The sequence below is a fragment of the Mytilus edulis genome, chromosome 2, assembly GCF_963676685.1.
Source record: "Mytilus edulis chromosome 2, xbMytEdul2.2, whole genome shotgun sequence".
Lineage (NCBI taxonomy): Eukaryota > Metazoa > Mollusca > Bivalvia > Mytilida > Mytilidae > Mytilus > Mytilus edulis.
Window position 1 is genome coordinate 52,358,330 of NC_092345.1, and position 63,419 is coordinate 52,421,748.

General features: G+C 33.3%; 1 protein-coding gene across 5 annotated transcripts; it reads right to left on the reverse strand.

The window, feature by feature from the left end:
- Nucleotides 1-27,864: 27,864 nt before the first annotated feature.
- On the reverse strand, nucleotides 27,865-50,006 carry LOC139512419 (uncharacterized). Of its 5 annotated transcripts, none has more exons than XM_071300030.1 (6): nucleotides 48,531-50,006; nucleotides 33,607-34,197; nucleotides 30,732-30,913; nucleotides 29,919-30,079; nucleotides 29,248-29,411; nucleotides 27,865-28,718 (listed from the first exon to the last, which is right to left on the reverse strand). In XM_071300030.1, exons 1-6 carry the CDS (start codon nucleotides 48,534-48,536, stop codon nucleotides 28,542-28,544), a joined length of 1,281 nt encoding a protein of 426 aa, XP_071156131.1. In that variant the 5' UTR covers nucleotides 48,537-50,006; the 3' UTR covers nucleotides 27,865-28,541. The 5 variants fall into 5 exon arrangements, with proteins under 5 accessions (XP_071156131.1, XP_071156130.1, XP_071156133.1 ...); XM_071300029.1 differs by lacking the exon at nucleotides 48,531-50,006 and adding an exon at nucleotides 45,401-45,645; XM_071300032.1 differs by lacking the exon at nucleotides 48,531-50,006 and adding an exon at nucleotides 44,176-44,544.
- Between the last annotated feature and the right edge of the window lie 13,413 nt (nucleotides 50,007-63,419).

Below are 63,419 nucleotides of genomic sequence, written 5' to 3' on the forward strand. Positions count from 1 at the left end.
AATACGTCAAAGTGAACGGCACGGGTACGAAATTATTCCGGGATCCATAATTGATCAGAATATCACGTACGTTTTTTTTTATGTCGTATGCAGTCATCAAGACATGTCACTCTCTTAAAGAAATATGTTGTACGTGAAATTAGACCCATGATGATCAAAATAGTCTAACACTGTGCAGCCAAATACAGAGTTGTGTCCCTTGAAATATGGTGAATTAATTTTTATTCATTATAATTTTCAAATATTCAACGAAATCTTACAAATGAATTTTATAATAAATTCTCAATATATTCAAACTCTCTTTGTAGTTCTGAAGAAAATTATTCCATCAAAACCTATATATTTTGCACTTTGAAGTTTTCTATTTAACCATCTACAGCAAAAATAGATTTATGTATCATACCCATTTCGTGCACATTGCGGTTTCTGAAGGATTAAGACTTCACAAGGGCATTATCCTTAACTTAGTAATTAATTGAACAATATTCAAATCACTTGTTGATACACTGAAATCTGCGTACAGCACTAAACTAATACATTTTGGAAGTGCAGTTAGTATTAAATCCAAAATATGATATGTAATTATAAACATAACTCCAGGTAAAGAGCAGTTGATACTGAAATTAAGTTAACTACACTTATACTATACTGTAAATTATGTATTTCCAGCCTATTCAGATATCGATACACCAATGATTTTTCTTATATATGTGTCAGAGCACTCTTTTGACAAGAAGTTATCATAAAATAAAAGTACACACGTAGCATTCAATAGACTCAGATCCTATATGGATTATCAAATAAAACATGCTATAGCGAAATTACTTTTAACATATTTTACTTGTATAAACACAAATTGGATAAGACCCATGGCAAACAAACTTATGAAGTATGCGCGAAAATAAAAAAAACATGTGTATTTGTTTGCCATTTCGAATGTGTATTTTGTTTTGTCTGGAGTTCTGTGTAAGTGAGTGACAAAATTTCAAGCCAAACTTATACCGATTCCTGGAGTGCACTGGTACTTCTTACCTAGCTGTTTAATGTACATGTAAACTATATCCTCTTAATTCTATTTCACATTCCCCCTCCCCTCAAGGAACAAAATGTCGAGCACGTTCGTTAATTTAGATCTGTCGGTCCATCCAACCGTCCGTTCGTCTGTTTCTGTCCGGACATATACAACTAGCTATCTCCTTCAGTTTTTGACCTAAAAAGCTTTTTATCTATAATAGAGGTGTGTATATGTATACAGGGTTTTGATTTTTTTTTTTTTTTAAATTCTTTAAATGTCCGGTATTTTTGTTTTCCCTCTTACTTGCTATTGAAGGCACAACTTGCACTTCTAGTACTACAGTTTAATGTCCCTAATGCAATAAATGAGATTTTTTTAGTCACTTCAAATATTTATTCAATACCGGAAAGGTTGAACTTGGTGAATACTACAGCCGATTTCATTGAGTGTGAAGTCAAAGGTAATATTTTTAGTTAGCTTGCTTGTTAGATGAACCATAAAGTCATTGTTAGGTCAGGTTAACTTCCCTCCTTTAAGAATATACTAGTCCAGCAGATTACCAATCTATATGTCTGATGGACTATGCTACTTCGAAAGGAGGGTAGTAAACCTGACATAATAATGACTTCACGTTTTAGCTAGCAAGCAAGCTTACCAAAGATTTTACCTTTGGATTCACACTCAATGAAATCGGCTGTAAATCTTGAAAGTTGAAACCTTTTTGCTGGACATGCAGTCCTGCAAGTGAAGACATTCAGAATGAAAATAATAAATAGATCAACATTGAAAGGAAAATTAAGGTTGAAAACGAGTGCACCCGCACGAGCGGGGATCGAACTCACAACCTCAGTGTTGACTGGCTAGTGATTACAGAAATAACTTCTAAGACCACTCGGCCACCGAGACCAGGGCCGTAACTAGCCTCTTCTAATAGTGAGGCAAAATATATTCGCCGAGCGGAGCGAGGCGAAAATTTTTTGTCGAGGGGTCTGGGGGCCGCTCAAATACCCCAGAAGCTCTGAGAAAAATTCGCAAAATTGTGCATTCTGAGCGTTTCCCGGACTCTTTCTGACATTGAAACGCAATTAATTTTTAGCTATTTTTTCTCCACAAAATTCTGGTCTCAAAGCAAAAACATAGATTCATTACAATTTAAGACTTTTACGTTTTATGGACAACATTAAAAGACCGATATGAAGGATAAAGCAAAAATCTTAATTCTCATAATCATTAATACCAGATCTGTCTGTCTGTTCTCGTCTTGTATTGAGCTTAGACTTTGGTGTTTTTTATGACTAGATTTAAATATAGTGACAGTGCAGTATAATACTTTAAGTACTAGTACTGCTGAAGTCTACACTAGGGACCATCTCGGTATTGATGATTCTTTTATTGTTAAAGAACCCTCCAGCAACTTTGACCATTAGTATTTTTTCTATGCATTGACTTTGTGTGAGATTAGGTTTCGTGCACATTTACTCCATATTCCTGTTAAAGGGTCTGAACATGACATAATGCAAGTTTAACACTTCATATGGCAATACATTACTGTTTTTTTTTTCATTCAAATTATTTGATATCGGGAAATTGGTGACCTTAGTTTAATTTAAACCTTGTCAGCTATCTAGTTTTATCTACAAAAAGCCAGATTTGTATTCTTTGATATCAAGTTCAATTCTCCATTCAGAAACGATCATTTTTTTCTGTGTCTTGTGTCGCATCGTCTATTCTTAAAGTATTCTCTCGCACAATATCTGGACATCGGTGGGCATGCAACAGTGCAAAACCACACGTTTACAAATGAAAATCAACACTCAAACTACAGTTATAAAGTAGGATCATAACTTGAACAAAAGACAAACTCGGGACACAGAAGTACAAACAAGAGACAATCAACTTTGAAAACTAAAAGTAAAATAGAAACATGGATCACGAAAAACATGCAGTGGCGACATCAGAGAGTGAAGAGAACTTGCTTCTTGTCGCTTTCCGTGAAAACAATTTGATATTAAGACAATCTTTTGTTTCAGTTTTTTTTTTTTTTTTTTTTTTTATTTCTAACATGAGGCATTTGCCTCATTTGCCTCAATGTAGTTACGGCCCTGGAGACCCTTTAATGAAGTATGTCTACGTTTCTAATCAAATTCGAATGTTTTGGGGTTTCATGAAATACTGCTTACCAACAACTGTTTCATTAAAAAAAGCATAACATTTTGTATAAGATAAGGAGATGAGGTATGATTGCACATGATACTATACACCGGCGATCAATGTGCTAATTTTAGGATATATATCGTAGAAATAATGAATTTTTAGAGAAGCTTAAAGATGTCCATGCCTCTTTCGTCTACATATCTTAATGAGTTTTAACGTCTTAAACCCTGACCTCAACGAAAACCTTTGAACTTTGTTTTCAGCATTTCAGTCTTTAAAATATTGTGTTAAGTGTTAAAAAGTTCACAGTGTACGATTTTTTAAGTGACAAACAATGACATTGTACAGGCTATGCATATTTGCTATACATATTGTATAAATCTGATACTGAATCTTCAATAGTTGTTCTAATCCATTTGCGTTTTTTAATGTACCGGTAATCATCATGCAAATGTGAAATGCTATATTCATAACATCAACTATTATTTATGAATAATAAGTGTACCACTTCTTATATAACTTTAAGTTTTTTTATGCCCCAGTTATGGGCATTATGTTTTCTGGTCTGTGCATCCGTCTGTTCGTTCGTCCGTTAATCCGTCTGTTCGTTCGTCCTTTAATCCGTCCGCCCGTCCGTCCGTTCGTCCATCTGTCCCGCTTCATGTTACAGTTTTTGGTCGAGGTAGTTTTTGATGAAGTTGAAGTCCAATTAACTTGAAATTTAGTACACATGTTCCCTATGATATGATATTTCTAATGTTAATGCCAAATTAGAGATGTTGTCCCATTTTCACGGTATACTATAATTGGGACACATTCTTGTTTATTTTACCTATTAACTTGTTAATGTTTATACTTACTAATTATTATGTGACAATATGATTTGTATTTATTCTTTTTTTTTTTTAATAAACCGACCATTTCCTTGATAGCTATCTTTTGTTTAATACTAAAATTGAGAATGAAATGGGGAATGTGTCAGAGAGACAACAACCCGACCAGAGGCTCCTGACTTGGGACATGCGCAAAAATGCGGCGGGGTTAAACATTTTTTTTGAGATCTCAACCCTGTTTTTGGTAACAGCATATGATTTAATATTTACATCATCAAGATATAATAATAATGCCAAAAACCTACTTCAGTTTACAAAAAAAATAATTATTTAACCGTTGCTAAGCACTATTTTGGTTGCTAATCTTTTTATCAGCATGATATACAATTGATTTGCTTTCATTTCCTTCCTGCTAAATATTCTTGCATGTATTAACCAATCTAAATTTATTTTACTCTAATTTGTACTATTAAAAATCAAAAGGTTTTTTTTTGTAGTTCAATTTAATTTCTATCTTTTTCGGCTGTTGCTAAGCAACTTTTAGGTTGCTATGGTCAATTTCATTTTCTTGAAAAAAGTAATGATGACTCAGACATTATGTATATGAAAGAAAAATCATTTACAGTTGCTAAATCTTTAAATATTGCTATATTTATACCTCATATGGCCGAAATTACAAATTTTTGAACCGTTGCTAGGAAAAATTTTTGTTGCTAGGTTGTTGCTAAGCATTTTTAAACTGAAATTGAAGTGCCTTTCCATTTGCAAACTCAAGTTAGTGTTGAACAAACAATATTATTTTGAATTATGCTAATGTGTAATGAGAAAGCAATGCATATATGTGATAATTTGGCTATTTATTTAAACCGTTGCTAGGCAACCTTCCTTTCACCGGAACATAAAAAAATCATAGTTTTGAATAGTTTCTATACTAAGGCTATCAATGACGTATATATAAACTTATTTGGGAAGGGGGCCAAAAACGCCTCTTATCATACCTTGTCCTTTAACCAAATCATAGATTCTATATATATTATGATTATTTTTGAAGGATTTTCTAAAATAAATTCATCTTCGATATCTACGGAGCGCTTAGATTGTCACTTTTTAGACAAAAAAGGTCAAAATTTCAGGACAAAGGACACAGGGCAATGGTGAGAGCCCCCTGATCTCTCAATCTTTCTAATATTATGCAGACATTTAGTCAATAGGTAGATACAAACGTGACTTAAAGAAATTTGGGTACACTTCCTGTCTTCCATGTTTACGGAGCGCCCAAAGTGCCAGTTGGATATTCAAAATATATAGCGAAAACCTACCCGAGACCGCTTAAATTAGGTTGAGACCCCCCTGGTCTTTCAATGTCCATTAAATTTAACCAAATCATAAATTCTATATATATTAAGATTATTTTAGAAGGATTTTCTAGAATAATGTCATCTTCGATATCTACGGAGCGCTTAGATTGTCACTTTTTAGACAAAAAAGGTCAAAATTTTAGGACAAAGGGCACAGGGCAATGGTGAGAGCCCCTGATCTCTCAATCTTTCTAATATTATGCAGACATTTAGTCAATAGGTAGATACAAACGTGACTTAACGAAATTTGGGTACACTTCCTATCTTCCATGTTTACGGAGCGCCTAAAGTGCCAGTTGGATATTCAAAATATATAGCGAAAACCTACCTGAAACCGCTTAAACGAGGGTGAGCCCCCCTGGTCTTTCAATGTCCATAAAATTTAACCAAATCATAGATTCTATATATATTAAGATTATTTTAGAATGATTTTCTAAAATATTGTCATATTCGATATCTATGGAGGGCTTATATTGTCCCTTTTCAGCTAAAAATTATCAAAATTTTAGGACAAAGGTCACATGGCAATGGTGATAGCCCCCTGATCTCTCAATCTGTCTAATATTAAGCAGACATTAAGTTTACAGGTAGATACAAACGTGACCAAAAGGAATTTGGTTACACTTCCTGTCTTTCATGTTTACGGAGCGCTCAAAGTGCCAGTTGGATATTCAAAATATATAGTGAAAACCTACCTGAGACCGCTTAAATGCGGGTGAGACTCCCCTGGTCTTTCAATGTCCATAAAATTTAATTAAATCCTAGACTCTTTTATTTAAAGATTGTATTAGAAGGATTTCCCAGAATATTGTCATATTCGATATCTATGGAGGGCTTATATTGTCACTTTTCAGCTAAAAATTATCAAAATTTTAGGACAAAGGGCACAGGGCAATGGTGATAGCCACTAATCTCTCAATCTTTCTAATATTAAGCAGACATTTAGTTGATAGGTAGGCACAAATTATAACCTGATGTTGGAAGGCGGCAACTATCCCCACTTGGGGTTGTGAGAGATTAAACAAGCAGCTGACCACTGTCTTGGCAAAGAGAGAGACCGATTGAGCTCTGCAAATTGTGAGCTATGGGATGAAAAAAAAACAGGCGCACCGGGTATGATTACCACGAATTTTATATTTTTTGATATGAACGATAGGATCGAAAGATCAAAAACCTGGTCTAAAAATCATTGAATTGGGGATAGTGGTTTTGGGTGACCTAAATTGATTTTATTTCGGATTGTTAGGATAAAAAGATGGATCCAATAGCTAAATATAGCTGGAATTAGTTGTTGAAAACGTCTAAGCCCTGAGAGGTATTGCCAAAATGAACCACCGCCGATGGTACTCCCTGATGAGGAAGGATCAGTTGGTTCAGTTGATCGGAACGAAGACCAACATTATTTGAGCGTTGTCCCAACCCTATACGAGGAAGGATATTATCTCACAGGCCAAACAGCATGGGTTGATAGGGGTTACCAGGATGTCGAAAGATCGACTACTGGTGAAGTTACAGGAAAAGATCAGAGAAGATAGGAAAGCCATTGGGGATAAAATTGAGGTACATCCACTGAAGAAAGCCTTTAAAGATGTATTTACTAACTGAAAGATGACCCCCATTATTGACATGGATGTGCAGACCTTCCTTGAGGTCTCTCGGATGTCAATGGTGGAACTTATAGACGATTGGGCATTGAAATCAATGTAAAACATAACGACGAGGAGGGTTTCAAGTGGGCCATACTTTCGGCCTTGCACCATCACGAGGTAGACCTAAAACAAACGGACAGGGTTACACAGCGCTCAACCTGGTTAGCAATAAGGATATTAATAAATTTGAGAAGGCCAATTCCACCCTGGCGGTAAATGTATTTAGAATAGATGATAGTGAAGTATACCCGCTGCGCATTTCAAACGTTGGTGAACAGCGGGAGAGAGAACTCAACTTACTGTTGATCGAAGGCTAAAGGTGCTTGAACCACTTTTATAGCAAGGAAGTCCTTGAGACCAACAAAGAGTGTTGCGTCAACCACAAGGCAGTCAAGATCGAGCTGCCCAAAGAAGGGACATATCAGCTGATCTTTGTCAACAACACCCACTCGATGAGAGTTCCTTTCGTGGTGTACGCGGATTTTGAGTGCTTTAATTTACCGATAAGGTTGAAACCAAAAACGATAAGGTAGCAATACACAGTTAGAAGTTTAGTTTCGCATTATGGCCATGGGGAATTTTTTAAATATGAAAGTTTTTGTACAATAAAATAGATTTTTAGATAATTGAAGAATAATATAGCCTCTTAGTGGGGTCATATGAACATTTAGATTGTTTTTAGCATGTTTTATGTGGCATTTATCTGTTTGACAGTCCGTATTTTTGCTATCCGTACCACCCATAGGTCCATAAATTATTGTAGTGTTTATCGCTGGATCCTTTCAATTCATATTTATGGAAAAACGAGCAGTAATGCATGTGTTTTTTTTTTTTTTTTTTGTGGACCTTTTGATAGATATATGCCTATGGTTTCAGGAAAGGTACCACTGTTTAAACAAACGCTAAGAGGTGTTCAAACCATCGCTTAGGGGGGGGGGGGTGGGGTTCACGTCAACGCTATAAATAAATGACGTTTGTAAAGATTACAGACCCTAAACATTGTAAGGCGCTCGCCAGGGAGTTGCAAGAGATCAAGCGGAAGATTCAAGCCAGTAACATGCAGCATCGCCTCGAGAAGATTGGACTCAACCGGGACCTTTCCAAAGTGTTAAGCCTGTGGTTGAGGCTCAGCGAGAGGCAGCTTCATCGATCACCAAAAACCATCGTATACCTTCCTGCAGCAATGACAGCCCTCCCTCCTCCACCACCCAAGTTTGACTACCCACTACATGTACCCATTGCACCACCTACAGACACCATCCTCGGACCTCGAGCACAGCAGTATTTGCAGCTCAGTAACAATCCTTCCGCCGACCACACCTATGGATCGCGAACTGAAAACGATGGTATTTTCATCGGAAGCTAACCAGTTACTTCTGACGGCGATGATCTTTTCGTGGATGGTGTGAGGTACAAAGGAACCCTTGACCTCTGGGAAGTCATGGTGAAAAAGAAACCAGAATCGTTCGAGCCCGAAGTTTTTAAGACCTTGTCGACTATGAAGAGGGTCCGTGTATATCTGCGTCCATTCGTTTTTCGTTTTGAAATATCAAAAACAAAAAACAAAAAACGAAAGTGTTTTCATTTTTCGTTTTTGATTTCATAAAAACTAAAATGAAAAACGAAAGTGTTCTCATTTTTCGTTTTTGATTTCTTAAAAACCAAAACGAAAAACGAAAGTGTTTTCATTTTTCGTTTTTGATTTTTTAAAAATTAAAATGAAAAACAAAAGTGTTTTCGTTTTTCGTTTTTGATTTCACAAACAAAAAACGAAAAACAAAAGTATTTTCATTTTTCAATTTTGATTTCTCAAAAACGAAAAACGAAAGTGTATTTATGTAATCTTTCCAACACAGTTTAATTGTCATTCAAAAAATGACAATGTTGTCATTTGTCATTCATTTAAAGGTTGTTAAAGTCTACATGCACAGCGGTTGTCAGATCAATACTACTTTAATCGAAGATAATGTCGACGGATGCAAAAGTCTTTAGCAATCGGAACAATATGGATGCGTGAACTTTATTACTTTTAAGTTTAGAAAGGTCGATCCAAGATTATTAGAATTGATGACCAAGATCCATCTGCCAGTATTTTACGAACTACGAGGACGATAATGTATTTTGCTTGATTTAAATTTCAAAATTTCCGCAATTTCACAATTCAAACTTGGATATTCATTGGTTTGTCATTAGGAGCCTATAAGGTATTAATTTTGCTTATTTGTAAAGACTATAAGGTGACATTAACTAGAGGTCGTTGATGGGGGATTATGGAATTGGGAATAGTGGACAAAAAATATAAACAATAGACACAATGGACCAAGAAATAAATAAAATAGCTAGAATAATGGTGTTAAAATGTAATGATAAGAGAATAATTGTCAAAAAGTATAAAGAATAGAGAAATATGGCATAAAATATCACAGAATACAGAAATTAAAAACCCCGAATCCAGACCATCATACTAGTTGCCTTAATGAACGTTAGTTTGTTTCTGGGAGATTGCTATTGGTCATCATATGGTTTCTCCTTATTTCTATGTCTATTAATTCAGAAGCATCCTTTCATTATTTACCAACATTTTACATACCACATTATAAAAAAAGACTATTATTTTGCAAACTACCATAGATTTCCGGTAATTGTTCTGCATAGACCACACCACATTGGAGTCCCTGTAATTTTTTTTCTTTCAAGTGGACCGCAGTTACCCACCCTACCCCATCATTACATAAAAGTTAATAAACAAATGTCTACGGAAATACTTCTGTCCGAACAATGTGTAAAGGGGAGCTTGGTAGCTGATATCTGCTGGAGAAAAAAATCAAGGTTGCTGTTTAGCTTATTTTTTTTCAAAGATAGGTCCAAAGTTGGGGTCGAACACCGAACCCCATCCTTACCGAAAATGTAATAAAAATTGTCCTCACTAGGTGCAAAGGGAAGCTGGGTAGCTGGCGTCTACAGTAGAAAAATCCAGGGTGTTGTTCTGCTAATTTTTTTTTTTCTAAAGTAGGTCTAAAGTTGAGGTCGTATACCCTACAAAAACCCTTACCAGACAGTTAATAAAAAAATTCTGCGGCAATACTTTTATCTGCTCTAGGTGAGAACGTAAGCTAGAGATCTAGGGCCTACTTGATCAAAATAACAAGTTAATTTATAGCACGGATCAATCTTTTTTAAGCTAATAAATAATTTACTTGCCCACCATACTTTAATTTGAATACAAAAAATAAACCTTTTGTCCAGTCATATTTAAGCGAAATCCACTAGTTCAGAGGTAGAATGTTTTGTAAAAACAGTTTTGTGTGGCAAAAAAAGTTAAAGCACGAGTGCAACTTTCTTTTCTGTTAATGCAGAATTATTATTACTTTTCATGAACTATTTGACAGGATGCCGATAATAAGGAAAGCTATTTCACCCAATAGTGCAATTTTGCCATCATTAAAAAAAATCATAATTATTTACGATTCTATAAACACTCCAAGTGTTGACTATTTAAAATGTAAAGCGGGCAGTACGCTGTGTAATATATCGAAAGCGATTGATTTTGGCTTTATATAACTAATAATAACATAAGATGTATGTTTCATTATAATTCGTTATTCTGATTGGCTAACTGCACATCTCATGTTACATTACACAACGAAAATCATCATTCATGATGACACGAGGTCCCACAATAAAGTGCAAAGGTGAATTTAATAAAAACTTGATAAAAATCGTGTTTTCATGATCCTAGCTAAAACATGTAATTATAAATATTGAATGCTTCTTTTTGTAACTTCATAGGGTTGTAAAAGCGTTGACCGTGCGTACATTTTCAGAATGAAGCGCTTCCGCTTTTCATACAAAATGTATTTCGGTCATCGCTTTACACCTCAATGAAGTAACAAAAAAAAAAGCATTCAATTCTTAAATAAACCAGAAATGAAATTTTAAGATTCATTGAAAAGTGTCTTTGACTGCTTAATTATATTTTAAAAACTGATGATATAGTGGTTATATATTAATAAAAACATTTTAAGTACGTTTGAGTCTTATGCAATTTTTGTTTTTATATATTTGAAAACTGACTGCTACCGACTGGTTGCTTGAGCCTGGTCTCACAAACTCCACATTTTCATTACAGCCGATTACATTGAGTGTGTAGACAAAGGTAATATCTTTGGATCGCTTGTTTGTTAGCTGAACTATGAAGTAACTAGGTAAGGTATACCACTCTCCTGTAGAAGGAGCCTAGTCCTACAGACAGATTGATTGGTTATTTGTCGAACTAGTCTACTCTTAAAGGAGGGTAGTTTACCTAACCTAATAATACAAGCAAGCTAACCAAGGATAGGCTACCTTTGCCTACACACTCAGTGCAATCGGCTGTAACTTTTTTACATTACAGGTTGCAACACCTTGCCAAATCATTAGGTTCCAATAAACGTTTGGAAAATTTAGTTAATGTGCTTTCCCATAGGGTTTTATACAGAACAATTACCGGAAATCTATTATGGAAACTTGCAAAAACAATATCAAAATCGAAATCTAAGTGAACAATGAAGTTACTCACATTAAAAAAGGTTGAGACATTGAAGGCCAAATATTTTTTTTTATTCTTGCGTGTCTTATTATAATCAGACGGTAATTTTAGAGTTTACAAAGAAATTTAATATAAAGACAAACATTAATGTCGAGTTTCATTGGTGAAGTTAACACTACAATACAAATAAAGGATTCTCAAATGATCATGACTTTTGCTTGTAGTAAAATGATCAATGAATCAATCAATCAATCAATCAATCAATCAATCAATCAATCAATCAATCAATAAAATTGAGAATGGAAATAAAAAATGTGTCAAAGAAACAACAGTCAGCCTAACCAAAGAGCACAGCCGAAGGCCACCAATGAGTCTTCAACACAACGAGAAAATCCGGGCTTCAGCTGGTCTCTAAATAAAAATATATACTAGTAACGTGAAAATGGACGTCACACTTAACTTAGACAAAAAAACATAAAAAAAAACTAACAAAGATCAGAGTCTACTGTCTTGGGACAGGCGCAAAAATACGGCGGGGCTAAACATGCTTTGTTAAATCTCAACCCTCCCGCTATACAATTATATCTAGCTCATGTAGAATAAACAAACACACAACAATATGCACAGAGAAACTCAGTTTAAAAGAAATCCGAGTCCGATGACAAAATAGTAAACAAAAGAAACTACACAAAAAGAATATGATTCATAAATTAACAAAGAACTACTAGCAGTAACTGACATGCCAGCTCCAGACCCCAATCAAAAATATCGAAAGAATATATCGATATAAGAAGATGTGCATGGTATGAGTGCCAATGAGACAACTCTCCATCCAAGTCACAGTGTGTAGAAGGAAACTATTATAGGTTAAAGTACCCTCTTCAACACGAATCCTTGGCTCACACCGAATAGCAAGTTATAAGGATCCTCCAAAATGACTAGTGTAAAACCATTCAAACGGGAAAACCAAAGGTCTAAACTCTATATATAACTAGAGGCTCTGAAGAGCCTGTGTCGCTCACCTTGGCCTATGTGTTTTTGGTGATGGTGATGTGTTCGTAGATCTTACTCTACAAAACATTGTTGATGCTTACAATTATCTCTATCTATAATGAACTTAGCCTAGTAGTTTCAGTGGAAAATATTTTGTAAAAATGTACAAAATTATGAAAAATTGTTAAAAATTTACTATAAAGGGCAATTACTCCTTAAGGGGTCAATTGACCATTTTCGTCATGTTGACTTATTTGTAGGTCTTACTTTGCTGTACATTATTGATGTTTACAGTTTATTTCTATCTATAATTATCTTCAAGAAAATAACCAAAAGCTGCAAAATTTTCTTAAAATCACCAATTCAGGGGCAGCAACATAACAACAGGTTGTCTGATGCATCTGAAAATTTCAGGGCAGATAGATAATGACCTAATAAACAATTTTACCCATGTCAGATTTGCTCTTAATGCTTTGATTTCTGAGATATAAGCCAAAATCTTCATTTTACTCCTATGTTCTATTTTTATCCATGGCGACCATCTTGGTTTGTTGGCAAGGTCACCGGACACATTTGTTATACTAGATATCCCAATGATGATGGTGGCTAAGTTTGGTTGAATTTGGCTCAGTAGTTTCAGAGGAGAAGATTTTTGTAAAAGTTACGACGACGGACGACGGACGCCAAGATATAAGAAAAGCTCACTTGACACTTCGGGCCAGGTGAGCTAAAAAACGAGAAGCGAGAACGACATCAACAAACGACAACTACTGTTTTTTGTGTGATTTTTTTATTACTAGACCAAATATTTCATGATTTTTCATTATCTAGAACTGTATTTTTGATTAACAATTGATAACCAAGTTTAATAAAATCATATGTGTGTATAGCAAACATATTAACTTTGGCTTGAAAGACGTTTATTTAATTGTTTTCCACTCGCTCTGCTCGGTCGGAAAAATTGACAAGAATAAAATCCTAAGATTGAACGCGTTCGTTCAACAATCTTATTAAAATTAATATATATATTAATTTTCTCATACACATAAGTATTACGAAATTAGAGATATACATTTTGATTAGATTAGTTCGTCTAATTTACAAATGTAGTGTTATCTGTAGTAAATTTACTGACTTCTTTAATAAAGGATTTGAATAAGAATGTGTCCATACCACATAAATGCCCCACTCGCACTATCATTTTCCATGTCTAGTGGACCGTGGAATTGAGGGTCAGAACTCTATATTTGGCATTGAAATTAAAAAGATCATATGATATAGAATATGTGTACTGAGTTTCAAAAAAAATATATCTGTACATTAACTTCACTTTCAAGTATAGAGATGTGATTTTTTTCTGAGACAAGTGCTTGTGACAATCCAAAAGAACTTGCAGTCATTCGATGTTCAGTACTTCAGTACTTTGATTGTTTGAAAACGAGGTAAAAATACCCTGCCACATTCGGTATGTGTTTTTGTTAGACCTTTGTTTTCCTTCTGTTTTGTATCGATCTCATACGTTAAGCCCTTTTCCACTTATTTGTATAGTTTGTTCTTATGCTGTGCTGTAACAAAACTGTCCCGGCTGTTTACAAGCATGTTAAACGCCACAATATATTGCATGTGCCTGCTCCAACTCAGGAGCATGTAGTTCAATGGTTTTCGTTTGTTGATGTCTTTTATATGTGTTTTTCGTAATTCATGTTGTTTTAAAATAGGCTGTTATTTTTCTCAATTGAACTGTTTCATATTTTTCAATTCATGGACTATTGTAGCCGACAATACCGTATGTTTTTTCTCATTGTTGAAGATTATATGGTTGCCTATACTAGTATATAATTGCTTACATCCACTACATTTGAACTTTGTTGGATAGTTGACTCATTTGCATTAATACCAAATCTCCTTATTAAAAGTTGAGGGGTGTGTGTGTTTCTTTGGAAAATTTAAATGTTTTTATCCCAGGTCACCCAGTTTGAATAGAATATTTTGACATTTTGCTGTGCTCTTTGATTTGAGTAAAGAGCCAACCAAAGCTCACGGCCTGTTGGTGGGTAGTTGATGACTATATGGTAAGCTCTGGATGTCTTTTTGAGTATTGCATACGGTGATTTGGTGATGTCTTGATGCCATGCATTGTCCCATTACTTTATATAGACAGCTTATCAGTCAACCTGATCTATCAAGTAGCTCTCTTCGCCTTTTGTATAGTCAGACGAAAAACAAGATATAAACTGACTTAGCTTGGTATATACATGTTTATTTAATATACTCATATAAATATAAAAAAGAAGATGTGGTATAATTGTCAATGAGACAACTCTCCACAAGAGACCAACATAACACAGAAATTATCAACTATAGGTCATCGTACGGCCTTCAACAATGAGCAAAGCCCATACCGCATAGTCAGATATAAAAGGCCCCGAAATGACAATGTAAAACAATTCAAACAAGAAAACTAACTTATTTATGCACAAAAATTGAACGAAAAACAAAAATGTAACACATAAACAAACGACAACCACTGAATTACAGGCTCCTGACTTGGGACAGACACATACATTTTGAATGTGGCGGGGTTAAACATGTTAGCGGGATCCCAAATTCAAGTCAAATTGATATTTTAAAACAACATAAAAGTTAAAAAGTGTAAAAAAAAAAAATATTTTAATAAATGTTGAAAATATTATTGTGTTTGTGAGTGGAAAACTACTTAAAATTGTAGAAATATTCAAAAGTAGTTCTCGCGTTTTTGTTCTGCGGCTACGTTAACGGAACATCAATCAAGTAATCGATCTTCATGACTATGGCTTCAATATTTAATAGTATAAAATATCATATTCTGCTTGTCTTAGACTCAAAAAGACTTCAAGTTTGAATAGATCTACGAAGACTAAAGAACGTTCATGTGTGGTTTAGCAATTGTACATGCCCACGAAACCGACGTTCAGATATTGTTCGGAAGATGTTTTGAGAAATTCCGATGCGACCGGACAAGTAAAATTAAACTGTTACAGTATATTACAGAACACAAAACTGGCTATCTTTGCTGTAAATACAAGTTAAAAACCTGACATGGTTTACATTAAAGCTAAAAATCCCAATCCCACGGCATCAAATAATTTAAAAAAAAATATATGACCTTTAACATTGGAGGTCTAAACTAGCATTGAGCCGTGTCCAGGTCCGAAATAGAAAATAAAGAGATGTGGAGTAAATGTACACGGAACAAAATCGCACACAATATATAGAAAAAATACAAATTATTAATGAACAGAGCTTTTATGCCTGTTCTTCATCTTGAAAGGAGCTGGAGGGTCTTCAACGAGGAACTAGACCATTGATCCTCATTATACAAAAGTAACATATATAGGTTAGAGCATCGGACTATACAAAAACATAAGTTCCTGGTTCGATCCCCGTTCCGGTGAGAAAATTTCCAATCCACTATTAATAAATATGTTTAAACTAACAATAGCCACACACTTGACTTTGTGGATTACATTATTTTTTTCATCATCCTACATATGTCTTTTGATATTGTTCATACATGTAAATACTAAAAGTCTTACACTGTATCTATATATTTTGCTCCGAGACCAGAACATAATAAAATAGATAAATTAAAACTTGCGCTTTAGATTAAGAACGGGTGTGAAAGATTTTGTATAATTTTTTCCAGTTCTTCTGGAGTCCTTGAGCCCTTCCCTCGCCAACAATATATAGTTTGCTTTATTTGTAAAAGAGGCTAGTTACGCTACAATATTATCATCTTAGATTAACCTCTCCAAACTTAAAAGTAAAGATCACGCACCGGTACCTTATTGTTTAGATTGCTAAAGACTTTTGCATCCGTCGACATTATCTTCGATTAAAGTAGTATTGATCTGACAACCGCTGTGCATGTATACTTTAACGACCTTTAAATGAATGACAAATGACAACATTGTCATTTTTTGAATGACAATTAAACTGTGTTGGAAAGATAACATAAATACACTTTCGTTTTTCGTTTTTTGTTTTTGTGAAATCAAAAATGAAAAAAGAAAACACTTTCATTTTTCGATTTTAGTTTTTGAGAAATCAAAATTGAAAACTGAAAATACTTTTGTTTTTCGTTTTTTGCTTGTGAAATCAAAAACGAAAAACGAAAACACTTTTGTTTTTCATTTTAGTTTTTAAGAAATCAAAAACGAAAAATGAAAACACTTTCGTTTTTCGTTTTGATTTTTAAGAAATCAAAAACGAAAAATGAAAACACTTTCGTTTTTCATTCTGGTTTTTATGAAATCAAAAACGAAAAATGAAAACACTTTCGTTTTTTGTTTTTTGTTTTTGATATTTAAAACGAAAAACGAATGGACGCAGATATACACGGACCGAAGAGATCCTGAACAGTTCTGGGCCATGTATCAAGGCAATTAACCATCTCGAGAACCCAAAGGCGATAAAGAGTTACAAGTGGACGAAGATTGGGTCGCACATCTAAAGCAAGATAAGCATTGTAGCGGACTTTAAACCGTATTTCTACCCTCCGACTTTGACCAGCTCCTCTATCGCTTGGATCTGTGCAACGCTGTCTACCGTGCTGGAAACAATGGTGTGCGCAACGCGATTGTGGTGATCCTCGATGACATGAAGAAAGGTGAACACATCAGCATCAAGGAATATAAGCAACTCCATCGTAGTATCCTGTAAATAAATGTTAAGAATTAAGAAAGGTTTTGCTCGAAAGTATGCATACGGTGGTAGAAGTTTGTTTGACACTATCGCAGGTATCGCTGGTCGCATGTTCACCTCCTTTGCTGCCAAGACCTTGGAAAGTAAGGCTATGAGCGCTGCCACCAATGCAGCCATGATAGGAGTTAAAAAGGTGGTAGCCAAAGTCGTCGACCATGTCGTTGACAAAGTGACCCGCCCTCGAAAACCCAGTGTCCAACGCAGCAAGCCCAATCAACAGCTCGGTGTTAAACGCAGTAAGCCCTACAACCAAACCCAGTTAAACAATCTCATCTCTAGTCGTGGCATCGCTACCATCCACGACTTCGTTCAACGCTATAAATAAATACATAATGTCTGACATCCTTACAATCACAGAAGGGTTGACCTTCGATGAAAGTCTTCAAAAATAGTAATACCAGGTTCACGAATTCGAACCTTAAGCCGGCGTCCAACTTACCAACTCTGGAGCGGAGATCCGAATCAACATCGAAACGTAGGACCTGTTCCTCAACCCAACCGAGCGTTATCTCTTGGACGACTTCAAAAGCACGACGGCACTGCATATGCAGACGTTGATCTTATTCACAATGGTATCATGTATCTTTTCAAAACTATCTGTTATCGACTCTCCGGCCAGCAGATTGAACACATTAGCGACCCCGGCATCGCCACCACTATGCTGGGAATGTTAACCTACCCCGACGACTTCTCCAAATCGCAGGGTTTCAACCAACTGTGGGATAAGGATTCTTCCACCGATGCCGAGGCTGAGAACACTGGATTTGCAGCCTGCCATGGATACATTATCACCAAGCCCACCAACAAAGGATCGTACTCGTTTGCCATCCCCTGAAACATATTTTGGGATGATTACAACAAAATAGTGTACGGGGTCAGGCACGAATTCCCATCCGTTTGCAATTCAGATGCAAATGCCATTCTTAGGGCAGCCGCCGTCAATAACGTGGCAAAAATAATCCTGATTAAGATCTCTTGGTTCCTCCCTCACGTCACTCCTGCAGACGAAAACAAGATGCAACTGTACAAAACCAACCAGAATAAATCCAAGATCCACTGTGGATTTCGCATGAGACAGTGCGATTTCATAGCCATTCCCAAAGCCTCACAGTTTAACTGCCGCCTAGCTGCCAATAGTGGTCACAAAAAGCCTAGATATATCATCGTTGCCTTCCAAACCGACAGAGATAATGACAAAACCCATAATGCTTCCGTGTTCAATCACTGTCGATTGCAAAATATCCATGTCACCCTCAAAGCTGAACGCTACTCAGCCGTCGACTTTAATGCCGGTTTTTCACAAAACAAGGTTGCCAGAGTGTTCAAGGAGGCTGTAGACTTCAGAAAGAAATTCGACAACATTGACACCCTCCTCAGTAACGTTGGCGTCAACCCCTCTGATTTCATTGACCTATAGCTGCTGTTTGTCATCGATGTAAGTCATCAGTCCGAGTGGACATCCAGATTCGAGCGGAATTCGAGCGTAATGTTCCCGCCAACACCGAAGCATTTGCACTTGCAATCTCCGTAGGAGTCCTCGAGTTCGAATCGGACGGTCAGAAGTTGAACGTCGTGTTTTAATAAATAAATGGACACCACACTGTTGCAGCAAATCGTCGACAACACAGACCCAAAACAAGGGTTTTCCATCCTTATCTCTGGAAACGATAGTCGCATACTTACCCGGTTCAACCCCCTTCCCCAACTACAATTTAAGGAATCGAACACCATATTAGGATTTAAGCGACAGCTCTACACATTTGATCGGGCAACAAACGGTTACAAAAAGGGTGAATACATTGTAAACATCAGAAGCATCAACAGCATCCGGGTGAACAGTGGCATCATCAATGGAAGCTACGTGAACGGCACCCAAATGTCCACTATCTACAGCTTTTCCCCGCAATCGATCCCGGGGTAAAGATCATTCAAATCCAAAAAAACATGGTGTACTTACCCGTGACCTTGAAAACCATCAATCGCATGCAGACATACCTCACCGATCAAAAGATCACCAAGCTCCTACAAAAAGGTTCTAGTGGTATGACTCTGGAAATAAGCACTACCCAACTGAAGAAAAACATTCAAAAAGAAAGTGGATTCCTACCGATGTTAGCGGGAAGGGCAATGCGAGCCCTTCCTATGTTGGCGAACACAATTCTGCAAGCATGAGGTGTTGGAGCCCTAAGTTGCCTGTGTGAAATAGCCGTCAACAATGCATTTTGACCTGGATTTTACAACAAAAGGGGTGACTGTGTGAGCTGTGTGAAGGTGCGTGGTAAAGGTCTGTATATCTTCCCCCGCCAAGCTAACTTCAAACTATGGTGACGGTTTGTACTTGAAACAAGGTCCTCGATTCTACTAGGGTTCTGGTCTGATCTGATCTGGAGCAAACAGTCCGTTCAAGAACATTTACCTTTTAATACAATCTTCATATATATAGAATCTATGATTTGGTTGAACTTAATGGACATTGAAAGACTAGGGGGTCTCAACCTCATTTAAGCGGTCTCGAGTAGGTTTTCGCTATGCATTGTGAATATCCAACTAGCACTTTGGGCGCTCCGTAAACATGGAAGACAGGAAGTGTACCCAAATTTCTTTAAGTCACGTTTGTATCTACCTATTGACTAAATGTCTGCATAATATTAGAAAGATTGAGAGATCAGGGGCTATCACCATTGCCCTGTGCCCTTTGTCCTAAAATTTTGATATTTTTTAGCTGAAAAGTGACAATATAAGCGCTCCATAGATATCGAATATGACAATATTCTGGGAAATCCTTCTAATACAATCTTTATATAAAAGAGTCTATGATTTAATTAAATTTTATGGACATTGAAAGACCAGGGGGTCTCACCCTTATTTAAGCGGTCTCAGGTAGGTTTTCACTATATATTTTGAATATCCAACTGGCACTTTGGGCGCTCCGTAAACATGAAAGACAGGCATTGTACCCAAATTCCTTTTAGTCGCGTTTGTATCTACCTGTAAACTAAATGTCTGCTTAATATTAGACAGATTGAGAGATCAGGGGCCTATCACCATTGCCCTGTGCCCTTTGTCCTAAAATTTTGATAATTTTTAGCTGAAAAGTGACAATATAAGCCCTCCATAGAAATCGAATATGACAATATTCTGGGTAATCCTTCTAATACAATCTTTATATATACAGAGTGTATGATTTAATTAAATTTTATGGACATTGAAAGACCAGGGGGTCTCACCCTCATTTAAGCGGTCTCAGGTAGGTTTTCACTATATATTTTGAATATCTAACTTGCACTTTGGGCGCTCCGTAAAAATGAAAGACAGGAAGTGTACCCAAATTCCTTTTAGTCACGTTTGTATCTACCTGTAAACTAAATTTCTGCATAATATTAGACAGATTGAGAGATCAGGGGGCTATCACCATTGCCCTGTGCCCTTTGTCCTAAAATTTTGATAATTTTTAGCTGAAAAGTGACATTATAAGCCCTCCATAGATATCCAATATGACAATATTCTGGGAAATCCTTCTAATACAATCTTTATATATTCAGAGTCTATGATTTAATTAAATTGTATGGACATTGAAAGACCAGGGGGGGTCTCAACCTCATTTAAGCGGTCTCAGGTAGGTTTTCACTATACATTTTGAATATCCAACTGGCACTTTGGGCGCTCCGTAAACATGAAAGACAGGAAGTGTACCCAAATTCCTTTTAGTCCCGTGTGTATCTACCTGTAAGCTAAATGTCTGCTTAATATTAGACAGATTGAGAGATCAGGGGGCTATCACCATTTCCCTGTGCCCTTTGTCCTAAAATTTTGATAATTTTTAGCTGAAAATTGACAATATAAGCCCTCCATAGATATCGAATATGACAATATTCTGGGAAATCCTTCTAATACAATCTTTATATATACAGAGTCTATGATTTAATTAAATTTTATGGACATTGAAAGACCAGGGGGTCTCACCCTCATTTAAGCGGTCTCAGGTAGGTTTTCACTATATATTTTGAATATCCAACTGGCACTTTGGGCGCTCCGTAAACATGAAAGACAGGAAGTGTACCCAAATTCCTTTTAGTCACGTGTGTATCTACCTGTAAGCTAAATGTCTGCTTAATATTAGACAGATTGAGAGATCAGGGGGCTATCACCATTGCCCTGTGCCCTTTGTCCTAAAATTTTGATAATTTTTAGCTGAAAAGTGACAATATAAGCCCTCCATAGATATCGAATATGACGATATTCTGGGAAATCCTTCTTATACAATCTTTATATATACAGAGTCTATGATTTAATTAAATTTTATGGACATTGAAAGACCAGGGGGGTCTCACCCTAATTTAAGCGGTCTCAGGTAGGTTTTCACTATATATTTCTTTTTTTTGGGCTTTCCATAAACATTTCTATTTATTTTTCTTAATGTTTTCTAGAGTTAGCGGTTTTTCTTTTTGTTTGAACAATTATCATGTATAAAAGTAAATCTTTGAAGTTTTTTTTATTGACAACAATCTATATTATATAAAGACAAATATGCAACTTTGAAAGGGGTTTATATTCGAGGACAACGAGAACTTACAACAACTTGAAGAGGTCATTTTACGATTTCCTACGTATCTTATCAGTCCTCTTAACTATGAAAATCATGTTTTTAATGTTATCAAGTATTTCTTTTTTTTTTATGATTTTCAACAAAATTTTGAATATCCAACCGACTGCTAGCAGCCGGTTGGATATTGAATATCGAATATCGAATTAACGAACCGGCTGCTAACTTCACATACAATTCCGGACACGGTATAAGGCGAATCGAGAGTAAACATAGCGTAATACTAGCTCTTCGTCAAAAAATTTACACACGACCCCAAAAGGGTCTATATCTAGTGATACCCTAAAAATCAAAAGAAAGTGACAGGGCGTTTACTAAAGTCAATGAACCATGACTGAAGATACATGGCTAACAATTCTCAATGGAAATAAGATGTGCAAATGCTTATACAATTGCATACTTAATACCATTGACTTATCATTAGTAATTCCCTTTAAACAAACCTAATCACAAACTAATACATGTAAACTAAGCAAAGTTTCAAAGTCAATTATAGACCATGACAGAGGGGGCGGGGCCAAATAATTCCTCATGGAAATGAGATGTGCCAATGCTCATACAACTGCATACTAAATATCATTGACCTACCACTAGTGGTTCCTCATAAACGGACCTAATCACAAACCAATACATGAAAAATAATTAAAATTTCAAAGTCAATAGACCATGACTGAGGGGCGGGGCTAAATAATCTCCATGGTAATGTGAAATGCCTATACTAATACAACTGCATACCAAATATCTTTGATTAAATCATCTTACAGTTTGATAAATGTAGTTGACCTACCACTAGTGGTTCATTACAAACTATACAGCTTATCACAAACTAATACATTGTTGACGCCTCCGTCGACGCCGGCGCCGGAAACATCATACCCTTGTATCTCTTTTTGACTCCGTCAAGCGAGACAAAGGTTGAACATTGATAGCATAAAGTTTATTTTCTTATATGTTTGTGGGCTGACCAACAAAAATGCTGTCTCCGGATTTCATTGACATCTTGTTTGGATTTCAAATCTGAATATTTGATGAAACGATGTTAACTTACATAGACACTTTAAACCTACGAGACAATTATATCTATTTTAGTTTATTTAATTCTTGTTCTGACTTTGTCGCTTCAAAAGTATACGGGTTTTCAGTTTCCCTATCGAAGGTCGGTTGTTTTCTCCGGGTCCTCCAGTTCCCCTACCAGTAAAAACTAGCCGCCACGTAATAGCCCAAAAGCGGCACTTAAAAGTGGCGTTAAAACACCAACAATCAATCGATCGATTTTAAAGTAACGAAAGACTTTCATATATAAACTAAATAAAAAAGTCTCCTTGACCACATGTTCAACGCAAAGATCAGTGAAAAAAGCTTCATAGGATATTTCATACAGTTATTTAGATACTATAACAGATACGAACCATGATTAAAATAAAAAAAACATACATTTCGCCCTTATTTTCACCCAATCTTAGTTTTTACAATGTCAATAGGTAAAACTCAGTGGATTGTGGTGTTTAAAGTGCAGTACTGATTATTGAATCTATATCTATTTTTCATTAAAACAACACAATTCTTATCTACTTTTGTATGTTCGAGCCTTTTGTCCACTAATCAGGTACCAATCAAGCATTTTTTTTAAGGGGGTTCCAACACTTTCAAGTCAAATAGAAAGGGTTGTTCCAACCATATTTTCCCATACAAAAGTATTAGTAGTCAAACCAAAAAGGGGGATCAACCCCCGGAACATCCAAACCCTTCCTGGCCGCCACTGACTAATGATCACTGATTGGATTAGATTATATTATGTTTTAATATTATAAAAAAAAATATACTTACTTTAATCGATATAAATCGTAAAATATTGGGTGTGAGTTGGTAGAAATACGAGTTGGTAAATATTGGGAACAAGTTTGCGAAGGTACGAGTTGACATGGCTCCACAGCGACCTCGTGTGGAATATTGTGAAACTATTTTATTCTAGATTTGTAAGACTTCTTGATTTGTATCCTGTTGATTTGTAAGTTGTATTTTTTTCTTTTTACATCTCAGCTCCTTTGTTCTAACAGGGTTGATCTGAGTCCTACCAGATCAACTCAGTTTGAGTTTCTTTGTTATGCATGCTTTCCTTTGTTCGGTAACATTTTGGCGGGAATATCAAATCCACTATAAAACTTATAATTAATTATACGGAAAAGACTATCTATCAAATTTTACATAGAAAAAATCCAATGTATATGCTGGGAGTCGAACTCAAGACCTATAGCATATCAAGCCACGACACATACCACTACACCAGGACGACTGGATACGAACTAACAGTAATTTAACATATTTAAAGGAAGCAAGATCTTTTTATAAGTGGGGCGAGTTGGCAGACCTTTATTCAGTGGGGTTTAAACCTTCCTCGTTAATAAGTGAGTTGTCAAACTGATTGTTAAATTTGATTTTACACTTTACTGTCTTTTTCAAAAGTGGGGCGAGTCAGTAAACAAGAGTGGGGCGATTTTTTTTATAAAGTGACGATATAGTGTGGGCCGATTGGCAAGTGGGGCGAGTTTACATTGTTTGATATCTACTCATCGTGTTCGGAGGTCATAAAGGGTATACATCATATATACACATGGAAAAAAGTATTGCAACACCAAATTGAAATTGAAATTAAAAAAACACTCTTTATTTTTTTGTGATATAATTTGGTAAAATAGAACTAGTTAAACATTATTTAAGTATCACCTGAGTTTAATCAATAAATATCGACTCGATAAGTTTTTATCTGCACATGCAGCTACTGTACCCGTAAACAGCAAAACAGATGTTTTTACCCTCATTGTTTTCAACACTTTAAATAACCAAGTTTTTAAAGTTATGTGATTGACACCTTGTAATGGGTCCTTGACAACTCTTAACTGCAGCAAGATGGCAGATTATCAGCATAAGAGAAGCAGGGATGTCGCTGTAACAACTGCACGTATTGTTGGTCATCACCGTTCCACTATAAGTCGTTTTGAGAATAAAAATCAGGCAATAAACGCTGTTAAAGACCTTCCGAGATAATGAAGACCCCCTATACCATTTGCTAGAGAAAATCAAGCATAATGAAGGTTGGTCAGAAGGAAACCCATTGCATACAAGACAAACCTAAAAAGAGAGTGGTGGCCATACATGAGCCTTTTAACAAGAACTGTTCGAGATCAACTCATCGTTACTGGTTATCGTGCGATAAGACCATTTCGGAGACCTTTGCTAACGAACAGACACACAGTTTTCCGTATCTAATGTAGTGCAGAGCTCGCCAAAGTTGGAAATTAGCATCGTGGGGGAAGATCCAATGTTCAAATGGGATTTGGTTCATCTTCCTTGGCCCGATCGTAGCCCGACTTTGAACCATATCGAGCATATATGGGACACTATTGGGCGGAAAGTGCGCGAAAGGACACCCCAGTTCAAACACATCATGAAATAAACAATGCCCTTCATCAGAAATGGTTGCTGTTACCTTAGAAACAAATTAGTCGATTTATGGCAGGAATCAGAAGACGTTAAGATGCGGTTATCCGTTTGAATGGAGGCTGCGCACAAAGTACTAATTCTTTGGCATATAACGATCAACCATGATGTGAACAGTCATCTGAAGATTAATTTTGAAATGTCTGACATTGTAAAGTTCGACTACAGTAAAAGTTGTAAAATGCATTTTTTTGTACAAAAACACTTCATTTTGTTATTAAAATTGTGGTTATATAAATCATTTTTTTTTTCAAACATTTTTTGTTCGTTTCAATGCCAATGTTATCATAAACTATGTTTCAATAATATTATACACATATTTTATGATATTTCATCCAAAAAAAGAGGCTGATTTTTCAAGTTTTAACAAATCAAGGTGTTGCAATACTTTTTTCCATGTGTATAGTAATATATAAAGTATATTACAATGGTTTTGTGGCGTTCTAAACTAGATTTTAAGAATTGTAAATGGTTTTTCGTCTAATCTAAAATAGCTGGGATGTAAAATAGTTATCCCACTCGGACTTGATGTGTCAGTGTTAGATCACCCTCTGGCCTACGGCCATCGGGGTGATCTTACACTGACACACCGCGTCCTTGTGGGATAACTATTAAAGAAACGGAACTTCTCATTGGCTGGCAGCTAGTGTTGTTCCGATGATCGGAATAAGTCGGAAATCAGTTGGTTGGGCCTGGCGATGTCAATAATCGATTGGGATTTTGTTCAATCGATTGTCGTTAAAGTTTCCGGACTTTTAGCTTGTCAACTTCCGGTCCGTTTACGGTTTGCATTTTATATGCGCAGTCAAACAAATAATAACAAAAATACAAGTCGATGACAATAACAATGTCAAACATCCTTTAATTACCAATAACCAATTTCCTTCTTTATAAACTTGACAAAAGCATTGACTATACATATTTGCAGATTGAAGGAATGTTATTTAAGATTAATAACTTTGTATGAAATACTTTCCTTCAATACCGGTACTTGTTACGGTATTTACTTGTTACTTGAGGGGTACAAATCATTCTGATTTTAGACAAAATAATTTATTTGCTTCATTAGAACGTATTGCAAATTGCCTTTTATTAATGTTTTATCCATTTGTAGCATAAAAAAAAACGTCATATTCCTTTCCAAATTGCTTGCCAAACATCGTTTATTTTTGTAAATTTTCCGAAATTTGTCCGCCATTAATAAATATAAGAATCACGAATCGGATACGGTTCAACTATGTAATAATTCCGCATTCTTGCAATTATAAGTTCAGACGCACAAATGACACAATTGACAGAAAATAATGATCACAAAAATGAAAAAAAATGCATTCTACACGAATTAACAGACTTTGGCTTAATCCCCTTTGTTTACTGTATATATTATAATGCAAATGCATTGTTTTATTTTTTTCTGTTAATTTTAAATTTCTTAAAGTTAAAAACTTAATATATCTTTTCCTAATTAGAAGCATTCAAATGTTTATACAGCTATGTTATTGAAATTTTATTGTGAGTTACACCATTGAAATTTAGAAATGTTAGTGTCACTGTTGGTAATTAATGTTGTAATTATGAGATAAAATATCTTTAATATGAATCGTGATTCTTATTAATTCATTGTTTCAACTGCTAAATAAATAATTATCAAAGGTACCAGGATCATAATTTAGTACGCCAGAATATGAAAGGGAAATAAAAGATCATAAATATGAATATATAAACTCTGCAATGATATTGTGGAATATACACATTAGACATGTACAATGAGACTAAATGCATGATTTCATTTAAAACAAAAGGGCAAGGTATTATGAAGCGATTATAACCGATAGTCGGTTGGTTGCTGTCATCCGATTGTAATAGATAATCGGTTGGTAATTTCAACCGATTATCCAACACTACTGGCAGCGGTAACAGTTACACAGACACATCTCACAAAACGTGACTCAAGCAAAGTATAACTACATTTCACAAAGTAAGAAATGTAGAAATTCATGTAACGAAAGAAGAAAATACGTTAACAAATTAAGAAATTGTGTTTACACATTAAAAGAAATTACATTTCACAAATCAAGAAAAGTAGAAATTCATGTAACGGATGGAAAAAATACATGTTACAAATTAAGAAATTACATTTTACAAATTAAGAAATTGCATGTTACGAATTAAAAGACATTGCATTTCACAAATTAAGAATTGTATAATTTTTGCGGATATTCCCTTCCACAGACGGCAACGGACGACAAGTGATGAGGTGAGCTCTCATAACCCTTTTGGTCAGGTGATTTAAAAACAAAAGATCCCTTTTAACAACATAATTCATATGTAAAGAATACGCATGTACCCATAAATGAGAGAAAATTGGTTTATTTCTACCTGGTATTTAATGTATATTATGTTTAAACTCTTTTTCATGATTCGACGAATTGAACAATTTCTCATCAATTATTGTTTCATGAGCGTTCAAACAAATAATAAATAAAACCATTCGGTATAAAAATTTATTCAATAAAACAACAATGTAAACAAATCAACATTCTATTTTAATTTATTTACATTATAAATTATTTGATATCCCACATAAAATATAAAAACATGTGAACGCAAATATAATGTTTAAAAAATGTTTAACAAAACGTCAGACAGTTTAAAATAAATATGATCAAATGAATGCAATAAAGCAGTCTGGTATTGTTACAATGTGTTATCCGAGAGAATCGTAAGCTGGTTCTCGACTGACTACTACACTTTGTTCATACAGTTTTGAGTTTTAGAGTATAGCGTAATACACCAGCGGATTCCAGTTTAAGAGAAACGTCAATATAGTAGTATGATAGAGTTGTCTTTCTTTGATCATGAACAAAATTTACTTCATTAGTCCACGTCGAAACTTTTGTGAAACACAAGGTTCTTCACGACAATTTCTATATAATTTTTATGATGTATTTTGAAAACTATCATTTGATTATGAATCGTGATAAATTATATATATACGCACTATCAAATGCTGGTGTAGGAATATGCCTGTTTACAATTCACCACTTCTATCATCTACATTCACGTAATGTAGATCGTAACTATCGGTATGTCGCTTTCAGGGAACAGGTGCTTTCCCGGGGGATGATACAACATCATAATATTTAATAGCTTAACGATTTGTAACTTCATACTTTCGATACACTTTCTAATATCTGCTGATATAGTTCTGATTCTATGAATCTTGGATATGAGTCCTTTTCCATTAATGCCTGAATTTTGTGCTGTGCCACTTCGAATGTTTGTTTAGAAGGGTTTTCTAAGTTTGAAACTGTTGTCATTCTTGTGGTAGAATCTAAATTCACCTGAAATGTAAAAAAAAAAATCTGAATATTGAACAAAGTCATGTATTTTAAAATGTTCTAAAACTTGTTTGTTAATAGGGAACTTTATGTCCCTTTGGTATATTTCGCCCCTCTTGTATGCTTTACATAGTATAACATAGAATAGAATCTGTTGAAATTTACAAAAAATAACAATCTCTTTTATGTTGAAATCCTGATATAATTTTCAATTCGGGACAAAAGTTAAAACAAGCATGTGTCCATAGTACACGAATGCCCCTCTCGCATTTTCATTTTCTATGTTCATAAGATAATCAAGAAACTTTGGTTAAAACTCCTATTTGGCATTGAAATTTGAAAGCTAATATCATAGGGACCATGTGTCAGAAAAAAATATGCCCCAAAGTGGGACATGAAAAAAAACCCAACAGAAAGCATTATGTTCTACTTGTAAATACAAGGTTTTTTTTCAAAACTTGAAATATTAGTTTGTTCGTTTGACGATATGTATACATGGATCTTGACGTGCAGACTAAACAAATTAACCTACCTCTTTGGGGGCCTGGAAAGCAACATAGTCGCTATATATTTTCTGTGCAAGCACCGGAACATTAAATTCTTTACAAAAACGAAATTCCTCACAGGCAATCCAAAACTCTAAGTTCTCTTCACTGAATTCGGACTTCAAGAATCCCTTGAATAGTTCCAAACCACCTGTTAACAATGAATGAACAATTAATTAATTAAAAGAACAATTAAGACTGATATGGATGCGCCAACTTAAAGAGTTTCTGGTTAATGATTGCATATTGACATTATCACTGTGAATGACATCTCATGGCTTTTAAAATCTTGCGTTAGCACGTCTGGGTGCAGTGGGTGTGATCATGTTGGTTTCTATAATTTATATAACAAACTGTTCAGACTTATTCTTATTGCAATTCACATCTAAATACTGAATTTAAATGAGTTTTATCTGATAGTTTGAGATCCATTGCTCTAAATGTCAACAATAATAAAGATGATAACTTTTCATAACATGTAACTTACTGTTCAGTATGTTTTTGCTCATAGATAAATACCGTACTTTCCTTAGTTGAAGCGTATGTGTTGTTTTTGTTTTTGTTTTGTTTTTTTGGCGGATAGTTAATTGACAACCATACAACATCTTGTTTTATTCAAATTGGCTGCTAATTTATGAAAATGACAGAAGCTACTTACTGTTATCAGTTAACAGTGATTCAAATGATTTACTCCACTGAAAGGCTTGATCATATGTTGGAATCGTGAAATGCAGAGGTAGAGAAAATTTAGGAACAAGTGCCGTGTCCGTGTTTCTGCGTCGTAGATTTTGAAATTTCCTCTTCATATTCTTAAACCCTCTGCAAAACATGAACAAACAAAATATAGGTTTGATATCCATATAAACAAAAAATACATAAAACCTGCTTTATTAATTTTGTGTTGTGTAGTAATATAGTTTTAGTGCTAGTTTTAGAACAACACCAACCAGACATGCCTTCATATATGTGTTCATTTCATTATTAAGATTTTTGAAACTGTCTTCAATTAGATTCATCTACGTGAACTGTGAAAAAAATATTGTCAGAATAATGGCACAAGGGTATTTCCTCTTTGGTATCTTCTCACTGTGTGTATAAGAAGGCGCATCTTCGCAATAGCTACATTTTGTAAAAGGATTATGATCTGTTCCCCTCCTCTCCATGGAATGAGGGGAACGGATCTGTTACCCTTGGCTAGCGATGATGAAGAAGGTAGAAAACAAAAATTTTCTATGAATCATTATAATCAGATATATATGTGTGATTAATTTGATATTCATGGTTAACTTGATATTCGTGATTAATTTGATATTCATGATAAACTTGATATGCATGACAAACCGAAAACCTAACTACTCTTGTGGAGATTTTTGTTTTGTTTTACATTTTCTTGTTCTATCTGGTGTTTGTTTTATGTGTCATACTCTGTACACATAAGACTTCTGACGAATAGTTGAAAATGAAAACTTACGAATTTCTCGATTTAGATTTGGGCTGTGAAGTATTGGTCATAAAATCTGGAGAGTTCATCATTGCAGCATCTGCAGAACATGTTTTATGAACTCTTCTAGTCAGTTCTCTGTCTGTCTTACCATCACTATCACTTCTAAATCTCTGGTGATATAAAGATAATTCCATAGCACGACTTTCCATCTGTAAACAAATAAGATAAAGTTGAGAATGGAAATGAGGAATGTCAAAGTGACAACAACCCGACCATAGAGACATTCATTATAATAATAAATTCAGAATTGCGGAACAAAAATAAGAAAAACTCGATATTGGTCTCCTTTCCTCAGTTCTAATGACGCTTTTATAAAACTGCTTACGTTTTCTTTGTTTTATAATAAACATGATTAAGATTAATTCGAAGCGCTTATTAATCAAGATGATCATGAATAATTTGCTCGGATTGAATCGCTTTTCTGAATATGATAGATCAGAAAAATTTAAACAATAATTTTAATATGTAACAAACAACCCCAAGATTCCAATTTTCTAACAGGAACAACTATTTAAAAGAAGACACTGTTTTGACCTTTAGATGGCTTTTAGTATCTGTATACAGTATCGTTAGATTGCTGCCTTATTGTATCCCCCTTTTCTCCCTACATATCCGATCATGGCCTTTATTCATACAGATAACCATTCCCAAGTACCTGCTTTCATGCACAGTTGCTTGTTTGGTTTTTGTATTGCGTTTTTGGTAGTGTTATGTGAATTGTAACAGTTGTTTTTGTTCTAATCATATTATTGCACATGCTATTGCATGTTAATTAATCAGACTGAGTGACAAATTCAAATAATTTTTTACGGTGAGGCAAATTATAGTCCTTTATTATTAAAAATCTAACAAACATACAAAATGATTGAATATTTTAATAGTCTCTCTTTTCCACAAAAACAACTTCCTTTGATTACTTTGAAAATCTAAACTCTCAGATAGTACGCTTATGGATCGGGTTTAATATGGCAACAATTTTAGATTTACAAATTCCACCGTCATATAGTGACTTGGTTTATTCTACCAAAAATAAAATAATTATAATCTAAATATCTGCATGATACATACTCATTTCAGAAAAACAAAGTTATTAACTTTTTTTTTGAAATACAACCCATTTTAATGTATAAACATCATGAAGCTATGATTCATTATTATCGTCCTTAAGCTATCGTCTTGAGATATTAAAGGACATTCCTATTTAGGATCGATTTCTTCTCGAAAACTACTTTATTTGCTGCTAGAAATAGACAGAGAATTTATTTTGTCACGAAGTATAAGGCCTTTTTACAGAGATCACAAATTAGTTTACCATAAATAGTTTTCTTAAGCTAAAAATACCATGAATACAGTTCGATGAACGAAAGAAAACCGCTGTGTTGATGATGTGCTTTTGTTGGGAGAAAATAAAAAAAAAGATGTTATTGTTGTTATTGAAAAATATGTTTTAATAATTAGATTGTGTTTACCGTGACTTATAATGAAGCAGTAATTATTGATATTAAACCCTTAAAAGCACAAAAATATCCCGAGGAAACAGAAGAATGTTCAAAACAAAACAATTATGCATGGTCGGTAAATGTATATACCTATTTTTTTTATTTCTTATTGTCGTGCCAAACATTGTAATAATAAGTAGCTTATAATGTTCCATTTTCAGTTCAGTGAATGTTATATTTATGCGTCTTTGACAGTCCCCCTCCTCGTAACCCTTGGCTAGCGAAGATTGGCATTCATGCAATCATAAAAACTAGAATCTCAAAGATACTTGTTTTGGCCAGTAAATATAAGTAAGGTACATGTTTAATATTTTAAATCATTGACTGTCCAGTAGCAAATATCACAGTAATAATGCGATAGCGATTACTTAAGTCTTTAAAAGGGAACATTTAAGGCGTCAATTTTACTCTGCAAATATTTCAAAACAGATTTTAAACAGACATACTTTAGCCTTAATTATGATTACATTAAATTTAAGTTATCATTAAAATGTTATTCTTACCTTAATTTTAAATTTACATAATGAATAGTATTTTCGCCTCTTGTATTTTGTCTAACCACCCTCCTAGATATGATTATATTAACATGTAAAACCAATACATTTTGTTGCCAAGGATCACAAAGAAATTGGTATTGTTACAATGCCAAGATGGCATATTTATGTAGGAAAACTGTAGCTGTACTTGTCAAGTCTGGTTAGCTGTAGGACAGTGCAATGTCACAAAGAATGACAAATGTCGGTTTTGGTTTGGCAAAGGCATAGCATGAACTCATTGTTTAATACCGTTTGACCTTAATTATGTACCAAACGCCTTCAGTTATTCATTACACGAGTTTGTTGTTGATATCTGGACGTATTGCACAAGACAGCATTTGTAAGAAAATAATTTGTTTACTGATTCCCAGAAGAAAAAAAATGATGTATTCACATGTGTAATAACCCCTGTAGATTCGCTCCTCTGCATAACGCCATACAATAATATATATTGTCAAGGAAGCTGCATTTAGTTAGAACGCATAGTTACGGATACAATTCAATGCATTTTCTACTTTATTTGCATTAAAACTTACAATAGACTAATGATAGAAGAATTAAAATATCAAAAATATACAGCACGTGACAAAATAATAATGACGTTTTACTCTTGAAAAACGCGCATTTGTGAACTTAATTTGTTGTTCGTTCATTTTCGTTAAATATGTTTCTACATTCTACACAGCAGAGGGTCACCAACAAGTCTTCAATGTAGCGAGAAATTCCCGCACCCGGAGGCGTCCTTCAGCTGGCCCCTAAACAAATATATACTGTTCCCAATTTAAAATAAATAAAAAAAGCACCTACCGTATCTCCATTTTGACTTGGATCAGAGTCAACAAATAGTGCATGTGCAGGAATGTCATTGGTACAACCAGCACTATGACTCCGACGTAATGGTCGTGTTATCATTCTTTTAAATCGTCTGCGTTTGGATTCTTTGTCTTTCTTCGTGTAGCTTTGTTTAGAATCTATTGACTTTGTGTCTGAATGAAGGTCAAAGTCTGATGTTTCAGGAGAGGTATCACAAGTAAATGTTACTTTACTATCTTTAAGACCCGATGAAGATGAAGTACTGTCAAAAGATAACTCAACTGCTTCATCAATGTCAAATGAACTTATTTTTCCCGAACTACTTTTTCTATCCATTATTCTTTTTCTCCAATTCTTTGGTGTAGATTTTTCCTTTGTTTTTTCACAAGAAACTGTGCACTTGTCTTTCATTTCTGTACACAAATCTGATGGCAGTCTCATTACTTCGTCCCCTTGTTTTAAATCAATTGATTGTGTTTGGTTTGTGAGATCAAGTTTTGGTGAAGACAGATTACGAACGAACTCTTGCAAGTCTTGGTTCCACTGTTTAGTAATAGGCGTTGACGGTTCGTCTAATTGCACTCCCTGCAAAACAAAACAAAAAACCAAATATTATATTTCATATTTAATTGTAAGTACAATATATAAACACCAATCCACTCGTTGATTCACAGATGCCACTGCTGCTGATGATGAAAAATAACTAGTTTAGCATTATATTTGTGTTTGCTTTTTAACAAAATTGTTAAAACAAACACTGTATTTAGTGCAAGCATATACAGTATGATAGAATATTAGAGCACCTACAATTCCAAGTGAATTATTAACGCATACAAACCTCTTCGTTTCCAAAAACGCAATAAAGTATTCGATACAAAGTCATATTCCTATTCTCCATGTTTACGTTATTAATATTATTATTTTGGTTTTAATTCTATTCTTGCTTCTTTTTGAAAAAAAGGCTTCTAAAAAAATGTTTGAATCTTTTAAAAGTGAATAATGTCATACAGTCTCGTACAGAGTTTATGTTTAAATTTTAAAAAGTTATTGACTTTATATACGTATCTCCGAAGTGTTAATTTCAAAATAACGTCATAAAACGTGTAAGTGCGAATCCATCACTTTGAAGTAAACAACATATTTCATAAGGATATCAATTGCAGTCTATTTATTCCTTTTAAGTAATGAATAAGTCATGTCAAACACACAATAACTGTGATTTCTTTCCAAATTAGGTTTTCAGAATTTGCGGAGGAGAGAAATATCTCCAAACTTCAAAACGGGAAATAAAATCTGTTTTTCCATTTATGGAAATATTTTAATGTGAGAGTATTATAGAAAATAGACGAAAAATACAAAAAGAGACTATAAAATTCATAAATAGAATAGAAACTGACAAAAAACGAACGAAAAATAACGAGTAGACATGACTCGATTTCGAACTTTCGGGAGATAAAAATGCTGATCTTTTGAAAGCTGTATAAACTTATTCCCATTTTAGAGAGTTACAAGAAGCGGCAACATTATTGACATTATATTTAAAAAAAAATGGAAGTGAATATGCTGCAGCTATTTAAGAACAGAAATGTTTTTCTTTATAATGTTGTCACCGTTCTTGAATTCACTGAGAGATAGACTGGGAGGTATACCATTCATAAAAGTTAAAAAAAAAAAAGGAAATAAATCAAACAAATAAAAAATAATAGTAAAAAAAAAGTCGATAGTGTCAAAACGAGAACTTATAATTGTGAAATTGAGTGAAAAGTGTATAGATATTTTTTTTAATTTTTTTTAATTATTTTCCACGGACGTGCTTTTTCAGCATATCAATAATGCAATCTAAAAAAAACTTTATGAAATATTAATGATAAAATTTAAGCTATATATATATAAATAAATATATAAACTTGCCATATTTCTACGTCAGGAAATCAAAGTTTGGATAAATAAGAGATTATTGGAATCATGTCTAAGTTCGTATGGCCTATGGCAAAAAGTACTTCCTTTTCGACTGACCACATAACGTTATTGCATTGCGTCATTTTGGTCAGAACCGTTGTCAGAGAAAGAGAGAGCGAGCGAGAAAAGGTAAAAAAAGGTGAAGAAGAAAATCCTGTATACAAACTAGTATATAACTTTAACACCCATTGTCGAAGTGTTGCATGAGTATTAAATAACTTTGTTATATTCTGTATTTATAAACGTAATATATCGCTGGACAAAATAACTTTATCAGTTGTTGACAAATAAAGGTTAATCGAGCAATTCGTAATATAAATGTTCTATTACATACAACCATTGACCAACTTGAAGTTTTGTATAACTTCAAAAGACACAGACTATATATGTGCACGCCATACGCGTACTTATGTTAGTGCTAAAACTTTAATTTACGTCACTGCTTTATCGTTGTTTTTAAATGGATTTTCAAATCCGAATTTCTTTAAGGAATGACTGTAATATTTTTTCTGTCTATTCGAAATGACATAAAAAAATTGGTGAACACTGAATAACGCGCGTAGCGGGTTATGTAACAGTGTGCACCACATTTTTTATGTTATTTCGAATAGACAGAAAAAATATTACAGTCATTTCTTATAATTTAATTCTAAATTCCATTTAAACCGTAGAAAACCATGGAAAAACGTTGATGACGTCACGGTCACATGACTAAATTATGTCTATGGGCTCATAACAAAATAACGTCAGCCAATCAGAAGGCGCGTTACATTCAAAATTAAATTATTAGTTGATGAAAACAACTACAATTTGAATTTGATTAATTTCTTTATTGACAGATATCTAGAACTAAAATGAATCTAAAAAAAAATAAATAACAAATTCATAAATTGTTGCGAACTTCAAAAATATCTGATTTGCGCAATGTTGCCAAATCACTGGGTGGTACATACCTGTGTTTAATAACGTCACGATAATATTTGTACAAATTATAAAAAGAAAATGCTTTTGTATATATATATCAAATATAAAAAAAAGAAGATGTGGTATGATTGCCAATGAGACAACTATCCACAAAAGACCAAAATGACACAGACATTAACAACTATAGGTCACCGTACGGCCTTCAACAATGAGCAAAGCCCATACCGCATAGTCAGATATAAAAGGCCCCGATAAGACAATGTAAAACAATTCAAACGAGAAAACTAACGGCCTTATTTATGTAAAAAAAATGAACGAAAAACAAATATGTAACACATAAACAAACGACAACCACTGAATTACAGGCTCCTGACTTGGGACAGGCACATACATAAATAATGTGGCGGGGTTAAACATGTTAGCGGGATCCCAACCATCCCCTAACCTGGGACAGTGGTATAACAATACAACATAAGAACGAACTATAAAAATCAGTTGAAAAAGGCTTAACTTATCAGATGGAAAATATGTGTGGAAGTAGTTTACTTTTCAAATATTATTATATTTTTCATACAATTTTTTGAAAATACGTTAATGGTAGATGGCTTAATGCGACTTTTTGACTTTTTTTCTTGCGCATTTCCGTGATCGTAAACGATTCATATTTTGAGCTTTCAAATTCCTTGAAACGATAATTATGATTTTAAGTCATCAGAATTTCTGACGTCTTATTAATTTTTAAGGGGGTCTGGTGCACTTCTGACTGCTTATCACTTATTGAGACTAAATGTACAGCACCAAGCTTTAAAATGTTACCTTTTTTCAGTAATAGTCACCCATATCACTTAACTCATTACAAATAAAATCATTTTAAAAAAGAACATGTCTCTGTCCGACTGTGATAAGACTTAAACACATGACTTCCATTTATATTGATCATAAATACATAAGCAAATCTCAGGTCAAGTGTTCGCGGATTACACGCAAATAGTCATCTTTGTTGGAATGACAGATTGTTTCAATGTTCAACCTTTATGGTTTTGAACCAAAATAGAATGAAATTCAAAACAGTGTAGCTGTGGCCATTGATTGACACATTAAAATCATCCATTGACTGGGACAATTTACGTGAACGTTTGTCTGTAACGACCACTGTTCACGACGTACCTATGATAGACATTTAAACTGTGGGGTCACCAAAGGTTTCTTAACGCCTTTAATTATAAAATAATTCGAAAAATTAATCAGGAATAACCTTTGTGTTTTGATTTATATAATTGATATAAATCAAAATATCGTGTTATTTCTGATTAATTTTTCGAATTATTTTATTTAGGTGTTGAGAACCTTTGGTGACCCCATAGTTTAAGTGTCTTTAAAAAGTATATAGTGAGCATTGGTCGTTACATACAAACGTTCACCTAAATTGTCCCAGTCAATGGATGATTTTAATGTGTCAATCAATGGCCACAGCTACACTGTTTTGAATTTCATTCTAATGAATATTTTGTAAACAAGGAAAACGTAAAGTTTAACGTACAAATTGAAATTTAACACATATGTAAACAGATACAGGCGATTTGGTATATGATACAGATAAAAAAAAATGATGATTAAAATATTTTATTTTCTATATTTATAATGCGTCTATCACTTCTGTACATGTCTCACTTAGTTTCAAGTGATTTAAACGACTCAAAGAAAATACCAAATTTTACTATCCATACTAAATTGTTTCTTAGTATATGGATAATAAAATTGGGTGTATTTCTCGGAGTCGTTTAAATCACTCGAAACTAGTTTCTTAGTATATGGATAATAAAATTGGGTATTTTCTCTGAGTCGTTTAAATCACTCGAAATTAGGAGAGACATGCACAGAAGTGATAGATATGCATTATAAATAGAGAAAAATGAATATTTTAATCAACAACAAAATAAAATATATCTGTATCATTGCATATACCCAAACGCCTGTGGTAACAGGGGGCAGATAATGATTTTTGAAAGGGTTGGCGTAATTCTCGAAAAGGAAAATATATACCGCCAAACAGATCGAGGAGAAACAATTCTTGATCAAATTAACGATTAAATGCTTAAAATTCGTTGAAATCGTGAGGAAAAAAAAAACTGGTGCACTCTCTCTACAGCCCATTGATTTTATCTTGACTGTACTTGTCCGTTCTCTTATTTACATAATTACAGTCAATGACGTCACGAAGTGATAAGCAAAATTATGCAGTGTCTTTATTTTGGCAGAGACATGATATATGTATTTCTCTGATTAGGGTAGTCATTATTTTTTTCTTCATTTCTTTCATATTTTAGTATATATACGAATAAAAGAGAAATTGGGTATACTGTGTATAACGCGTCTTGCGTATTAAATTCATAAGTCTGGGACCTAATATTTGATAACTATTGAGAGACAGGAACACAAAACTACAAACACAAACACAAAAGACATATTCATTGTAGGCGTCAACAATAGGTCTACTCTATATATCAATTAATGATATTAAAACAAAATAGTCAAAACAAAATAATATCAGTTTCAAGTCGCCGTACATACACCAATCTGTTTTTTTAATGTCCGATGCAAAAGATTCAAGTTAAATAAAATCTTAAAACATAATGTATATCTGTGAATGAATAAGTTTGTTTTCAATTGAATAAGTCAGCAATCTTTTTCGAGGAAACCTTAGTGTTCTTCAGATATGGTTGATTAAAGCGTTTATGCAAGTCATTAGGCCAGTGCTGGTATTATCATATTGATGCAGTTTAGAAGTTTGATGTTTAAAATATTTTTTCAACATTTTACAAGGTAATGTAATTACAAATGGAACGGGGAGGGCGGACTTCTTTTGTTACCAATGAATTAAACATAGCGGCTTGATTTCATGTTCAATTATAAAGATAAGGAGATGTGGAATAACTGACAATTGGAAAACTCTCCATCCGATTTCAAATGAAATGTAAGCGACAACAGCCTAGGTAACATTTCGGCCTTCAACAATGAGCAAAACAAATAACATAACGTCAACTATAAAAGATGTAATATTTTTTTTTATAATCGATGGATGTGATAATAAATAAAGGAATTTAAGAATTAAATGCATTTCCGGATTTTATTGATGTGTAAACTGAAACAAATCATTCACAAATTTTGCAAAAAAAAAATCCTACGTCTGTGAGTATATTTATCTAGTGGACAAATCGATATAAACTCAGGAGTATACTATTACTGGACAAAAAGAATCACTTGTAACTACATGTACAATATTATACGACTATATAATCAAACAATCCAAAACTGATATAATTTACAAAAATGTATACGGCGAAAAAGTGGACAACAAAGAAAACGGAAATAATAATAAAAAAAAAACAATAAATATTTCATTTCATTTCAAAATAAAATAACAAAACAATTATTATTTTTTTTTTTTTGCTGCAATATTAAAACCGTAAAATTGCAATTAAACTCGACATTTTTTTTTTGATAAGAAGAAATAGTTGGTTCGATTACACGGCCAATATAACAAATTGAATGTTTCCACAATGCTTGACCGTAAAGATATAAATACACTTTCAACGTCGAGTTAATATATAACTTGTATAGCTGTTAGGCCGGTGACCAAAGTCGGATTTATAAAATTTTAATCGTCAAAAATGGTACACGGCTATATCATATATCATCGGATTCGGAAATATGTGTACTTTGAGATTCTTCTGGTCGTCAAATGAAAATATGGTGCAGTTTTTCAGAAATCTTGATCAAAGGTCATAGGTCGTTTTCAAGGAAAATTAAAATTGAATATCCAACTCCAATTCAAATACCATTTTTACAGTAGAATGATTAAAAACTTAAATCTATTGTCTTCCTTATTCAATTTTGCGTCCAAAAAGTGAAAATCCATCATTATATGAGATTTCCGAACACACGTATGCGACTGTACAAAAAAGGGGGTTAGTTTTCAGCTTTACATGATGTATTTTTTTCAAATAATAAGAACAATGTCTGTCAAAACTTAACAAAATTTATAGAAAATTATGAGGAAATATGTATTTATTCATATAACCATCTAGTATACATCAATGAAAGTGAAAACTTAAGTGTTTGCCATATACGTTAAACTCGGTTCATGCAAAACAGACAACACAAATTATTTCAAAACATACTAATAGCTGAGTTTTGACAATGTCATGACGATTTCTATGAAATAATTTTTTATCAATAGGAAAATAAATCATTTCAAGATAAACTAACAACTTTAAAATGGTATATTTTATGAAAGAATAGCCTTTTATTCGTTTGAAAATGAAGAACGTTTCGGTTTTTCAATCCCAAACTAAGTGACGCACGATCATATTTTTTTATGCGGGATATATTGACATAACACTAAATATACTTAACTTTAATCAGTAATTCAGACCTCAAATGACTTTTGTAATGCGGGGACGTTATTAGGACATTCTGACCATTGGCTGGAATACGTATGTTCGCAAGTGGAAGTTTTAGCAAATCTCGAATGTCAGTATTGGTCCGTAGTGTTTAACAAACACGACTAAATTCTTAAGCCACGAATCCTATAATGATATTGCGAATATCAATGTTAAACTTTGGACATCTAACGTGTTATGTCTTGCAATAGAGTGTTGGTCAAATGTTTGTGTACCACATATAGCGAGCTTTATCCATCACCATTGGACATCATCGTCATTGCTAAATACACTTTGGCCATGTCAATCTATTTTATGGGGGACATAAAACAACTGAAACATCAGTGCACATCTAGGACAAATGTCAAAAGAACCCTGTGTTGAAAGAAACGTCTTGTCCTGCTGCATGAAACTCAAAATATCTTTAAACAAAAGCCAAAGGGACATTAAAAGTCATAAGTCGAAATAAGCTGACAACGCCATGGCCAAAAAATGAAGAAAAAAACTCACAGACAAACAATAGTACACATAGCACAACCCTTGATAGCCGTGACTTCGGTTTCTTGACTTGAGCCGGCTGCCACTTTGTCTGTATGTCTCAAAGAAACACAGGCAACCGTACGTAAGTTACCGATGATTATGTTTAAAACAAAGCATTGGGAATTCCAGGAAAAACAAAACATAGTTCATTTTGGTTGTGTCAACAAGATGTTACCCGTGTCATGCGAATCAAAAGTATCATTATATTACAAACAGGAATGAAACACAAATTAATTGCAAATTTTCAGATCTGATCTGACACTTAGTAACTTAAAATTGTAAACCGTAAAAAGACGTGCTAGTGAATTGGGCCACGACAGAGCTTAAATGTATCATTATTTATGATACGGTAATATAAAAACCTATTGTGTGTCTATTTCAGTCGCAAGTTCTTCATAAAAGAGGGACGAAAGATACCAAAGGGACAGTCAAACTCGTAAATCTAAAACAAACTGACAACGCCATGGCTAAAAATGAAAAAGACAAACAGAAAAACAATAGTACACATGACACAACATAGAAAACTAAAGAATAAACAACACGAACCCCACCAAAAACTAGGGGTGATCTCAGGTGCTCCGGAAGGGTAAGCAGATCCTGCTCCACATGCGGCACCCGTCGTGCTGCTTATGTGATTACAAATCCGGTAAATAGTCTAATTCAGTAGGTCAAATTCATGAAAGGGAAGGGGATTGTACTAGGTACATGACACCAAAATTAAATTTCCACGTTCGACACTCAGGTGTTAGAATTGAAACAGAATCTTCTAAACATTCCGGGGGTATACGAGATAACCTTGTTTTCAGTATGTTTCGTGTTAATCTTTGGCGGTCTATGAATAGTTTTGCAGAATTTTGTTTGTCATTTACGTCGTTCACCTAATTTTACCATGTCGTTTTGATATTATCGTCGACTAATATGTTTGAATATCCCTTAAAATTCTGCGGCCTGTTTTAAGTAGTCAGGGGTACACCCCTGTCCAAGAAGACTGTATTGACTCAACAAGCATCAGCATAGGGTATCATTTGAGATATGTGCACATTATACGATGGCGCAGAGGAGTGTAGTACATTGAGACCTAGCTGGGGAATTGACATTTGGAAAGTTAAAATCGCCCTCCAAAGTTTGTCATAGATTTTTTGTTTGTAGTCGTCAATCCGTCTCAATATCAAAGAAAAAGGCCAAGATATGAAGCGAACATTCTAATTTCTGTAGTATCCTTTATCACAAGCTAACTGGGAAATGTAAGTACTGACTGACTACAATGTAGGTAAAAAAGAGAAAGGTAATCTTCAATACATCTGAATTTTGAAATCATAGAACTAAGCAAAACGGTTTACTTTAGGTCTTTAAATGTTTTGCATTTCAAATTGCAGTGCGAACTGTAGATATCACTATGTCATGTAGACTTATGCATCATTCGTATACATTTTTTATGATGAACAATTTGCAAGCCAATAGAATGAATCCGATGATAGATGTACATTTATGAATTAAAGTCACAATTATATGCACAATCTTGTGTATATTTATAATTACACCAATCAACTGTGTCAAAATACCTCAATTTACTGTACGTTTGTAAAAATAAATCAATTATTCTACTTGAGAATTTAATAAAATAGCACTATTTAAGGTATTAAAATGAATGTTTGCTTCTTTGAAATGATAACGCAAAGTTTCAACGGACTTTCTAGTTTTGTTATCTTTTGGGGATTTTGTCGGATCCCTATTTCTTAAATAAATCATTGAAAAACTTATATTTCGCCCTTTAAATAAATAAAATCCAAATAACACAACCTTTAAAAAGAATTACGGACACCAAAATATTTCAACGAAACAATAAAACATCAACAAAAACAAGTAATATCAAGTCCAAATATTACAGGAAAACTATGTCCCAGCCCAATCATGGACGGGACACAACTATCCGGAATATTTGTAAGTAAATGATTGATGAGAAGAGATTTTTAAAATTAAAAAAATATCGTTTTAAACAATATGACCTCATAAAAACATGTGTACATGAAAAGAAAAGATGTAGTTTTATTACTTTATAGTAGATACGATATAGTCCATTCATCAGCGCTTTGTTGTGTGATGTTGGAATCGGGTAAAACACAAAATATGCCCGTTAACAGTAGTTTTTACCTTCATAATTTGTCATCAAAAGGCATTGAGGATAACCCTTTTTGTCTAATGCATAGAACATTATGTTTCACGTTTAAATAAAACAAAAAAGAAAGATATGCGATGGCAGCTTTTGAATAAAAAGCCAAACTGCATGCCACTTATGATCTGCATTTGATGTCAAATTTGCTGACTAAAAGCTGAAATAAAAAAAACTGCACCATACGACTTTTTGACGACCAATCTTAAATTCAAGTAAAATCATTTTTCTAGGACTGTGCCAACTTTTAGCCGTGTACCATGAAGTGAAATTAAACTCCTTTAATAATCGACTTTTTCCTATTCTGTCGCTGCACTATGTTGAACTGATATAAAAAGATAAATCTTGTCATGAACGTTCTATTGTTGAATATTTTAGCTAAAATTTTAAAAGTCATTTTTAACAATTTATCTAATACTGTTCTAAAGGAATCTACTTAAAAAATCTGAAAAGTCATATCATATATTTTTACATGAAACAAAACTTGCAATTTATAAATTATCAAATAAACACCAATAAACAACATACCTTGATTAAAAAGCCATGTTCTATAATACTGTTACATTTATCAACCACAAAACCCACAACATCAAGGCGAAAATATGACAATATTCACCTTACACTTGTCTAATTCAACAATAAAGCCGTTCTATAAATAATATAAAATTCTTACACCGTGCCAAGTTATTTCTGATGCATCCTATAACAATGTCACAGATATCGTGTGTTAATCTAGATATAGTCTAGCTCCAGCTGCCGAAGCGTGCACAAAACACAAAGCGGGGGTGGTGTTCAATATCGTTTTTAACTATCTGTTCGTTTCATTCATATGACATATTGATTTACATCGATATACTACAGAAAATCTGTTGCATAAATGATGAAATGTACGAAGGATAGGTTTTATATTCACATCTGCTTACTTTCTTGTATTTTTAAAAAGATTATTGTACATTTTATATGTAAAAATCTATTACATTGTAAGCATTAAATGTTAGAAAATTATATGTATACGTGTACTGCACTTGGTGTAGGATGTTGTACAATTCATTTTGACTGAATGTGTGTGTGGGGGGAGGGGGAGAGTATTCCTGTCATTATGTAGGGGTATTGCTTTAAAACATTAAAGTTTTGCAGAATAAATAAAGATAAATACGGACAATACAAAAAAAAAAAGATGCATATAAAAGATATTAGGAATTACCCAACAATCTAAACCATTTCAACCACTAATATCCAACTTCTTAAAAAAAAAACTGACGTCTTTACAGAGGCACCTGTTTCAGATATTTGGACTGACCGCATAACGTGGTGAGATGATACCACTTACTTGAATTTCAGAGAGCGAAATAAGATTTAAAAACAAACACATTGAACATCAATTAAAGACTAGGTAATGTGTTGCGAATCACTGAAATTGCAAAATGCATGCATGTGTATTAACAGGAGAGGAACATCAGAGATAGGGAAAACATTGGAGAACAGCTTGGATACAGAACCGAAAAACACAGATATTTTTTTCTAGAAAGACATCCGTTTCATTTTTCTAAAAATGTTAATAAATAAGTAAGTTTTTAAAAAGGACAAATTCATATGACAAAAATTGATAACGCGGCCACCGCCTCCCAATTCCCGGACAGCACATACACTACCTTACCTTACGGGCACTTTTATGTAGATCTATATAGTGATCCACTCAAAGAATATTTACAATCAAATTACAGTTCTCATTAATATTTCAAAGGTTAATTACCTCAATATGAAACGTTGGCGTTGATACACGAAATTCTGAAATACATGTAAGGTTATTGATTCCATGAAATTTGAAGCAACACAACATATTAAAATCTGTCTTGTTCTAGATCTACGAGAGGATGTTAAAAATTCTGACCAAGTTTCGTAGTAAAATGGGTACGGATTATTGTGGAAAATAAACAGGATGTTTATAGCACTCAAATAAGGAAATAAACTCCTACTCAAGTATGTCTTAACATTGTTATGGGATAAACTATTAAACATCGACAAACCTCCAGCTAAAATTGTACAAAATATCATGATTTACAAAACCAGTTTATTTGTATTATAATAACTTACTATATATATATATATAGAGAGAGAGAGAGAGAGAGAGAGAGAGAGAGAGAGAGAGAGAGAGAGAGAGGGGGGGAAGGGGGAGGGGTGCGATATGTCTTTCATTAGAAATAGATGACTAGGGTAATATATTATCTTTATGGAGCATTCCAATAACTATATTGTTATAACATGTTCTTTACATGCTGGTATCGTCCCTACATTCCCTGATCAGCACAAGACGCTGCGGCTCATATGATACTAATGTCTAAATGTAAAATTGACACCGACATTATAATATTAAACGAGACAAGTAAAGTATTGAACTGTAGGGAATGCTTCGACACACTAAAAAATTCAGTTGTGTTTATCATGCCGAAGACTAAATCGTTTTTTCTACTCGCTGTTTTAACCGTTGTAAGATATTATAACATGTACTTTTACATATCTGCCCTGGTATCATCCCTTGACCCATATGAGATCTCAGCTTACGTATTGTGCTGATAAGGGAGTCTGGGATTATACCAGGGCTGATAAGTTGTAATCTATAAATGTCTTCTGTGAATTAAAGTACATTTTACTGACAAATCCATATGCTTGAAGATGTATCTTGCTTCCAGTTTAAGTATTTGCCCGGTTTTAGCATCCACAAGAGCCTAGGAATGTTAAATGGTACGAATGTATCAACATTAATATATCAGTGAAGTTCATGATATTAGGCTGACCTCTTTTCTGGAAGTATTTTAAGGTTTTATTGGGTTATTGGGATTTGTTTGATTAACGTATAGCATGGGAATACATGTACGGTAAAGTTGTAACAGTAAATAAAAACATACTTAATCTGCCTTATTAACATAATCATGATAGAACCAAGAAAACGATTTTTGTATTATATTACATTATTATTTTAGAAAAGTTTTGTCGGCCGCAATGATGCAATCATTAAAATAGAATAGTTTCAAGAAAACTTGCATCTGAAAAGTTTTATTATTATGTTATGTGAATTTTCGTAATGATGTGCAGATTTGATGCAGATTTTGGGTGCAACATGTATTCAACCTATAATAGAATGTTATTAGTTTTACTTTTTTGTTTTATTTTAAGGGCATACGATAAGAAAAACAGGGTTATTTTTGAACGGATGTTGTCGAGGTTAGTCATGAAGATATATACTTATCTTACACCTGTTTCATTCAAGGAACGGCAATCATTCATGTATACATGTACATGTACAAATTTTACACGACATATCGACATTTGTTAATCTAACAAGTATGCACTTTTTTTATGTTCACAAATCGATGTGTCTTATTGAAGCCGATTGCATGACTACAAATTATTTAATCTCCGTTTTCTGTTTTCCGTCTTGTATAGTGGTTTCCTTCTTTAGTTTTCCGCCAACTTTACCATTGACTACAATAGAGACAAGAACGTGTCTCCACATGCTGCGGGATTAAACGGGTTTTTGTTTTATCTCAATACCACACCCCCCCTCTTTTCCCCTCTTTAGAGCCTGAATAAAATCAAGCAGGATTTGTATATTAAGACCTAGTTAAGATAAGTATGAGAAACATATATAATGAAGTGTTCGTTAACTTTTTAGAGTGTGTTCTTGTCATTCATAATGACTCCACTCCAACATGCCAGTCAATATGGGCGAGTGGATGTACACAGATGAGGCAAACACATATTCTTATAAAATAGGTTCCTTCCATTGTGAAATTGAATGCTATTTGTAACTGAGTCGTCAATAAATCCGGAAAATGTCTTTTATCTACATTGTTATAACTGTTAGGGAGCTACCATTTGATTTTTATGGGGGGGGCTAGGATGAAATTTGAAAAAAATAGGCAGGACAGGAGTTTTGAGTTAAAAAAAAAAGGCAGGATGAGACACTTTGCAAAAAAAAAAGGCAGGATGACAATTCAGGTAAAAAAAGTCAGGATGAACTAATAAAAAAAAAGGCAGGACCGAATAAAGTGAAAAATAAAAAGGCAGGACAGAGATTACAACTAAAAAAAAATGCAGGACAAAATTTTTCATCCTAGCCCCCCCATAAAAATCAAATGGTAGCTCCCTTATGTTATATAACAACTCATAAAAACAAAACAAAAATGTTTTCGAAGGATTGGTATTGAAATGACGCAAGCAAAAGAAAAAACCGCATGTTTAATAGTTGGTGCAATTTATCTTGTCTATTTATTTATATCTTTCAGTCGTTAATATGCATGACATATTGATAATATAGGACCAAAGATGATTGAAGATTACATGCTATTATAGGCTCTATAGATTATAACTACAACTGGATGGTAAAAATAGCTAAACATGTATCAAGTACTAATCTGTTAATAGTACGTACTTACAATGGAGAAAAAGAACTATTTGCACAGAATACCTAAATTACGATACATAGGCCACGCTTGTTATTTTCATTATTTCATTAATTTACTGCAGTAGTTATGTTAATCATGATGTCCATCTCCAATCCTATGGTAAGTATGATGATACTACATTGTAGAAATGTAAAACGAGCGAGGCGAAGGCCATTACAGTTCATGGTACAAAAAATGCGTATCTCTGTACCTTTTATAGAAAAAGCATTAAAAATTATAAACACACAAAAATAGACAAATACTTTTTTTCAATTACCGTAACCATTTTTGTTTAAAAAACAAACATCTCAGTATATATTTGTACAATTACTTATGGATTTTAAATGAAATCCAAGGCTGTTGAAAATTGATAAGAATTATTAATGATCATTATTATTTGAAATTATATACAAAATGGAAAAATAAACAAATGCTTACCCTCATTTTTCGTCTGTACTGGTATTACTCCAATATGTGATCAATAATATTCAATATGATGTTAATTCATGTAACAATTCTAACAAAGTGCACATTCATAGCTCTGTTAATAGATATATTTCTTCCAGCCAATGACAAAATCAATCGATAATCCCTAGAAATTGTCAATTGCTGTAATTATGAACGAAAATCAATTATACTCGTATTCCCAAGGTGATCTAAAATTACATTAAGTGATAATTACTTTCTCTACTATACAGGTGTCCATCATGACAAACCATTCATTAGAGAATGTCAACAACTTTTTACTGATACAACTGCAACTTTATGTTCAAACGGCTTCATTTAAGCCGCGACAACCCTAGTACTCCCTTGTCAGAATTCTTTATCTATAACTTCAAAATTACGTCTTTTCTTCTAAGTTAATGGTATTTGTTGTAATCCCATTTAAGAATTTCTCAGAGGAGAAATGATTTCTAATAACATGCCGATGGTTATTGCAAATTCTTTTCTTTAGTCATGGAGTTATCAAGTCTCAATGGAAGAAGAGGTCAATACAATTAATTGTATCAATAGTTCTATAATTTCCCGGAATAATTCTCATATATATTCCATGACTGTACAGTCAAAATACCATTTATCTATTCATCAAGCTATCTCTCAAAGTAAATAAAGTTTCTTTCACATCAGGTTAACGTTGAGTTCCAATCAGGTTGTTAAAATAGATCTTCTAAAATATTACCTGGGTGGTAAATGTTTCTTCTATTGAAGATGATATGCAGTAGCTCGTTTAAAGATCGATGCTGAATGCAGACAGACAAAAACACTGCTCAAAACTCAACCACCTTTCAATAGAAATGTGTTCAACAGAATTTTCCTTAGTAATGATTTGACCTTTATCAATGAACGATTCCTCTTCAAAATTTCTTTTGCAGAACAGAAAATAATATTTTCAAATGTATGTAGGATGAAATCCTCTTATGTTTATCTCTTTTGAATACAGTGATGTTATTTGAAGGTATAAGCATTCATTTTTAAGTCTTGAACTTTTCTCTTGCTTAGTTAATGGGTAATGCTATAGGTAGTGTATGGTTAATATCAAATTTTATAATCAAACATTTTGCACTTAATTCATGACGTAAAAAAATGAATTTCACAATAAATCTTTGTTTTGTTGTTTCTTTCACCTAGCCTATTTATTGATGGTTTGTTAAGGCGTACGTATCAGATGCTATCAGGTGAACTTAATATCACTTTAGAAAAAAAAACTTATGCTATACATCTGTGAAATAATCTTTTAAATATTTTAAAAAAAAGTGATAAGATATAATTAAACAAATATTCCAGACCCTCGATGTTTGTTATTAAGATTGCTCGTATGTCTAAAGCTAACCGTGTAATTACTTTGGCTGATTAAACTAACCAACATAACGACTTTCATTTACGTCATCATCGGCCTGAAATAGACGAAAGAGTGAGAAAAATTACCGCTTGCCTGCGATAAAGCCAGACGCTGATGTACTGGTTACCCTTATTAAATCGTGTGCAGTTCATTTTGGCGGCACAGTAGCCATTATTTGTTTACTTAATTGAAAGCTAATATTATTGATATGAAATCAATAACAAACGGAAGCAGATGTTATTTGTTTTGTAGAATAACTTGGATTTCAAAGTGATGGATATCTCTGTTGTTTAAAGCTCGGGAACATGCACTTAATATTATTAAGATCTATTTTTGTTCTGTTTGTTGAAAATTTATTTTTTTCCCTTCTCTGATTGCTTTATTTTCTATTTTTTTTTCTTTGTTTCTTTTCAGGGTGCTTGTTTATACAATTTTCTTTGTTTGTTTGCTCAGTTTGTTTGTAGCAGTTTTTCGATATTTTTTTGTCTGGTTCTTTTTGGGGTGCTTGTTAATTCAATTTTTTTTTCCTTGTTTTTTTTCCTTGTTTTTTACTTTCCTTTTCCTTTGTTCTTTAAAACACTACCACAAGAAGTAAATTAACTAGTCGGATAGCATAATTCTTCAACTTATATATAATTTATATATTTTTGATATTAAACATTAACTAACTTGATGAAAACTGGATGTGTCTATTTCTCGGGGGGGGCCACTTCAAACTTTTTTTGGTAGGGGTGAGCAGCTGAGACATCAAGTACCCCACCCTTTTCATATATTTTGTTTATCAAAAATATATACCTTTTCATATATTAATGAACAAAAAACAGACCTATAGATATATTTGGATATTTTTCATCTTCTTGTACATTAGTATTTACAAAAATTTTTGCGGTCCCGCTCATTTTACGTTCTTGTTTAGAAGCAACGCAGTCGCAATAATCACACCTTGCTTTTCCAATAAATTCTTCACTCCTCTATTTGCCAGTGCTATTTGCCCCTTTTATATCTTTAATTATGAAGAAATTTCAATTTCAAAAGACAATAACATATGTTTTGTCAGATAAATGTAGTAATACTTCAGATAGTATCACTTTTACTGAGTTTAACATTAATTAAAAACTGATTTGCCGTTCCCTCTTGAAGGACGCTGACACTATGCTATGGAATTTCTTTAAATGTTTCATGTATACAAACCTTTCAATGTTAATTAGGTGGAAATGTCAAAATGATTGGATTTATTGCATCTATAACTAACCTCAGTGGAAATACCACATTGAACAAATAGAGTTTAATTGGTTTGACAAATAGCTGATGCATTTACGACTGTGGTTTAACCGCATCGAAAATAAATACGAACATTTGATTAGTTTCAGATACTTATGATATAATCCAGCAAGTGATAATATCAACCTATTGATATATTTAATCTGAATTTCTCACCCTTTTCATATATCATGAAGCATGAAATAGTGACCTATTCCAGCGGCTCATCCCTACCAGTCATTACATAGGAAGTGGCCCCCCCGAGGTCTATTTCTAGCTCAGCCTAGCATATTTCCTGTCGTTTTTAGTATTCCGTGCTTGACACAGTACGATTTCCTTTAAACATTAAAGTAACTGGTGTTTTTAATTTTATCACGTGTTAGTGATAAGTTGCCATGACCCAGTTGTTACAGATCGATTTCACAAGTTCAGAAAACAGAAACAAATAATTCTGTACAGAACAAAATAGTCGTAAACAATGATATTGTTATGAATAATTATATTATGATATATATCATGTTTCATGTATTACCTCTGTAAATTAACTTGTACTGGACTGGCTTATTACTGCAATATAACCAACTACGTAGTTTATGAGCGTGTTTCATAGTATCAGTTTCAGATGGCAAATGAACTCGGATCTAAACGAATCAGTTTCTGGAAATAAATAAACAGTTCGTATGCTCTTTTGAGCTTTATTTCACTTGGTCACCTTGAACAGGCTACTTGGGTGTAATCAATAAATATACGATTTAAAAATTAAGATTATAAAAATAATTGCACAGAAAGAAGCATAATCCCGATATCTGAGTTATTTGAAAAGACTCTGGGAATATCTTAACTATTTTTATTTTTTAAGTAAAGCTAGTAAGGCTTTCATTAACCATTTTTAAGTTTCCAGTATTAGTGCCAACTTTAAACAGTTGTAATAAGTTAAATTGCAAAACAGCATACAAGAAAATGCAAAAGCATCAACAAAATATATAGTAAGCGACATAGGCCAAGAACAAAAATATTTAGGCAAAAATCTAAGAAGCAAATGTCTATAGACAGGACAAACCATTACAAGATTATTTCAATGGTTTTCAGATTGCAAGTTTGACATAGTCTTTCATTACAAGGCACAGTGTTAAACAAGTGCCAGCTACACTACTATTCCAGGATAGGGGGATGGTTAAGAACTCAAAAATATCTGTTTGTAACGTTTATATACCTGTCCAAAGTCAGGAGCCTATAATTCAGTTCTAGTCTTTAGTTGTTTCTCGCTTGTTGTTTTAGCATAAACCAGGCCTTTGGTTTTCTCACATTTTGACATGTGTGTTTTATAGCTTACTATATGGTATGAGTTGTCGGTTCCGGATGGTACCATCATCCCGGTAGTCAGCAATTTTGTTTTGACATTGACCATTAATATGTTCACTTACTGTTTGATTAATTAAGTATTGAAAACTCAAAACAGCAAGGTTGTTCTACCACAAGGTATAGCCTTAGCCGCAGTAGGCACATTTCCCCCCGGAATTTTCGGTTATAAATTATCTTTGATAGTTTTGATTCGAGCGCCACCGATAACCGATGTAGAGTAGCGTACCTCATTAAAAGCCTGGTATATATGATGAGTTATTACTGTGCTTATCAAGTAACTTTTGTTGTATTACAAGAGCAATGGCGAAAGCAGTTAACCGGATTGCAGTTTAAATTATTTTCCCACAAACTGATCAACTGGTGAAATATTTTCACAAATTGCTCACGTGAAAGGTTGTTACATGTAGTATAAAGTGAATGCTGTAAATAATAAAGTCATAGTTATTTTGTTAGTTGAAGTCTTTGTCGTTAATTGCAAACAAAATAATGACTTACTATAATATGAGCCACATATTTAGTAGGTGTAATTAGTTATCAAAAGTACCAGGATTATAATTTAGTACGACAGACGCGCGTTTCTTCTTTATCTGACATGAAAACTTCGATCATGAATAGATTTTATAGATAAATAGTTCATGAATTCAATGACAAAGACTTCAACCAACTTGACGAACAATTTGTTAAAATATTTTCTCAGTTGATCAGTTCATGTGAGAATAATCCAAACTGCAATTTGGTAAATAGTTATCAAAGGTACCAGGACTATAATTTAGTACGCCAGACGCGCGTTTCGTCTACATAAGACTCATCAGTGAAGCTCATATCAAAATATTTATAAAGCCAAACAAGTACAAAGTTGAAGAGCATTGAGGATCCAAAATTCCAAAAAGTTGTGCCAAATACGGCTATGCCTGGGATAAGAAAATCCTTAGTTTTTTTCGAAAAATTCAGTTTTGTAAGCAGGAAATTTATAAAAATGACCACATTATTGATATTCATGTCAACACCGAAGTGTTGACTACTAGGCTGGTGATACCCTCGAGGACGAAACGTCCACCAGCAGTGGCATCGACCCAGTGGTGTGAATAGTTATCAAAGGTACCAGGACTATAATTTAGTACGCCAGACGCGTAAACTGTTATAGCTATAGTTATTATAATACCACAGAGGTTACCGAATAAGTACATTAAGACAAAATGAATAATAAGATAGATATGACAACATAAAGACATGTCTCAATTGTAAAATTGGTATCAACATTAAAAAAACCGAAGGTATGTGTCTATAATCATGATCCGTTACTAACCAACTTGCTTTTCGAGTAAAATATTCGAAATAAGAAATAATCGATTTTTCTACAATTGATATGTAACCATATATATACGTTGGGTATACTTGCATACATCCATTCATAGACGAGACGAAAGTCTCTTTACTAGAAGCGTCTTTTTTTCATTGAAAAATTATGAGTTCAAATATTAAATATCATACATGTGATAAACGTTTAAATGTTAGACACTTATTCTTAAATAACATTTTTTAAAAGGAAATGCATACTAGGAAGTGATAAATTTTGAAATTTATTGTAATCGATGATTTTTCAGATGACAGTCAAGTTAAAAATGCGATATAATATTATCGAAGAATTCAATTACATTTGCTATTGCATAATACAATTACGTAAATTTCGTGTTGAACATGCACGATTTACACTCCTGTGTAACAATCTAATGAGAGATAACGATGGTTCAAGTCGTGCTATTTCTGAACATGGTTAAACATCAAATTATATTTTTGCCATTTATCGACCTTTTTGAAGACGGTACTTTTGGTCTATTAACTCCAGTGCTGAATTTATTAACTTAGTTTATGCAAGGTCACAAATATGTGTTTCAAAGATAGATATACAATTGGACGTAATACAAAATAAACACGGTACTTAATTTTTAAAATGCATTGTATGAAGTCGAACCGAGGACCAGATATTCGAAAGAAGCACAATACCAAAAATATCTGGAAAAGGCTGGACAGTTCCAGCTGAAGAATAGCTCTGCATCGGGAAGTATTAACATATTAACACTTTCATCCAATTGGAAATATTACGAGGTTAAATATTAACACATCTAATGAATGACGATAGAATGTATTGTGTTAATCTCTGTGACGAAAACGTGTCGACCATACAAAATTTTAAACAAAGTGGGGTGATTAGCAGTATCTAAAATTGTCGTCAGTTTTTATTTGTGTGTAGTATTTTCTTTTTCGTTGGAGTTTTTATTTTAATTTCATAATGCAAATATCAATAGTTATGTTTTTTTTATTTACTAATACATTTCATTTTGTGTTTTTCGTCCACTTGAAACAAAGAGCGACCTAACTGGTTCAAGAGGCCACCATGACCACTGGCTACACGTTCTGAGGTTCACGATTAGGGACTGTGAGAGAAAAATATAATATACAATGTTTATCCAATGTATACCTAAGAGGTTCTATTTTATTCGGATCTCATTAGATTTGATTTTAAAAATGTCAATATGTATTTGATCAAATGAATGATATTTAGCATGAAAAGAAGTTTTATATTAAAGATATCAATTGACTCATCAGTACATTTATGCTTTTATACCACGGTTCTAATGAAAATTAATTTTTTTCCCTTCTCTGATTGCTTTATTTTCTATTTTTTCTTTGTTTCTTTTCGGGGTGCTTGTTTATACAATTTTCTTTGTTTGTTTGCTCAGTTTGTTTGTAGCAGTTTTTCGATATTTTTTTGTCTGTTTCTTTTTGGGGTGCTTGTTAATTCAATTTTTTTTCCTTGGTTTTTTTTCAATCTTTTTCACTTTCCTTTCCCTTTGTTCTTTAAAACACTACCACAAGAAGTAAATTAACTAGTCGGATAGCATAATTCTTCAACTTATATATAATTTATATATTTTTGATATTAAACATTAATTAACTTGATGAAAACTGGATGTGTCTATTTCTAGCTCAGCCTAGCATATTTCCTGTCGCTTTTTAGTATTCCGTGCTTGACACAGTACGATTTCCTTTAAACATGTTTTTAATTTTATCACGTGTTAGTGATCAGTTGCCATGACCCAGTTGTTACAGATCGATTTCACAAGTTCAGAAAACAGAAACAAATAATTCTGTACAGAACAAAATAGTCGTAAACAATGATATTGTTATGAATAATTATGTTATGATATATATCATGTTTCATGTATTACCTCTGTAAATTAACTTGTACTGGACTGGCTTATTACTGCAATATAACCAACTACGTAGTTTATGAGCGTGTTTCATAGTATCAGTTTCAGATGGCAAATGAACTCATATCTAAACAAATCAGTTTCTGGAAATAAATAAACAGTTCGTATGCTCTTTTGAACTTTATTTCACTTGGTCACCTTGAAGAAGCTACTTGGGTGTATTCAATAAATATACGATTTAAAAATTAAGATTATAAAAATAATAGCACAGAAAGAAGCATAATCCCGATAACTGAGTTATTTGAAAAGACTCTGGGAATGTCTCAACTATTTTTATCTTTTAAGTAAAGCTAGTAAGGCTTTCATTAACCATTTTTAAAAAGTTTCCAGTATTAGTGCCAACTTTAAACAGTTGTAATAAGTTAAATTGCAAAACAGCATACAAGAAAATGCAAAAGCATCAACAAAATATATAGTAAGCGACATAGGCCAAGAACAAAAATATTTAGGCAAAATTCTAAGAAGCAAATGTCTATAGACAGCACAAACCATTACAAGATGATTGCAATGGTTTTCAGATTGCAACTTTGACATAGTCTTTCATTACAAGGCACAGTGTTAAACAAGTGCCAGTACACTACTATTCCAGGATAGGGGGATGGTTAAGAACTCAAAAATATCTGTTTGTAACGTTTATATACCTGTCCAAAGTCAGGAGCCTATAATTCAGTTCTAGTCTTTAGTTGTTTCTCGCTTGTTGTTTTAGCATAAACCAGGCCTTTGGTGTTCTCACATTTTGACATGTGTGTTTTATAGCTTACTATATGGTATGAGTTGTCGGTTCCGGATGGTACCATCATCCCGGTAGTCAGCAATTTTGTTTTGACATTGACCATTAATATGTTCACTTACTGTTTGATTAATTAAGTATTGAAAACTCAAAACAGGAAGGTTGTTCTACCACACACCCGGATTTTCGGTTATAAATTATCTTTGATAGTTTTGATTCGAGCGCCACCGATAACCGATGTAGAGTATCGTACCTCATTAAAAGCCTGGTATATATGATGAGTTATTACTGTGCTTATCAAGTAACTTTTGTTGTATTACAATAGCAATGGCGAAAGCAGTTAACCGAATTGCAGTTTAAATTATTTTCCCACAAACTGATCAACTGGTGAAATATTTTCACAAAATGCTCACGTGAAAGGTTGTTACATGTAGTATAAAGTGAATGCTGTAAATAATAAAGTCATAGTTATTTTGTTAGTTGAAGTCTTTGTCGTTAATTGCAAACAAAATAATGACTTACTATAATATGAGCCACATATTTAGTAGGTATAATTAGTTATCAAAAGTACCAGGATTATAATTTAGTACGCCAGACGCGCGTTTCTTCTTTATCTGACATGAAAACTTCGATCATGAATAGATTTTATAGATAAATAGTTCATTAATTCAATGACAAAGACTTCAACCAACTTGACGAACAATTTGTTAAAATATTTTCTCAGTTGATCAGTTCATGGGAGAATAATCCAAACTGCAATTTGGTAAATAGTTATCAAAGGTACCAGGACTATATTTAGTACGCCAGACGCGCGTTTCGTCTACATAAGACTCATCAGTGAAGCTCATATCAAAATATTTATAAAGCCAAACAAGTACAAAGTTGAAGAGCATTGAGGATCCAAAATTCCAAAAAGTTGTGCCAAATACGGCTATGCCTGGGATAAGAAAATCCTTAGTTTTTTTTCGAAAAAATCAAAGTTTTTTAAGCAGGAAATTTATAAAAATGACCACATTATTGATATTCATGTCAACACCGAAGTATTGACTACTGGGCTGGTGATACCCTCGAGGACGAAACGTCCACCAGCAGTGGCATCGACCCAGTAGTGTGAATAGTTATCAAAGGTACCAGGACTATAATTTAGTACGCCAGACGCGTAAACTGTTATAGCTATAGTTATTATAATACCACAGAGGTTACTGAATAAGTACATTAAGACAAAATGAATAATAAGATAGATATGACAACATAAAGACATGTCTCAATTGTAAAATTGGTATCAACATTAAAAAAACCGAAGGTATGTGTCTATAATCATGATCCGTTACTAACCAACTTGCTTTTCGAGTAAAATATTCGAAATAAGAAATAATCGATTTTTCTACAATTGATAAGTAACCATATATATACGTTGGGTATACTTGCATACATCCATTCATAGACGAGACGAAAGTCTCTTTACTAGAAGCGTCTTTTTTTCATTGAAAAATTACGAGTTCAAATATTAAATATCATACTTGTGATAAACGTTTAAACGTTAGACACTTATTCTTAAATAACATTTTTTAAAAGGAAATGCATACTAGGAAGTGATAAATTTTGATATTTATTGTAATCGATGATTTTTCAGATGACAGTCAAGTTAAAAATGCGATATAATATTATCGAAGAATTCAATTACATTTGCTATTGCATAATACAATTACGTAAATTTCGTGTTGAACATGCACGATTTACACTCCTGTGTAACAATCTAATGAGAGATAACGATGGTTCAAGTCGTGCTATTTCTGAACATGGTTAAACATCAAATTATATTTTTGCCATTTATCGACCTTTTTGAAGACGGTACTTTTGGTCTATTAACTCCAGTGCTGAATTTATTAACTTAGTTTATGCAAGGTCACAAATATGTGTTTCAAAGATAGATATACAATTGGACGTAATACAAAATAAACACGGTACTTAATTTTTAAAATGCATTGTATGAAGTCGAACCGAGGACCAGATATTCGAAAGAAGCACAATACCAAAAATATCTGGAAAAGGCTGGACAGTTCCAGCTGAAGAATAGATCTGCATCGGGAAGTATTAACATATTAACTCTTTCATCCAATTGGAAATATTACAAGGTTGAATATTAACACATCTAATGAATGACGATAGAATGTATTGTGTAAATCTCGGTGACAAAAACGTGTCAACCATACAAAATTTTAAACAAAGTGGGGTGATTAGCAGTATCTAAAATTGTCGTCAGTTTTTATTTGTGTGTAGTATTATTTTTTTTTCGTTGGAGTTTTTATTGTAATTTCATAATGCAAATATTAATAGTTATGTTTTTTTTTTATTTACTAATACATTTCATTTTGTGTTTTTCGTCCACTTGAAACAAAGAGCGACCTAACTGGTTCAAGAGGCCACCATGACCACTGGCTACACGTTCTGAGGTTCACGATTAGGGACTGTGAGAGAAAAATATAATATACAATGTTTATCCAATGTATACCTAAGAGGTTCTATTTTATTCGGATCTCATTTATTAAACTGACATGCGATACTGATAATGCTGTACGTTTAATTTGTATCTCATTCACTACATTGTTGTAAGTCATAGAATACAATTATTTAGAATAAGAAGTTATTCAAACCAAAACATATAATCACAAAATATATTTTAATCAAATTACAAAGCTACTTAAAATGTAACATATATATATTTGGTAAGTAACATGATCATGCAACACTCTATTACCAGTCAAACATGCTTACAGATAAAATTATTCAAGCCGATCGCGAACAAAAGTAACGAAACAAAAGTTATTGTATAACAAAAGGAGAATCATACTGATATCAACCCAAATGTATGGACGAGAATGCGGTCACAGATAGACAGAAAGACAGGTAGCCAGTAGATACCGTGTGTATAATCGAATAAAGTTGTCCATAATAGAGGTGCAATTTCTAGATGTAAGTCCAGATATGAGGAAGACTTATTCGTATCTGTTGTATCCTTTATCTCTAGTTCGGTGGGATAGATGCGTTTATCATAATTAGAAAATTTTGAATTATTTAGTGAAAGAACATCATCTACAAATGTATATAGCGGAAAGTAAATTTAAACTGTACTGCTAACTTCTTAACTTGATAAGTTCACGTATGAAGTCAGCCTCATAAAAATAAAAGAAACAAGTCGACAAGAAGAGGGGTACAGTTGATTCCCATGGAAACGCCGATATTATGTTGAAAAACACGTCCTTCAAACGTTACAAATATGTCGTCAATCAAGAAATCAAGTATCTTAATAATGTCAGTTTCAGAGAAATTGTTGTTTGAATCAGAGTGATTTTTACAATGAAGGATGTATCCCTCTCTAAGATGAGATACGTGTATCTGCGTTGGCAATTTTTTTTTTTTATGAAACATAGCAATACCAAATCTTTCAATTTTTCTTTTAGTTAGAAATGGGAAATACTTGTGTAAAGTGTAGAAAGGTCAATTGTTTTAATACTATTGCAAGATAAAGAGTCTTAGATTGTCTTAAAGAGCGAGTTTATTTTGCCCTATACAAGATAGACAAAGTGTCGATGGAAATTGAAGATGAATTTTGATAGACTTGACATGAAAAGGCGCAATGCTCTAGTTTAGAGCTTACATAGACAAATTCATCACATGATTAAAAAATCTAAATTTCTTTATTTCTGTCAGTAATACAATGTAGTAATATCGATTCTTCAAGCATAACTTGTATCACCAGCCCAGTAGCCAGTACTTCGGTACTGGCATGAAAATACGGATTTTTTTTTTGTGTTATTAAAATTTGCTGTTACAAAATTATAGAAATTGTTATAAATTAAGGAATGTATCTCCCTCATGCAAAGCTCTGATTCCTTTCACGGATTTGGCTATACTTTTTGGACCTTTTGGATTATAGCTCTTCATCTTTTATATAAGCTTTGGATTTCAAATATTTTGGCCACGAGCATCACTGAAGAGACATGTATTGTCGAAATGCGCATCTGGTGCAAGAAAATTGATACCGTTAATTTTATTGTAAACACTTAGCAACTATATATAATTCCATAAATTATCATCACTCGATTACATCAGTTCTGGTGTAGAACATGTTAAATCCGAAAAAAACTCATCAAAGCAGTCAGTAAAGTACATTCTACCATAAAAGTACTATGGCGAATCTAGATGTCATTTTCATACAAAAAACATTTGTATTAGAAATGGATCAAATTAATTCACCACAACAGAAAGTACTCTTACTTCTGGTATAATCTTATGTTAATACATTTCTATTTAAAGGAACACGGAGATGAAACAGTTGAGGCAAAAAAAAGCCTGATTAACTTTTATGTCCTTAGAACCTAACTATGAAATGGAAATTTTATTTATCTGTTCGTCTAGCTGGTCAACAAGTTTTAAATTCCACAGGGACTTGCCCACAGGTGCCGTATACATAAATCTACTTAAGTTAAGAAATCAAATTGTAGTACTCATTTTATCGTTAGACATGTAGAAAAATCCATTCGTTTGGAACACAACTTAAGTAGTTTTATGTATACGGGTCCTGAAATATCACTTTGAAATATAGCACTTTATTGTCGACGTGCATTTACAAATGTGTGTACACCAACGTTTAATATCAAAAGAAAGATACGTCACTAAATCAAAAGAAAACCTTTGATCGTTTGAAACAAAATAACTCATATAAGAACAATCAAGATTTGAATTAAATTGAATACAAAAATATAAACTTGTACCAAAAACTACGTCATCAAATTAAATAATGGATACAATAGATACAATGGATATATTTAGCACTTGCAAGGAACACAGCGTGGTTAGACTTCATCTATCAAAAGATATACCCGTGTGATATTCTGTCTACACGTACTAATTTGGCATCTAGAAATAATACACTGCCAGTGATTTTTCATGAATACTGAATTATTCAAAGTTTTACTAATAGCTGATTCAATTATATGTAATATACCAACGTGTTATTTGATCATTTTACCCAACATATTTGTCCATAAATACAAATTCTATTCTTTAATAGATGATCTAAAGTCAATAAAGGGTAAAGTTTACATTGAGAAACAAGATTACATATTGCATATGTGGCCTACTTGTCTTAAAGTTAATACCAAAAACCGTATTAAATGCCATGAAAAAAGGTAAAATCACCAAAAAACTGAACCCCGAGGAAAATTCAAAACGGAAAGTCCCTAATCAAATAGCAAAATCAAATGATATAACACAGCAAACGAATGGATAACAACTGTCATATTCCTGACTTGGTACAGGAAGTTCTGATGTTGTATGAATTACTTAACATTTGTATTAGATTTTCAACAAAATACATTTACTAATCATTTTTTGTCTTCTATAGAAAGCATTATCAATCGGTTAAACATAGACGTAGTTAATTCATTTGAATTACTTGTTGCCTTGGTGAACAGATACTGTTGTCCAAAGAAGTAGAAAATAAAAACCATGGAAACTGTATTTTTGAGTATTTTCAAAAATGATTCATTGGTTGATTAATTCATAGTTAACGTCAATATTGCACACAATATCAAGACGCTGGTAACATGGTGATGTCATAACAATAATTGTTACTGTAATAATATACTTAAATATGTTTTGCCAATATTACACAAACAACATAATATTAAAAAGATATTCCGTGATATAAATTTGTTGGGACATAATTTTTTTATACACTATTTAAAATGTAACATGCGTTTGTATTGAAGTACAATGTTAACCAACACAACTATTTCGTCTCTGAAAGATAATACACGTTTTGCTTTCCACGGATATTTGATTTGGATAAGTCAGAAATAATTCTTTGTAATTTGTAGTTTTAAAAAAAAATACTCGATTTTTAGCTAAACACGTCAGTGTTGCAGAGTTTTAATTTGGTAACATGTTTTACCCGATAAATAGCATCAAACTATGACTCTGTAGCTTTTATTATAGTTTTAAACACATGGAACGAGAATAAAGTGGATGTTGACAAAAAGTTTTAAACACACGGAACGAGAATAATGTGGATGTTGACAAAAAGTTTTAAACGCATGGAACGAGAATAATGCAGATGCGGACAAAAAGTTTAAACACATGGACGAGAATAAAGTTGAAGCTGACAAAAAGTTTTAAACACATGGAACGAGAATAATGCTGAAACTGACATAAGTGTGAAACACATGGAATGAGATTAAAGTTGAAGCTGACGTAAGTTTGAAACACATGAAACGAGAATAAAGTTGAAGCTGAAAAAAAGTTTTAAACACATGGAACGAGAATAATGTTGATGCTGACTAAAAGTTTTAAACACATGAAACGAGAATAATGTTGATGCTGACTAAAAGTTTTAAACACATGGAACGAGATTAAAGTTGAAGCTGACATAAGTTTGATACACATGGAACGATATCAATGTTGAAGCTGACAAAAAGTTTTAAAACAATGGAACGAGAATAATGTGGATGCTGACTAAAAGTTTTAAACACACGGAACGAGAATAATGTGGATGTTGACAAAAAGTTTTAAACACATGGAACGATAATAATACTGAAGCTGACATAAGTTGAAACACATGGAACAGATTAAAGTTAAAGCTGACATAAGTTTTATACACATGGAACGAGATTAAAGTTGAAGCTGACAAAACGTTTGAAACACATGGAACGAGAATAATGCTGAAGCTGACATAAGTTTGAAACACATGGAACGAGATTAAAATTGAAGCTGACATAAGTTTGAAACACATGGAACGAGAATAATGTGGATGTTGACAAAAAGTGTTAAACACATGGAACGAGAATAAAGTTGAAGCTGAC

Coding starts and splice junctions, on each gene's coding strand:
- LOC139512419 (XM_071300029.1), bottom strand. CDS start 45,487: ATGTTGTGTTGCTTCAAATTTCATGGAATCAATAACCTTACATGTATT. Junction 34,198..45,400: donor CGCCAACGTTTCATATTGAG/GTAATTAACCTT, acceptor TTTGTTTTGCAG/GGAGTGCAATTAGACGAACC. Junction 29,412..29,918: donor ATCACTGTTAACTGATAACA/GTAAGTAGCTTC, acceptor CATTGTTAACAG/GTGGTTTGGAACTATTCAAG.